The 72,089-nt window shown below is 38.4% G+C and overlaps 4 protein-coding genes and 1 long non-coding RNA gene across 8 annotated transcripts in view; 4 read left to right on the top strand and 1 right to left on the bottom strand.

The window, feature by feature from the left end:
• Positions 1–11,078: 11,078 nt before the first annotated feature.
• Positions 11,079–13,787, bottom strand: LOC141761045 (uncharacterized). The gene is made up of 2 exons (XM_074624254.1): positions 13,691–13,787; positions 11,079–12,556 (listed from the first exon to the last, which is right to left on the bottom strand). The coding sequence occupies exon 2, from the start codon at positions 12,550–12,552 to the stop codon at positions 11,644–11,646; it is 909 nt and encodes a 302-aa protein (XP_074480355.1). The 5' UTR covers positions 12,553–12,556; positions 13,691–13,787; the 3' UTR covers positions 11,079–11,643.
• Positions 13,788–38,584: 24,797 nt separating this feature from the next.
• Positions 38,585–42,087, top strand: LOC141760298 (uncharacterized). The gene is made up of 4 exons (XM_074622967.1): positions 38,585–38,724; positions 39,186–39,250; positions 40,424–40,771; positions 40,861–42,087. Exons 1-4 carry the CDS (start codon positions 38,717–38,719, stop codon positions 41,061–41,063), a joined length of 624 nt encoding a protein of 207 aa, XP_074479068.1. The 5' UTR covers positions 38,585–38,716; the 3' UTR covers positions 41,064–42,087.
• Positions 42,088–47,116: 5,029 nt separating this feature from the next.
• LOC141760844 (uncharacterized) lies at positions 47,117–48,334 on the top strand. Its single transcript, XR_012592464.1, has 2 exons — positions 47,117–47,637; positions 47,722–48,334. It is a non-coding gene; the product is annotated as an uncharacterized LOC141760844 (long non-coding RNA).
• A 681-nt stretch (positions 48,335–49,015) lies between these two features.
• On the top strand, positions 49,016–54,910 carry LOC141760297 (programmed cell death 1 ligand 1-like). Of its 2 annotated transcripts, none has more exons than XM_074622966.1 (4): positions 49,016–49,161; positions 52,754–52,809; positions 52,941–53,231; positions 53,723–54,910. In XM_074622966.1, exons 1-4 carry the CDS (start codon positions 49,064–49,066, stop codon positions 53,869–53,871), a joined length of 594 nt encoding a protein of 197 aa, XP_074479067.1. In that variant the 5' UTR covers positions 49,016–49,063; the 3' UTR covers positions 53,872–54,910. The 2 variants fall into 2 exon arrangements, with proteins under 2 accessions (XP_074479067.1, XP_074479066.1); XM_074622965.1 differs by having other exon boundaries at positions 49,017–49,161; positions 52,941–53,300.
• Positions 54,911–68,227: 13,317 nt separating this feature from the next.
• The window catches only part of LOC141760301 (programmed cell death 1 ligand 1-like), a 57,175-nt gene continuing 53,313 nt past the window's right edge, over positions 68,228–72,089 (top strand). For 2 of the 3 annotated variants that reach the window (XR_012592317.1, XM_074622971.1), the window contains exons 1-3: positions 68,229–68,553; positions 71,486–71,541; positions 71,673–72,032. Coding sequence is in view for 1 of the 3 variants with exons in the window: in XM_074622971.1 (XP_074479072.1) it covers positions 71,487–71,541; positions 71,673–72,032 (415 nt within the window). In the remaining 2 variants the exon portion in view is untranslated. Of the gene's footprint in view, positions 68,554–71,485; positions 71,542–71,672; positions 72,033–72,089 lie in introns of all 3 variants that reach the window. The other variant, XR_012592318.1, reaches the window with a different exon arrangement.

The raw sequence follows: 72,089 nt of genomic DNA on the forward strand, positions 1-72,089 counted from the left end.
TGAGACTACTAAACATCATCACGGTGACTTGTCCGCCTTGTTGTGTTCATTTGTGGAGATTATTTTGCTGAACAAAACGTGTAAGTATCATAAACGTTTGTTTGCCACAGAACTTATTTTCTGCAATAATCCAAAACCAGATGGAACAATCCCATTGGGTTTTTGCCGAGGGAACCAGGGCGATGCTAACTTCCTGGTTGGCCTATAAAAGTACGTCATCCCTGCAGCACTCTGCTCTGATTCACTCTATATCGCCCCCTTGAGGACTGGTGTTTGTTACCTTCACCAGTAACCAGGATGTTCAACGGGGTCACGCCAGCTGGGCCAGGCGTTGTTATTGCAGCGATGTTTCTACCCTGACTCTTGAGCCTTGAGACTAAAACACGGTAGCTTCGCCGCCCTGTAGAGAAACAGCAGAGGTAGTGAGAGGCTGCTCGGCAGGCAGAACCAGAACGCTGACATCAGTACCACACACACATCGTTGTAATCCAACAGTGCACCGCCAGGCACACCAGCAACCCCACGTATTTCAGAAATATGACACCCGTTAAGGCCGCGATGGTGAGAAGTGCCCTCTTCTTTGATTGGTCGACCCGTTTCCTGTCTCCTGGCCCTGGGCGAATGAGAGCGAAGAGAACAGAGACGCTACAGAAGGATATGACGAGTAACCCAGTGGCGAAGGCCGTGAAGAATGGGATCGTGGGTAAACGCGGGCTGTACGACACCACTAAAATCAGCGTCCCCAAACACAGCAGCCAAACGCAGCCGATGCTGGCGTTTCTGAGCTTGATGCTTCTCTCTGTTTTCAGACTCAGGTAGGTGATGGGGTGTATGACAGCCAGGTAGCGCTCCACACAGGTGAGGCACTGGAACAACAGACGTCCGAGATAAACAACAAACACGGCATAAACCCCCACTTTCATCATCCTTTGGTGGTCCAAGTAGATGCCGCAGCAGTAAAGCCCGGACGCAAGCAAACCGATCGGCTCCACGGCGATCGTATTGTAGGCGAGGAAGTCGGAGGGGCTCACCGCCTTCGCTGTGGACGCTTGCCGCTGTTTCCACCATCGCTGGACACCCACGTAGAGGACGAGGACGGAGAGAGGGAGGAGGAGGAGGGAGGAGGTGCAGGTGAAAGTGGCGAAGGATGCAGAGCTGACAGTAGACCGATAGCACATGTAGAACTTAGGGTAGATGAAGGAGTGGATCAAGAGAGGAGGGCGGAAGGAGTCGTTGAAAGACATATCTGCTTCAACAGAGGCCTGCGGAAGAGGAGGAAGGAAAGAAGTCAAGAGAGGGATGAAGAGATAAATACAATCCTGTCTCCGAGAAATGATGTATATACTATAATTTTATTGTATTCCTTAGCTTCTTACCTTTCAAATGAGACCAGATATATGAATCTAAGCCTTATGGTTTAGGAGCTACTCCTCATTCATTTAGGGTCATTATATTAGGCGTTTTTTCCCCGAGGGATAGGGCCTATCAGGTTAATTAACATCTCTGGGAAGTCCACAATATCGTAGCATGATCATTTGTATGGTTATGTTCAGGCTGTGAATACATTTAGTTAAAGGAATATTATACCCAAAAACAGTATTACATATACAGTCCCAGAAAAGGTTTTCTATCAAATGGCGATGAGGAGAGCGGAAAATTAAATTAAATTAAAGCCATTAAAGTCAGTGCAAAAAAAGTTATAAAACATTCACAATATTCCTGTGCTGCATTATCCAAGTGTCTTGTGTCCATTCATGGGCACATGAAAACTATTTTTGCTGAGCTATTGCTAAACAACGCAGAACCGTTTTCTGTCTTTTGTTCGGACACCAACCTCGTGAAGATTTTTTATTCTGCAGATCTTTCTTCCCCTGCGTCTCCAAAGACTGGACTGTTGTGCCTCTGCGTCTGTGTGAGCAGGACTGTGGGGATTTTAGCATGCAGCAAACACAATAAAGATGTCATTAACTATAAAATTTGACAGTAGGCAAATTTATCTTGACATATTTTTTCAGCGCACAGTGTCGACTGCAGAACAGCAGTACTCTTACAGATCCAGTGCATCAATTCATCATGTACAGAGTGCATAATGTACTAACATGTATAGATGATTTACAGAACCAGAAGACAAAAGAAGTAATACTGCTATTGCTAAAGTGACATTAATGTCAATAATGTGGTACATTTTTCCATCCAATACCGTGAACATGTGACAGGATTCAAATGACTGGTGTGTATTCAAATGAGATAGAACCACTTAGCCCAGAGCACCTGTCAAAAACGTGAGATCCTGCTGGGAATGGTGTAATTAATGTAATCAAATCAAATCAAACCAACTCTACTAATTAGGAAATTATCTGCCATTTTAATTAACTGCCCATGGAGTTAGGCAGTAATTGAGTTACATTACAGTTAGATACAGTTTCAGACGTAAACTAGAACCATCTTGCGATGGGATCACACCAGCTGTGACGCCAAATCGGACCATGCAGAGGCGTAAAGTGTGTGTGTGTGGGGGGGTGATTAACCCTTTCCCACTTCCTACCCCTCTACTTCCGGCAACCTTGCTCGGATCATGCACATCTTCAAACTCAACCTTCATTTTGATCTCAACTTAATAAAGTTAAAGGCAATGCCCCCTCCCCCCTTCCTGTTTGGACCACGCCCATCTACAAACCTTTTGATCTCAACTACACACCTTTAAAGTGTCATGACGCCAAATTCTACTAGAGGCATAAAATGTTGGGGGGGCAACATTGTCGCCCCCCTTGTTCGGATCACACCCATCTTCAAACTTGACTTTGATTTTGATCTCAACTACACATGTGTAAAGTGACTGCATCTTGCACGGTTGTGACCATGGATGTATAAAGAGAACTGGATAAAGCGTTGGAGGTGGGCGTCCATTCATTCCTATGAGAGTTGCTCACTGGCGCATGGTCGTGTCTAGAAAGTAACCTGCAAATGGCGAAATTTGACCTGAAATCTGCAAACGGTTGCAAAACCCTCTCAAGACTCTCTTCCCGACAACCTAAACTAACCGTAACTATTTGAGATCAATGCCTAAGTTTCCCCAACTCGGAGCCGGGCTCCCTTCTAAACACGACTATGGCGCATGAAGCAAAAAAAGTTTGACTTCCAAGTATAAAAGTAGCTGGATCATCAGGCGATCTTCCACATCCATTGGGCCCATTATAGAGCAAGCGCACTAGCGTTTCTTTTAAGTCCGCCTCCAGCCCTCGGTCTGGGTCTCATTCACATGAATGGAGGAAGGAAAATAACTCTAGATTTGGCTACAAGTGCATTTTACAAACTTTTAAGACCCTATGATTTAAATAAGGGCTATTAGAGGGTTCGTACTGGGAAGTTGATTTACCTCAAAAAAGTTGTAATTCCATCGTTTTGCCACTATGTCAAATTTGCTTCAAAGCCCGACGCTCTTCCTGGGGGCTTGGTTGCGATGCTATTGTGCTGACAAAATCTGTCCACAGACAGACGGACTAGTCCGCTACAACCTCCGAAAGACAGGCGGCTCGACTAAAACTGCTGTTTATTCAAATCAAATAATGTCATGCAGACATTTTTGGCAAGTGTGGACATTTTGTCACTTTCTCACTTTTCAGACGTCAGATTAAAGTTAGGGTAAGGGTTGGGGTTAGGCATGCAGGTGCGATGATTAGTAATGTATTCAGTGAAAGAAGGTCTAGCATGCGAGACTTTTATTGTTTTCCAGTGTAAACACGACGGCAGCTGTGTTGTCTAGGTCAGTGGCTGCTGCTGTCTGACTAGTGGTCAACTACAGAAACCACACCGAGAAATTATTGAGACATATTTGAATTGAACTTAGAGAGAGAGAGGGAGGGAGAGAGAAGTGGAATGGGATTGCGATAAACAGCCAGTACAGTATATTTGGATCTGATACTCAGACACACGAGTCCACAGAGGAAGGAAAACCAGAAACTACTACTGATAAGGTTGGTCTTCTTATAACTTTTTAATATCATCATCTACCAAAATCCACATTAGTGTGGATAACTGAAACGGAAAGAAAACTAAGTTTATCTTACGTTTGAACACTTGCACAGTTGATACTGTATTCTATAAACGCATTGGTTTTACTTAAAGACTCTCTACAGGACTTTTAAAGTTGCACTCCACTGATTTTACACATGAAGGTCAGTTTACTCGTCATGGTTGGAACCACTCATCCTGCATGCGAAAACAGTTTTATAATGTCTTCTGTGGCTCTGGAGGAGGTTAGGCTTCAGACTACACATTTTTGACCAAAAATATGTGTTATAAAGTAGGGGCATGGACTTTGGAAGCAACAGGCAGGTAACAACTAATGAAAGATTCGTTTGAGTTGCATTTTGGGAGATGTAGGTTCCAGCGATTTTGAACTATGACTCTGACTTGAATGGTTAAGGTTAGGCATCGACCTTGATTGTTTGAGGTTAGGAATCAACCTCGAATGGTTGAAGTTAGGCATTTACCTCTAATGGTTGAGGTTGGTCATTGATCTCGAATGGTTAAGGTTAGGCATTGACCTCAAACGGTTGAGGTTGGGCATTGACCTTGAATGGTTAAGGATAGGATAGGTCATCGTGCAGTGAGTCTCGCAGGAGTTTTTGCAAGTTTTTGCGATTTGTGGGTTACATTCTAGACACAACCCTTATAAAGTCGTTATAGTGAATACGTTAGCAAACTGTTTCCTCTTTACACCTTCAGCAGATTCATATATTAGCATTGATTTTAAGTTGTTTTTCTGTCCACTTGATGCATTTGAATATTTACTCTCCTTTTAGCTCTTCTGGGATTGATAGACATGTAATACACGTAATTTATATATTTTCTCCATTTTATTGTTTTTTTTTCCTTACAGATATGGCAATAAACTCCTCGTCCTCCAATGACTCCCTTCTGCACCCTGACCTCCCACCTATCATAAATTGCCTCATCACCAGACCAATATCCTTCTCCTTCGTTGCTTTCACCATCTTCAGCACCCTCCTCCTCCTCCCTCTCTGCATCCTCGTCCTCTACCTGGGTCTCCAACGATGGCGGCAGCAGCGCTCCACCTTCGCAGCGGCAATGACGAGTCACTCAGACAGCTTCACCTACCACATGGTCGCCATGGAGCTGATTGGTGTCCTGGGGGACACCTCCTTCTTTTGTGGCCTGTACATCTGGGTTCATGTCAGTCTACTATATGCTGGATACTTTCTTTGGTTTTTGACCTGGTATGGACAGACGTCCTTTCACATCCTGACCTGTGTGGACCGCTACCTGGCTGTCGTTCATCCCATCACCTACCTGAGTCTGAGAAGAGAGAGAGGGATCAGAATCAGAAATATCAGCATTGGGTGCACTTGGGTGCTTTGCGTTGGAGCAACAGCTCTGGACAGCGTGATCGCAGATTTCTGCATCTCAGGTCTCTCCTTGATTGTCGTCGCCTTCTGCAGCCTTTCTGTTCTTTGCGTTCTGATTCGTCCTGGGCCAGGGAAACAGGGCGGGGACAGGCAAAGGGTTGACCAATCAAAGCGGAGGGCTTTCAACACCATCATGACCATACTGGGAGCGCTGTTGTTGAGGTGTTTTGTAAGTCTGGTTTGGAGTGTTGTTCATGAGTTGGGGGAAAGTGAGTGTGTGATGACGGCAGTCGAAATGTGGCTCAATCTCCCCAGCAGTCTGGTGTTACCTTTGCTGTTCCTACACAGAGCAGGAAGATTAGCGTTCTGTAAGAACAGCACCTAATGAGAATAAGGATTAGATTTGATTTGAAAGAATTCACTTCAGAAACAAACGTACGGTGCCATTATTGTAGCAAAACCATTTGCAAATGTGTGTGGAGCGTTGTGTAACTGTGTCTCAATCCATATGTGCTCAATCAGATTTGTAAATGTGTAAAAGAATCTCTAAATGCCTACTGAGATTTGTGAATGTGCACAGGAATCTGCAAATATGTATTCAGAATCCGTGTTTCTCCAAATCTGTATTCAGATTTTCAAGTGTATTGAGATTTGCAAATGTGTAGACAAATCTGTGAATGCATACATACATCTGTTAATATGTAGACAATACATAGATATTGGTTGAAAAGTCTAAGTATTTTGTTTAAGAGCTGGTCAGCAGACCTCTCAATTGGTAGTCTTTTTACATGTGTCTTTTGCTAGATATAGTAACAAAGCCTACATACCGCCGGAACCGCTTGGTAGAACAGCTGGCACCTTCTGTTTTTATTAGAAAAGAACATGGCCTTGGTTTTGCATTTAACATTAGTCTGAGGTGGAACAGGTGTGACTGAATGGTGACAAATGCATACTGCAGATGTTCAAATACCAGGTCATCAGTGCTTGCACAATAATATACTATGGTATCATCAGCATAAAGGTGCATTAATATTCTGACCCACATTATTTACGTAAATTGTGAAAAGGATGAACAATTGGAGTTTGGTCTATATCTGATAATCTCTGGCGTAAGATGCCTTGGTCAGTGGTATCAAATGCCTTGGACAAATCAAGAAAAAGGGCAGTACAATAGTTCATGGCATCCAAGACTTTCACAACATCATTTATTACTTTCATGGCAACCGTTGCTGTATTGTGCTGCTTCCTAAAACCAGACTGACAAGCACACGTATTCCTTGATTTGGTCATTCACCGGCCTTTCAAGGACCTTAACTTAAACGCCTTCTTGTTTGGTCTCCAGCTGGTCCTGAGAAAAATCTGGTGTGTTTTTGTTATGTCCTTCTGGTAACTAAACATGTTTCCTATTTAATTAATTAATGGAAGTTGCTGTGTATCTTGGGTTTGCTGTAAATAAAAACAAAAAAAAAAATTGATAAAATCTGTTATGTTATGTGGATTTTATTCAAAATGCTGTACATGCATATATATTACACCCTGTATGGTATAGAAGTATAGTAGATGATTTGGTATTACAGGTTTATGGCACATATACTGTATATACAGAAATCAAAGAGTTGTTTGAAAAAGATGTGATCAAAATAACAACCATGCAAAACAGCTGAAGGCTCTATTTGATTTGAATACACAGGCTATGTTTTCACATCATTCAAATTTTGTCAGCTGTCCATGTAAATGGAAATAATCTATTGATGTCATGGTAGAGGTGTATTAGGCATGAAGGAATGTATGATTTGTGCATTGTTATGATTTGGTCATTTGAGAGGCCTCAGAGTCCTTCACATTGTGCAGAATCTAGGTACTGAAATGTAAGACTTTACGTCCATGCTGTACAAAGATCTTCTCCGATGTCAGATTTGTGTAATAAATGGTAACACTTCGTAATAACCATCATTTATAATTGATAAATGCCATAATTGATGTTATTTTACAATTTATTGTTGTGCATATTATAACATTTTATATACTATATATAAGTATCTGTTAATCATTAAGATATTATTTGTAAACCTTAAAGAAATTGTTTGTCAAAAATCTATAAATATTACATAGATAGATATTTGTAACACTTTGTTAAAGGTTAATAATTGGTTTGTAAACCATCTATAAACATTATTTGGATGCTATTATAAAGTTGCAACTGATGATTATAATATATTGTTAAATGGTTAATAAATATATTGTTAAGCATCTATACCATCTAGCTATGTAATGTTACAGTAAAATAGCTATTAACTCAGTTTAACAATTAAACATGAACTAAGTTTATGAATTAAACATTAACAATCAAACAATTTACTATTTATAACAATTTAACAATCAAAACAATTTAACAATCAAACAATTCACCATTAATAACAATTTAACAATCAAAACAATTTAACAATCAAACAATTCACCATTAATAACAATTTAACAATCAGAACAATTTAACAATTAAACAATTTACCATTTAAAACAATTTAACAATCAAACAATTTACCATTAATAAAAATGTAACAATAAAAACAATTTGATCTGTCACTGCAATTGTGTATCTGCAAATAGGTTATTCATTTCATTATTCATGTCAGTTTGTCTTTGCCATTTGTTTTGTTATTCAAATAAAATATTAGAATTTTGAGTCAAAGAGAGAGGAGGAGGTGGAGTGGGGCTGCGATATACAGCCAGTAATATATTTGGATCAGATACTCAGACACACAAGTCCACAGACGGAGGAAGATCAGAAACTGATACTGATAAGGTTGGTCTTCTTATTACTTTTTAATATCATCATCTTCTTTAATCAACATTCAGTGCTTGAAGAGGACAAATATAAGTGCCAGTACTCTCTTATTATGTTGGTGTATCGGCTAGTATCAGCAATCTCTTGCGACTTATTCTTATTTATTCATATTTTCTTTAAGCATGTTATACTGTGTCAGTCATTTTCAGCTGTGGTTGTATTGCTATATTATTATACTTGGGCTATGCATCTTTAGTAGGCCTATAATACTCCAATAATATTCCAACTGGAACATGAAGGTGGTGTGTTTGTATATTTATTTACCCATCGTGTTAATAGCTAAAGTGCTTTCCTGTGTTATTTGTAGCCTGTAGTAGGGTAGCATTAAGGATTTAGGAGCAATTTCCACCCAAACAATTTGAAGATTTTTGTCTCAAAACTATGCAATTTTACATAATTTTTGACCGTTATCAATACTTGTTAAATAATTTTATTATTTACACATATCACAGCCAACATTTGCTTCTTCTGGAAATGTTTGACCTAAAAGAGCAGATTCAGAAAACTTTTAAACGGAACTGTCAATCGATTAAAATACTTAACTGAGCAAATTAACTGGACATTTTTTATTTGTTCAAAATATACCTGAAAGGGAGATTTGTCAAGTATTCAATACTCAACATGGGAGTGGGCCAATATGCTTGCTTTATGCAAATGTACGTATATATTTATTATTGGAAATCAATGGCCATGATAGTTTTTCCTCGTCAAAATTTTGCATAAGTTTGGTGCATTATTTAGCCTCCTTCCCGACAAGCTAGTATGACATGGTTGGTATCAACGGATTTCTTAGGTTTTCTAGTTTCATATGATACAAGTATCTTCACTCTAGTTCCAAAACTGAATCCGCTAGAACCTAAAAATTGCAAGTTGCGTTAAAGAAATCAGTGGCCTTAAAACAAATTTGTGTTAATGCGTTACAATTACATTAACTTTGACAGCCCTACTTTTAAATATTGTTATTATTATGTAAAAATTGCGTTTATGTTTCATTAATTATATTTGTTTAAAAATCAAAAACAGTTATGACAAACAGTTCACTAATTAGTTAACCAAAAGGACGTGAACATTGTGTAGATAAATTACAGCACTCTCGTTCTCCCCTCATGCCGCGCGTCGGCTCATCCAGATGCTCCCTACATAGTGTTTATGTTCATACGGCTTATGAGGCGTGGCGCAAAAATGCACATATATATAAACTTTAAGTGGCAGGAAGAGCAGCACAGGAGGGATCCCTCTTTTATGATTGATAGACAATAAATTCTATTTATATATTTTCTGTTTTTTTCTCTTACAGATATGGCCGTAAACACCTTCTCCAATGATTCCTTTCTGCACCTTATCATCCCTGAGGACATGGATTGCTTCGTCACCAAACCAAGCTCCTTTATTTTTAACGCATACAACATCACAACCATCCTCCTCCTCCTGCCTCTCTGCATCTTCGTCCTCTACCTGGGTCTCCAACGACGGCGGCAGCAGCGCTCCACCTCCGCGGCAGCAATGACGAGTCACTCAGACAGCTTCACCTACCACATGGTCGCCGTGGAGCTGATTGGTGTCCTAGGGCGCACCTCCTTTATTTGTGGCCTGTACCACTGGGTTCATGTCAGTCTACTATATGCTGGATACTTTCTTTGGTCCTTGACCTGGTTTGGACAGACGTCCTTTCACATCCTGACCTGTGTGGAGCGCTACCTGGCTGTCGTTCATCCCGTCACCTACCTGAGTCTGAGAAGAGAGAGAGGGATCAGAATCAGAAATATCATCATTGGGGGCGCTTGGCTGCTTTGCGTTGGAGTGGCAGCTCTGGAGACTACACTTGTCTCCTTTTACTTGGACTTATGCTCCTTGATTCTCTCTTTCATCGTCGTAACCTTCTGCAGCTTTTCTGTTCTCCGCGTTCTGATTCGTCCAGGGCCAGGGGAACAGGGAGGGGACAGGGTTGACCAATCAAAGCGGAGGGCTTTCTACACCATCATGGCCATACAGGGAGCACTGTTGTTGAGGTGTTTTGGGAATCTGCTTTGGTATGTTTTTCATGTGATAACTCGTGATTGTGTGACAGAGATGGCTACCGACTGGTTTAGTATCCCCAGCAGTCTGGTGTTACCTCTGTTGTTCGTACACAGAGCAGGACGATTAGCGTGTTGTAAGAACAACACCTAATGAGGATAAGGATTAGATTTGATTTGAATAAAATCGCTTCAGGTATGAGCAAACAATTGCCTATTCAAACATCCGGTGGTTTGGTCTCCACCTGCTCCTTAGAAAAGATATCTGTGTCTTTAGCTGCTAGATGTTCGACTTTCTTTCTGCAGAGCTGCAGAGTTGGGTGACAATCCTTTCACAATCACTTTAATCATCCTTAATCTACAATTTATTAGTGAAGCCTTAATATTTAGTAGATTTTATACCATGGTTTGGGTGAGTACTCTGTTCTGTTCTAAATTAATGTGCTGGCTACAAAAAAACCTGAACAGTTTATTTACAAGACTGAGCTTTATGCTAGCGTTATGTTAAGATATGGATTTGGGTACAATGACATCACTGGTTAGCTAGCTATTCACATTATATTTACTATTTGTCAACCCTACACAATGTTATTGTCTTTGAATCTTGCTAGCAAAACATTAGCTTTCTGGCTAATTGTGGATAAGCCATGATCATCCCATGGCATAATCAAATTGTGTGTTTTTTTTGTGTCCTAACATGTTGTTTTCTCTTTAATTATTAGCTGTATATCTTGGATTTCCTGTAAAAAAAAAATAAAAAAAAAAAATGAACACATCAAATCTGTTATGTTACTTTTCCTTCACTGATTAATCATCAAACAACTATGAAATGACGTTTGAATGGTTTTATTAAAACATCCTTCTGCACACCAAGAAAAACACAATTACAGTACAGTGATTTCCACATAGATTCTAACTTACTGATATTTCAGAGTCATGGTCGGGGCCATATATTCCAACTTACTGATATCTCCGTGGTCGGGGCCATAGATTCTAACTTACTGATATTTCAGAGTCATGGTCGTGGCCATAGATTCTAACTTACTGATATTTCAGAGCCATGGTCGGGGCCATAGATTCTAACTTACTGATATTTCAGAGTTATGGTCGTGGCCATAGATTCTAACTTACTGATATCTCCGTGGTCGGGGCCATAGATTCTAACTTACTGATATCTCCGTGGTCGGGGCCATAGATTCTAACTTGCACAAACCTCAGTCAGATAAAGAATCAATGAGGCAGACTAGACTAACATTCAATTAAACAACCCCTCTGCCCCTGCATTCACTCTGCTACTAGGGGATAGATAGGAGGATGGCAGGTCAACAACAGGAATACATCCCTACTCAAATCACCTACTGACTATGGTGCTCTGTCAGCCTAATTTACAATGATAAAATGACGCAGTGTTAATTTATTTTTTGTTGTATTTAATACACAGTAGTTTTTCTGCTCTGTGTAGAAACAGCAGCGGCATCACATAACTGCTGGGCAGACAGAACCAGATTCCTGATATCTGCACCACACAGCGGTTCCTGGTGCTCAACACAGTCGAGGAAGCCAGAGCCAAGCAAACCAGATTCCCCCCAAACCTCAGCAACAGCACCGCCATTATGGCTGTGATGGTGATGAACGCCTTTTGCTTTGATTTGTCAATCTTCCCCTTGTTCTCGCCTTCGTCCCCTGGCCCCGGACGAATCAGGACGCGGAGGACAGAAAGGCTGCAGAAAGAGCTGACGATCAAAGACAAAACCAAATTGCAGAAAAACAGGATCATGTTGAAATTTCGGTTGGTGAGAATCCTCAAAGCAATCAACCCAGAGCAAGACAACCAAACACACCCGATGCTGATGTTTCTGATCGCAACCCCGCCCGTCTTACTCAGGGTCAGGTAGGTGATGGGGTGAACGACCGCCACGTAGCGCTCCATACAGGTGAGGACGTGAAAGAACATTTTCACACACGAGATGATGGCAAACATGTTACACCCCACCCCGACCATGTTCCCCCGACCGGTGAAGGCGCCGAAACAGCAGACGACGGACGCACAGATGCCGATCATCTCCATGGCGACCATGTGGTAGGTGAAGACGTCTATTGGATTCATGGTCGCGCTGCGGCGCTGTTTCCGCCAGCGCTGGAAGCCAAAGCAGAGGATGAAGACGGAGAGAGGGAGGAGGAGGAGGATGTTGGTGACGCTAAAGGCGGTGAAGATGGAGGAGCCTGGTGGGGAGCTGAAGCAGCTGCCGTGGGGGGCGGGGCTGTGGGAGGAGGAGTTGAGGGAAACATTTTGAGAGGAAGAGGTGTTGGCGTACAAATCCATGGGCCTGAAGAAGAGGAGGAGGGAAAGAGAGAGGAAGTGACATAATCATGAAAACAGTAGGACAGTGGTGTCAAACTCATTTTAGTTCATGAGCCACTACAGCCCAACTTGATAGGAAGTGGGCCAGACCAGTAAAACCGTTGCATAATAACCTATAAATAACAACACCTCCAACTTTGTCCCTTTCTTTTCGTGTAAAGAAGTACATTCTGAAAATACAACTGAGAACATAGAAGATAACTGGGTAACACTTAATTTTACAGGTCCGCAAATTTCATGGTAATTCGGTGATAATTAGCAAATATTTTAAATTTCTTTGGAATTACTGCCAAATTACCCCAATATTTACCTCAAAATTGATCAAAAATGACTATTATAAACATCATTTGATGATTGTATTCCACTGTTACCCAATAGCTGGTAATTTATTTAATACATTTCCTGGAAAAGAATACAAAGTTAATTGATATGCTTTATTTCCATAAAGATTTGTGCCTGATCAGAAGTGTCTTCTATTAGTTTTCCTGCTTCTCAAGCCTAAATAGTTTTACTTGATAAATACGTACAGTTTGGGATGGCGTGTCAGTTTCAACTCTTTTCAAAATAAAACATAGGTTTACCTAGTTTTTAGGTTTACTTACGCAACAAAAGTACTTGGTTAGTGCTATAAATAAACTCACTTGTTGCATCAATAAGTGTTATATAGTGACCACTGCTATTGCTACAAATAATAATAATGATAATTGTATGATGTTTATTGTTATTATTCAAACAGAAGATTGGAAGAACTACAAATTCCTTCCAATTTTAGGAAAATAGCAACTCAAATAAACCATTTAAACAATAAAATCAACCAGCATTAAGGAAATAAAGATGTGTTTTCTGTAGTTTAATCCAGGCGGTCCCCAGCAAAAAGAGGTATAATTTACTTTCACTATGATTCCCACAATTAAGTACCACAATGACAGATTGTATGACATGGGTTTCATACATTTTCTGTAGTAAAACTAAATCTATAAATAATTATGAGCAAAAGATATCAGCAATACTAAAATGCCCTTCCTGAAATCTTTAAAAGTAGATGAATAAACATGAATGAATAAATGAAAATGTTATGATATTATTAAAGGATGCCAACCTTGTCAGGAGTGTTAGTCTCTGGTCTTCTTCTCTCTTTGTGTCTTCGTGTGTGTGTCATGTGTGATGTTTGCGTGTGAAGAACAGGTAGGAGCAGGACTGTGGGCTTTTTGAAGGTTAAAAAAACTATTTATCTTGTCAGCATTTAGAAGGCAAATTCAGTTCAAGTTCAGGTTCATCTGCAGAACATCAGCACTGGTAGTGATACGGTGTCGTCTTGCTCAAGGACACTCCAGCAACGCAGGAAAGGCAAATTTATTTGTATAGCACCTTTCAACAACAAGGCAGTAGACGTAATGTAGAGATATTGAGGCAAAATACAAATACGTACAGTCTGGGACGGCGTGTCAGTTTCAAATCTTTTCAAAATAAACTTCCAACATAGGTTTACTTAGTTTTCAGGTTTACTTACACAACAAAAGTACTTGGTTCGGCTTAAGAAAATATTATGGTTTGGGTTAAAATACTTTGTTTGTTACGTAAAATAAGTATGTTTGTTACATAACTGGCGTTACATGCATAGTGTCTTTTCAAAATAAACTTTCACCATAGATTTACTTAGTTTTTAGGTTTACTTTTGCAACAAAACTACTTGGTTAGGTTTAGGCAACAAAAGTACTTGGTTAGGCTTAGGAAAAGATTGTGGTTTTAGGTTAAAATACTATGTTTGTCACATAACTGGCGTTACATGAATAGTGTCTTTTCAAAATAAACTTCCAACAAAGGTTTACTTTATTTTTAGATATACTTACAGAACAAAAATACTTGATTTGGCTTAGGAAAATATTGTGGTTTGGTTAAAATACATACGTTTGTTACATAAAATAAGTACATTTGTTGCCTAACTGCCGATATGTGCACAGTGTGTTTTCAAAATAAACTTCCAAAGTAGGTTTACCTAGTTTTTAGGTTTACTTTTGCAACAAAACTACTTGGTTAGGTTTAGGCAAAAAAAAGTACTTGGTTAGGCTTAAGAAAAGATTGTGGTGTGGGTTAAAATACTTTGTTTGTTACGTAAAATAAGTATGTTTGTTACAGAACAGGCGTTACATGAATAGTGTCTTTTCAAAATAAACTTCCAACAAAGATTTACTTTACTTTTAGATATACTTATGGAACAAAAATACTTGATTTGGCTTTGGAAAATATTGTGGTTTGGTTAAAATACATATGTTTGTTACATAAAATAAGTACATTTGTTGCCTAACTTCCGTTATGCGCATAGTGTCTTTTCAAAATAAACTTCCAAAGTAGGTTTATCTAGTTTTTAGGTTTACTTTTGCAACAAAAAAACTTGGTTAGGCTTAGGAAAAGATTGTGGCTTGGGTTAAAATACATACATTTGTTGCAAAAAATAAGTATGTTTGTTACGTAACTGCCGTTACATGCATAGTGTCTTTTCAAAATAAACTTCCGACGTAGGTTTACTTCGTTTTTAGGTTTGCTTACGCAACAAAACTACTTGATAAGGAAAAAAATCATGATTTGGGTTGAAATAACTATGTTTGATACGTAAAATAAATAATGTATAATATAAATATGTATAATAACGTATAAATAAATACATACAATTTCGTGACTATTTCACAAAGTGCTGGTCAGAAAGACTGACACTGAGATCTAATGATACTTAGACTGAAATAATTCCACTGTCTGTATTTAAGTGAATGTCATTCTTAACAAGAGCAGTCTAAGTGCTGTGGTGTGGTTGAAATCCTGACTGGAAAATACGGCATAGGTCTTATAATATATTATCTATGACTCCGTCTCCAAAAACACAGGTTGATGTATCATATACAATCCAGTTGTTGGAGTATTTTGTGACAAATGGCCTCTACAGTTTTTGTTCTACAGTATGTTAAGTCGAACATTTCCATAACTTATAATTGTACCTGGCAGTCAAATGTGAACTAAATCTGATTCTTATTCAAATCAGCTCAGAACACCTGCGTACGCGGTTGTTCTATTTACAATTTAATCCATGAAAGCAAAACAGATGGACATTGTTTCCAAAGTTTCCAAAGATACCATATATGTTATGCTGAATTTTGGGGGAAAAAGACATCTGGAGTATTTCCATTTGATGGAATAATGCAGCCATAAAAAAAATGGGTTATTTAACTCATCATAAAAACATTATATAGCTTCAATAAAGTCCTGAAGAGGAGTTGACTGGCATAACTTTGGGGTAAACAGGCAATGAAAAAACATCAAACTAGAGTGGCTTTAAACACAGAGTGACTGAGCAGGAACTATGATCAGGTGAGGTGGATGTATTAGAGCTGAGTCTCTGCAGGAGTTTTGATTGCAGGATGGGATGCAGCTGGTGAGGTTCTGGCACAGCTGGCTCCACTCAGGCAATCACAGACACACCGAGAGAGAGAGAGAGAGAGAGAGAGAGAGAGAGACCGCAGAGGTAGATGGCATGACTGATATCACTCTCATGTCTGTACAGTAAATATGAAGCAACAGCCAGCAGCTGGTTAGTTTAGCTTAACATAAAGACTGGAAACAGGGGGAAACAGTTAACTTGAAAAAGAATGACGGGCACAGAAAGACTACAAAGGGACTAAAAGAAAATTACATAGAAATGCAAAGAGGTCACAAAGAGACTCACTGTGACTAAAAGGGGCAAAACAACCACAAAGACACACAAAACAACTACAAATAGACTCAAAATGACCACAAAGGCACACAAAACAACCACGAAGAGACGCAAAACAAGTACAAAAGGATACAAAACAACCACAAAAAGACACAAAACAACTACAAATAGACACAAAACAACCACAAAGACACATAAAACAACCACAAAGAGACTCAAAACGACCACAAAGACACATAAAACAACCACAAGGAGACACAAAACAACCACGAAGAGACACAAAACAACTACAAATAGACACAAAACAACCACAAAGACACATAAAACAACCACAAAGAGACTCAAAACGACCACAAAGACACACAAAACAACCACAAGGAGACTCAAAACAACCACAAAAAGGACACAAAACAACCACAAAGAGACACAAAACAACTACAAAAGGACACAAAACAACTACAAAGAGACTCAAAATGACCACAAAGACACACAAAACAATGACAAAGAGACTAAAAAAATCATAGACAACTTGACCACAAAGAGACTCAAAATAGCTACAAAGATACACAAAGCAACTACGAGACTCAAAATGACCACAAAGAGACAAAACGACTACAAAGAGACACAAAACAACCACAAAGAAACTCAAAACAACTACAAATAGACACAAAACAACCACAAAGACACATAAAACAACCACAAAGAGACTCAAAACGACAACAAAGACACACAAAACAACCACAAGGAGACTCAAAACAACCACAAAAAGGACACAAAACAACCACAAAGAGACACAAAACAACTACAAAAGGACACAAAACAACTACAAAGAGACTCAAAATGACCACAAAGACACACAAAACAATGACAAAGAGACTAAAAAAATCATAGACAACTTGACCACAAAGAGACTCAAAATAGCTACAAAGATACACAAAGCAACTACGAGACTCAAAATGACCACAAAGAGACAAAACGACTACAAAGAGACACAAAACAACCACAAAGAAACTCAAAATAGCCACAAAGAGACACAAAACAACCAAAAATAGACAAAATAGCCACAAAGAGACACAAAACAACCGGAAAGAGACAAAACAACCACAAAGAGACACAAAATGGCTACAAAGAGACAAAAAGCAATAACAAAGAGATACAACTTGACCACAAAGACACACAAAACAACTACAAAGAGACTGAAAAAAAAACATAGACAACTTGACGACAAAGAGGCACAAAATAAAAAGAGACAAAATAACTGTAAAGTCTGTTTGACTTCCTATGAAGGAAAACTAGAAAAACTGTAGAAAAATTTACATGTAAGTGACCAATTAGAAAAATATTGTGTAGTTGGATCTCAGCATAAGCTGTCATACTGTATACCAGTGTAACATGACAATTTTAAGTCATATTAAAAAGATCACCAGATTTGTGATTTGATTTGTCACCACAACAGTCCAACAATCCTCCAGCTTTATTTATTTAACAATACAATACTGACATTTAAATTATATGATATGATATATGAAAAAGCGTAATAATGTAAAGTATTGATATTAATGAAATTGCCCTCAATGTTTGTTTTTCTCGAGAATCTATGATAACATTTAAGGTGTAAAATTTAAAGCATAATTTCTCCATTTAAATATCATACATGAGTTAAAGTATATGAACTCATACACACAACATATTATGCAGTATATTTAGATGGAACTAACCTTGATATCATATATCATATCATCGTAAATATAGTTATTAATGTACAAGATTAAGTGTCATTATTTGTCCATTAGCCTGTATATTACCACTACTATTACTAATACAAGTTGATCATTAAAGGCAACATTAAACTCAGTAAAACGCACTCACCTTGTCAGTAGTTTTAGTTTATGAGCGTCTTTCTGTGCATCTGTGTGTCATTCACGTATATATACTTATGTTCAATGCTTGTGTGTGTGTGTGTGCCTTTTGTTTTGCATGTTATAACCAATATAGATGATGCATTACACTTAACATGTTCTTGCTGCAGCTGCAGAACAGCGGATTCTCATTGACACTTTGGTGCCCCAAATATTATGCATCATTTTGATCTTTTAAACAGGGATCGGTGCAGAAATTGCAAACATATTTTACACATTTTACTTTATTTTAAACAAAGCAAGTATACAGCAATTAAAAAAACACCTTGTGTATACAAGTTGTGTATATAAATACATCAACGGGACCAGTATTATCATGCAGAACACACAAAGTTGTATACTAGCCCAGAACGGACTGCGGTAGCGTGAGCGTTCCTCAATTTTGGTGGGTTTTCTTACTAATGTTCAGCAACTCGGGACGCACGTGTCAATTTCCGCTCCAGTATTTTCAAAATAAACTTCTGTCTTCAAGGGAAACTAATTAGTTAGAATGAGGAAAAGATTGTGGTTTGGGTTAAAATAATACCAGAAGAGGTGTAACTTTAGTACGGAAATTCCAAAATAAATCAAAGTTGACTTCTGGTTGCACACGGGACACAAACTTACTTTCGTAGCTACGAACAGTGTATCAGAACAGCCTTCTCTGAGCGAGTTGAACGGCGTTACTACGGTTTTACACGCGGCGGCTCACGTTACCACAGTCTTGGAAAGGGAGGAGTGAGTGGAGGGATATTCAGTTGGTTGCAATCTGCAACCACACCACTAGATGTCACCAAATCCTACACACTGTACCTTTAAGTACATTTTGAGATATTTTACTTGGAGTATTTCCATTTTATGCTACTTTGTACTTCTACTCCACTACATCTCAGAATAATAGTACTTTTTACTCCACTACATTTAGTTACTATACTTTACCAAAATAAAACTTAACATTAAAAAAAATATATATGATCAGTTTAGAAAATACAATATGTTGTTAAGGATTTAACAGTGGTTCTCAACCTTTTTGGCTTCTTCTTACATAGTTTCATTTAAATTATTTTTTGAGGCCCAAAGAGGTAAACTTTTCCAATATTTCACAAAATAAGCAAAGATAAAAGAAAATAAAAAAATGTGTAAACAGATTTGTATATCAGAACCCGTTAATCATCACACTCATCACTAATCACTAATCATTTTACATTGATCTATTGTTAACAAACACTACAAATAAATATTGATGATAATAATAATACATTAATTAATTAATATTGAAACCAGCTTCAGATAAATTGGAGGATTACATGCTGCAGAATTGGTTGAAAAATGATTCTACCTTTCAAAATCTATTCAAAAATGGCAGAAATTATTATCAGCAAGTTTAAAACAAGGTGTTTTTTGTCCTTGAAGAGTTAACATTTTAGACGTTTGCACCAAAAATAACAACAGTTTGCAGGATGAAAAACATATTAATACCACTACAAACAATCTTTATACACACTGTGGAAATAAAACATCAATCAGACTTCAAATTAATTATTTCTCTGTTTGATAAAGTGAATAAATTTGTGTATACACCAACATTGTTCACTATTCTCTCTCCGTCTGTCCATTAAAGTGGATTCAAATGAGCTGTAACTTAAAACTGCTGCTTATTCAAATCAAACCGAGTCATTAAGACCAGAACACGTATCCACCTGCCTCACCGTGTCCTTTATTTTCATACCTGAACAATTTGCAAATTACACTTTGCAGTCAAATGAACAATTTGATTTGTTTTATTTAGATGTTAGACATCATCGTGACTCTTCTTTTGCTAAAACTATTCCACTTCCATGAGCATGCAATGATTCATATTTTGTACCTTTTTTCCCCCCTTTTTTACCTGATATACTAAATAATAATAATAAAAAAAAAACTGAATGTTTCAGCATAAAGATTTGACCCAGTTCAGACTGGTCAGCCCTGTCTCCAACAAAATTACCTTCCCATACAACTAAACTGCATTCTCAATTACGATTCGAGGGAAACGTATTTTCTCCTGGATAATGGTCACGGTTTTAAACAGTTTTAAATACATGGTTAATATTGGAAATTGGAAAAAAATAAAAATAAAAAATTATAATAATAATAAAACGCAACAAAACTACTTTGATAGGTTTAGTAAAAAAAGGGTTAAAAATAGCGAAATTAAAAGAAAACATAACCAAAACACAACAAAAGCCAACATAAGCCAAAAACTAATGGAATTCGTGTCAAAATATGTTTCCCTCAAAACGTACAATGCAGTCTTGTTGTATGGGAACATCCTTTTTAGGAGACAGGGCTGGACTGTGAATACCAAAAGGAAACAGACTACATCTCCCAGCATGCAACTGGGTCTGTGCATGCTGCCAGGTGATGCTGTAGCTGTACTCATTATATCCTCGTTAAATCCTATAAACCTCACGTCTTAAACTTACGGGTCTTTATTAATGTTTTTTTACTTACATTAAATCCATAAAAAGTTAGGTTTAGGAAAAGATCGACTTGGTTAGGTTTAGGCATTAAAACTACTTAGTTAGGTTAAGGAAAAGATTGACTTGGTTAGGTTAAGGCAATAAAACTACTTAGTTTGGTTTAAGCAACTAAACTACTTAGTTAGATTTAGGCGACTAAACTACTTAGTTAGTTTTAGGCAACTAAACTACTTAGTTAGGTTTAGGCAACTAAACTGCTTAGGTAGATTTAGGCAACTAAACTACTCAGGTTTAGGCAACTAAACTACTTAGTTAGGTTTAGGCAACTAAACTGCTTAGGTAGATTTAGGCAACTAAACTACTTAGGTCTAGGCAACTAAACTTCTTAGTTAGGTTTAGGCAACTAAACTACTTAGTTAGGTTTAGGCAACAAAACTACTTAGTTAGTTTTAGGCAACTAAACTACTTAGTTAGGTTTAGGCAATTAAACTGCTTAGGTAGATTTAGGCAACTAAACTGCTTAGGTTTAGGCAACTAAACTACTTAGTTAGATTTAGGCAACTAAAATACTTAAGTTTAGGCAACTAAACTACTTAGTTAGGTTTAAGCAACTAAACTGTTAGTTAGGTTTAGGCAGCAAAACTACCTAGTTAGGTTTAGGAAAAGATCGACTTGATTAGGTTTGGGCAATAAAACTTCTTAGTTAAGTTTAGGAAACGATAGACTTGTTTAGGTTTAGGCAACAAAACTACTTGGTTAGAAAATATCGTGATGTGGGTTATAATACCGGATGTGGCGTAACGTAAGTACGAAAGTTGCATGGTGATTTAACGCAACGTTGACTTGGTTTCACACAGGGTATGAAGACCGGTCTGGTGGGTGAACGGTTCATGTTTTTTGACCCACCCATCCACCCCGCCCTCTTCCGTACGCGTCGTTGCCACTCTTTATACTTGGTTCATAATTACGTGGATTACATACGAATTGGCATATATTGGCATATTTAAGACCCCTTTTACAAGAATGTTAGAACAAGTCAGGTTTAAATCAAGGAGCCATTGTTTCAAATAGTAACAGTAACTAAAATCAGCCTTCAAGGATTTTTGGCAAGGAGCTTAATTGGCTCTTCCTAATGATGTCACCGAATACAATCCAGAGTTTTACTCTCTCAGTGATTGTTCTCGGTTCTTTTATAATAAAGTACTCTAATCTAATCCGATCCTTGTCCTGATTCGTTGTTGGTTCTACAACACGTTAGTTTTCTTGCCCTGTGTAGAAAGAGCAGAGGTAACACCAGACTACTGGGCAGACTGAACCACACCGTAGACATCCACGCAACACACTTTTCACTCTCCCCCAGCTGTTTTGAGGCATAAAAAGAAGCGCTGACCGCAGTACTCCCTAACCTCAACAACAGCACTCCCAGTATGGCCGTGATGGTGTAAAACGCCCTCAGCTTTGATTTTCTGCCCGCGCCCCCTTCCCCTGGCCCCGGACGAATCAGAATGTGGAGAACAGAAAGACTGCAGAAAGAGATGACAATTAAGATGAAGGCTACAGTAAAATAACTCATGGTGTTGACGGAATCGTTGTTTCCCACGAACATGAAACCTATGCTTGAAAAGCACAGCAGCCAAACCCCTCCGATGGTGATATTTCTGATTCTGATCCCCTTCGCCTTCCTCAGGCCCAGGTAGGTGACGGGGTGAACGACAGCCAGGTAGCGCTCCACACAGGTCAGGATGTGTAATGACTGCTGTCCACTTATGTTTATGAACGAAAGGATTAAACCCAATTGAATCATTTCTTGGAGATCACTGAGGATACCAAAACAGCAGAGGTTGGACCCTACGATATTCATCAGCTCTACGATGACCATGTGGTAGGTGAAGATGTCGGAGTGGCTCATCGTCACGCCAGAGCGCTGATGCCGCCATCGCTGGAGACCCAGGTAGATGACGTGGATGCAGAGAGGGAGGACAAGGAGGATGCTGGTGATGGTGTACGCGATGAAGCTGAAGGCACCGGCTGTGGAGTCGATGCAGCTGTACAGAAAAATCAAGGGGGAGGAATAGTGGGAATGAGGAAGAGAGGCGTTAGAGGAGGAAGAGGAGTTGACTAACATAACTGTGGGAAGGGTGCAGGGATAGAGTGAATAAGAGGGAAAGAGAAAGACAAAGAGTGAAAAACAAAATCAAGTGAAATTATGAGAATTCAAGCAGCTCTTTGTGTTTACTAATATTTTTTGGACTGTCTTAGACCAGTGGTTCCCAACCTGGGGTGCCCAAGATCACAGGGGGTGCGCCGGGATTTGTCTGCTCTGAGGTTGTCAAAATAACATTTGCTCATGTATAACTAAAATTATAATAACACACTTACTGGATAATTTATACAAAAGTCTGTGTACAAAAATATTTAAAAAGATATGTATTTTTTTAAACTAAATATTCTACTTCAATCCATATTTGTTGGCGTTTAGCCTTTAAAAAAACAACATTTTCACTGTGGTCAAATACCTATTCGCTCTCCCGCTTTAGGCACTCTAAGGGAGGCATGCAATCTAACAACACCAAAAATTACAATAACATAAAACAATAACATAACAATAAATCTATAATCTATAACACTATTATAGTAGATTAAGTCATCACAAAAACCAACATCATGTTATGTATCAGCATTCACTCGGCGCATCCATCAAGACGTCATCACTTTATTTATGTAACTGAAATTAGTTATATTCATTAAAGAAAGTTGATTTAATCTAAAAAATACCACCACCTCACCACGTAAAATGAGCCGGATATTGTATTGCAGGAAGTAAGTAAACATTTTACTGATATATAAAATATAAACACGTTGCCAGACACGTTAACATTTTGTCATTACTTTTCCTGCAAAACATATCTCCTGTTTCAAATTAGTAGCATATAAATTTAATTTATAGGAGACATAACTTCTAGTTAGTCTTTATAACAGCCAGTCAGCTTTATTTGACAATCAAATTCTGAGATCAACATGTCAAGTACATCACAGAACATAATTTAAGATAGTTTTATTGATGAAAATTGCACTGCAAATTTGCCATTTTCTTGTATGAAATGTTAGAAAACACGAAGCATGAAATGAAAACATTGCTCCTAAAAAAATATATAAAACACTTGTGAGTCCCCTGGACAACAGTTTCACCCCTTGACACACCTGACATGTTGAGCCACTTACTTCTTTAATATGACCTTCAAAAGCCTTTTTAACATCTAGAATATTAAATGACAAATCTGATCTTTTTTAAGTTTAAAATTTCCAGTCAAGCTGTATTTGAAAATATAAAACAACTGAAAAACACATTGCATAAAGTTCACAGCCATATAAAGAGTATTTAGTAGCATTATTTTAATATATGTCACTTTAACATACACAAGATGACAATTACATCTATCATAAGCTCATTAAAATACACTCACTTTGTCCGAAGTTTTTAGATTGTGTTCTTTCTGATCTTCTGTCCACTGTGTGAATGTGACCGTGACCTGATGTGTTGTCTATATAAACTATATTTGTGTTAATCCTTGTGTGTGTGTGTGTGTGTGTGTGTGTGTGTGTGTGTGTGTGTGTGTGTGTGTGTGTGTGTATGTGTGAGTGTTTTGCATGTTATACAACCGGGCTCATTAACTTTGCATTGCTTTTGATTTGCAGCTTTAGGCTGCAGTTTATCATCTGTCTCCTTCACACATGCAGAATATCACCTATCCACCGCCTTGCTCAAAGACACTTCAACACAGTGAGAACACATCACTGAAACTTCCTCTATAATCATAAATCCTAGAAACACAGACTGCACACAAACGTATTTGAGAATTATTATTGATAACGTTTATTAAATCAATTAAAGACCTATCAGGAAACACCTATAACCATATATACCTTATAACAACCATCATTTATAAATGGTTATTAAACTTAGTTAACAGTTATTTTACTGTTAACAAACTATGAAATTATAATTAATAATGTTTACTAATTATCAGTAATGTTATATTTCATGTATTCTAACAGCTTATTGTTGCACACATTATAACATTCAGTTAAGTATTTGTTAATGATTACGAAATTATTTGTAAACCTTTAAAGAAATTGTTGTTTGTTAAACATCTATAAATATTACATAGATCGATATTTTGAACACTTTGTTAAAGGTTAATAATTGGTTTGCAAACTGTCTATAAACATTATTTGGATGTATATTATAAAGTTGATGATTATAATACATTGTTAAATGGTTAATAAATACTTTGTAAAGCATCTATAAACATTATTTAGCTAGATAGTTTATTTTTTGTCATTGGTTAATAATTTGTTTCTGGTCCTTCTATCTATGTAATGTTTATAGATGTTTAACAAATGTTTTTTAAAAGTTTTACAACTCATTTGGTAATTATTAACAAATACTTAATATAGTTTATAAAATGTTATAATTTGTGTATTACCAATAAATGTTAATAGATAGTGTACTAATGTAATCAGAATGTAATTGTTAACGTCTCGTATCAGTTATGAAACAATGTATAATTTATAAACTAATTATTTCCTATTACGCAAACTAATGATAAAATAACAAAAATTACACAATTACTGATCATTTTTAACATTATTAATTATCATTTCATTGTTTGTTAACACAGTGGGGGCGACTCTAACACACAAGCTGCAAGAAGTAATTTACATCTGCCCCTTTGAACTTATGTTAAAATCTTGATATTGATTTGGGGACAATGACTAGATTGCTAACTAGTCTTGTTGTTAAACATACTGTCAAATTATATTTACTGTTTTCCAACCGCATGCAATGTTATTGAGAAATGTGCTTATTCACCTCATCTGTCATCAAGTTTGATGTTTGACAGAATTCAAATGAGCTGTAACTTAAAACCAGTGCTCATTCAAATCAAACACCTGTCTGTGACTGAGTGTCACTTCTCGTTTTTAATACCCAAACAGTAAACCAGACATTAGTTAAGTCTCTAACTGACACAATATTGCTAATTTTTACCTTTTTCATTTTAGTAATTCTCAGATATTAGTTGTTGAAAAGAAAAACTATGGAGAACGGAACCTGCCAAAAATCAAAAATAAATAAATGACTCGATTAAGAGATAAATATGTCATTAAATGTAGCAAAAATAATATTAACAATAACTGTAACCATTGATTAATTGATAAAATGTGACATAATTTGATATTCCTGTTTTAAACAAAACACAACAAAACTACTTGGTTAAGTATAGTAAAAATCATCATGGTTTGGCTTAAAATGCCTATGTTTCTTATGCTATTTAAGCTACATACATAAATTAAAATAAGTGAACGTTGACAGTAACAGAAGTTCGGAAAACAAACGTCACTAACGTAACTTCAAAATAAGTCAACGGCACTCTGGGACACAAACACCAGTGTCATGGTTGAAAGCCCTGTGTTTGTTGGACCAACACATTCTCACTCCCAACTCGTCACATACCGCCACTTGGTCAGTGCTCCTTGGCATCGGAGACTAGTGACTCACAAGAGTGACAATACCGACGAGTCACGTGACTAAAGACTGACGTGACAAAATAAGTCAATGTTACTTTTAGTTTCACACGGGACACGAATAGCGGTCTCCTGGGTTAAAGTCCTGAAGTCCTCCCTATGCTGATTTCCGCAGACTATCATTATAAACGTATCCACAACAAAATAAATTTCCCTCGAAACAAAATTCACAATGCAGTTTCGTTGTATGGCAACTGATGAGGATGCCGACTTCTTGCCTGGGACATGTTAGCTTTAGCCTCAGTCTTTTAGCATGTTATCATGTATGTAGCCATCACGTGCATAGTCAACGATCCTCATACAGCAGTTTGTATAATATTTTACGAAAAGTTATTCCTCCTTTTTCATGCATTTTCCCATGAATTTCCCAAATTTTACACATATGTCAATTTCCGCTCCAATCTTTTTAAAATAAACTTACGTAGGTTTACGTAGGCAAGAAAACTACTTAGTTAGGTTTAGGCAACTAAACTACTAAGTTAGATTTAGGAAACTAACCTACTTAGGTTTAGGCAACTAAACTACTTAGTTAGATTTAGGCAACTAAACCACATAGTTAGGTTTAGGCAACTAAACTACTTAGTTAGATTTAGGCAACTAAACCACATAGTTAGGTTTAGGCAACTAAACTACTTAGTTAGGTTTAGGCAACTAAACTACATAGTTAGGTTTAGGCAACTAAACTACTTAGTTAGGTTTAGGCAACTAAACTACTTAGTTAGGTTTAGGCAACAAAACTACTTAGTAAGGTTTAGGCAACTAAACTACTTAGTTAGGTTTAGGCAACTAAACCACTTAGTTAGGTTTAGAAAAAGATCGACTTGGTTAGGTTTAGGCAACTAAACTACTTAGTTAGATTAAGGCAACTAAACTACCTAGTTAGGTTTAAAAAAAATATCGACTTGGTTAGGTTTAGGCAATAAAACTACTTAGATAGATTTAGGAAAATATTTACTTGGTTAGACTTAGGCAACTAAACTACTTAGGTTTAGGAAAAGATAATCTTAGTTAGGTTTAGGCAACTAAACTACTTAGGTAGCATACTTACGTTAGGTTTAGAAAAAGATTGACTTGGTTAGATTTAGGTAGCAAAACTACTTAGTTACGTTTAGAAAAGGATAGACTTGGTTATATTTAGGCAATAAAACTACTTAGGTTTAGGAAAAGATAGAACTGGTTAGATATAGGCAATAAAACTACTTAGTTACTTTTAGGCAGCAAGACCACTTAGTTAGGTTTAGAAAAAGATTGACTTGGTTAGGTTTAGGCAATACAACTTGTTAGTTAGGTTTAGGAAAACATCGTGATTTGGGTTAAAATAAAACCGGATGTGGCGTAACCTAAGTATGAAAGTTGCGTGGTGATTTAACGCAATGTTGACTTGGTTTCACACGGGGTATGAAGACCGGTCTGGTGGGTGAACGGTTCATGTTTTTGATCCACCCATCCACCCCGACCTCCTCGATACGCGGCGTTGTCACTCTTCATACTTGGTTCATAATTACGTGGATTACATACGAATTGGCATATATTGGCATATTTAAGACCCCTTTTACAAGAATGTTAGAACAAGTCAGGTTTAAATCAAGGAGCCATTGTTTCAAATAGTAACAGTAACTAAAATCAGCCTTAAGGGATTTTTGGCAAGGAGCTTAATTGGCTCTTCCTAATGATGTCACCGAATACAATCCAGAGTTTTACTCTCTCAGTGATTGTTCTCGGTTCTTTTATAATAAAGTACTCTAATCTAATCCGATCCTTGTCCTGATTCGTTGTTGGTTCTACAACACGTTATTTTTCTTGCCCTGTGTAGAAAGAGCAGAGGTAACACCAGACTACTGGGCAGACTGAACCACACCATAGACATCCACGCAACACACTTTTCACTCTCCCCCAGCTGTTTTGAGGCATAAAAAGCAGTGCTGACCACAGTACTCCCTAACCTCAACAACAGCACTCCCAGTATGGCCGTGATGGTGTAAAACGCCCTCAGCTTTGATTTTCTGCCCGCGCCCCCTTCCCCTGGCCCCGGACGAATCAGAATGTGGAGAACAGAAAAACTGCAGAAAGAGATGACAATTAACATGAAGGCTATGGAAAAATAATTGATGGTGTTGACGGAATCGTTGTTTCCCACGAACATGTAACTTATGCTTGAAAAGCACAGCAGCCAAACCCCTCCGATGGTGATATTTCTGATTCTGATCCCCTTCGCCTTCCTCAGGCCCAGGTAGGTGACGGGGTGAACGACAGCCAGGTAGCGCTCCACACAGGTCAGGATGTGTAATGACTGCTGTCCATTTATGTTCATGGCCGAAAGGATTAAACCCAATTTAATAATTTCTTGGAGATCACTGAAGATACCAAAACAGCAGAGGGTGTACCCTACGATATTCATCAGCTCTACGATGACCATGTGGTAGGTGAAGACGTCGGAGTGGCTCATCGTCACGCCGGAGCGCTGATGCCGCCATCGCTGGAGACCCAGGTAGATGACGTGGATGCAGAGAGGGAGGACAAGGAGGATGCTGGTGATGGTGTACGCGATGAAGCTGAAGGCACCGGCTGTGGAGTCGATGCAGCTGTACAGAAAAATCAAGGGGGAGGAATAGTGGGAATGAGGAAGAGAGGCGTTAGAGGAGGAAGAGGAGTTGACTAACATAACTGTGGGAAGGGTGCAGGGATAGAGTGAATAAGAGGGAAAGAGAAAGACAAAGAGTGAAAAATAAAATCAAGTGAAATTATGAGAATTCAAGCAGCTCTTTGTGTTTACTAATATTTTTTGGACCGTCTTAGACCAGTGGTTCCCAACCTGGGGCGCCCAAGATCACAGGGGTGCGCCGGGATTTGTCTGCTCTGAGGTTGTCAAAATAACTAAAATTATAATAACACACTTACTGGATAATTTATACAAAAGTCTGTGTACAAAAATATTTAAAAAGATATGTATTTTTTTAAACTAAATATTCTACTTCAATCCATATTTGTTGGCGTTTAGCCTTTAAAAAACAACATTTTCACTGTGGTCAAATACCTATTCGCTCTCCCGCTTTAGGCACTCAAAGGGAGGCATGCAATCTAACAACACCATAAATTACATTTATTTAACTACCATAATAATAAATATATTTCGGCTATTACACTATTCTAATAAATTAAGTTGTCACAAAAAAAAAGATCATATTGTGTATCGTATTCGCTTGGCGCACCCATCAAGACTTCATCACTTCACCACCTCATTTAATACTCTAATAAAATAGGTTGGGAACCACTGTCTTAGACTATAGGAATAACATGAATATGGTCATCCTGGCTACGCTAACATGCTGATGTTTAGCAGGTAATGTTATATAATGTTATTACAATTCATCCTTCATTTCATGTAAATTTCCATCCAAAGTTGTTGAGATGTTTTATAAACATGCACTCACAGATTCAACATAACCACACTCAGGTCACCCCTGTTTCCAAGAAATTACATTTATATATTGTTTTCCTATTTGTGCTTCAAGTCACTTTAAACCAAGACCATGATCTTTCTCTAACCTTAACCAACCTGTGCCTAAACATAACCATAAGAAAAAAGCTTAAAAATAGCTGGATATTGCATTGCAGGAAGTAAATAAACATTTTACTAATATATAAAATATAAACACGTTGCCAGATATGTTAACATTTTCACATTAAGTTAGTAGCATTTAAATGTAATTTATAGGAGATATAACTTTTAGTCTTAACAACAGCCAGTTGGCTTTATTTGACAATCAAATTCTTAAATTAACATGTTAAGTATATCACGGAACAGAAAATGTTAGGAAACACGAAAGCATGAAATTAAAACATTGCTCCTAAAAAAATATAAAACACTTGTGAGTCACCTAGACAACAGTTTCACCCCTTGACACACCTGACATGTTGAGCCACTTACTTCTTTAATATGACCTTCAAAAGCCTTTTTAACATCTAGAATATTAAATGGCATATTCAAATATATGTTAAAAAATATAAAACAACTGAATAACACATTGCATGAATTTCACTGCCATATAAAGAGTATTTAGTAGCATTATTTTATTATATGTCACTTTAACGTAATTAATTACATCTATCATAAGCTCATTAAAATACACTCACTTTGTCCGTAGTTTTAGATTGTGATCTTTCTGATCTTCTGTCCGCTGTGTGAATGTGACCGTGACCTGGTGTGTATAAACTATACGTGTGTGTGTGTGTGTGTGTGTGTGTGTGTGTGTGTGTGTGTGTGTGTATGTATTTGTGTATTTCAGTGTTTTGCATGTTATATAACCAGTATAAGTATTGCTCATTAACTTTGCATTGCTTTTGATTTGCAGCTTTAGGCTGCAGTTTATCATCTGTCTCCTTCACACATGCAGAATATCACCATTCCACTGCCTTGCTCAAAGACACTTCAACACAGTGAGAACACATCACTGTAATCTTCCTCTATAATCATAAATCATAGAGACACAGACTGCACACAAACATATTCATCATTAATAACGTTTATTCAATCAATTAAAGGCCTTTTAGGCAACACTTTGTATTAACCATCATCTATAAATGGTTATTAAACTTAGTTAATAGTTATTTTACTGTTAACAAACCATGAAATTATAATTAATAATGTTTACTAATTATCGGTAATGCTATATTTTATGTATTTTAACAGTTTATTGCTGGACACATTATAACATTTTATATACTATATGTATAAGTATTTGTTAATGATTACGAAACATTTGTAAACCTTAAAGAAATTAGTTATTTGTTAAACATCTATAAACATTACATAGATAGATATCTGTGACATAGACATGATTTCCCTTGCACTTCACCCCTTATTTATTTCTGTATTCTTTTCTTTATACATTTCTTTACATATTTCTTCATATAAAATTTTAAAAAATGCAGAAATACATAAATAAATAGAAAATAAATGCAAAAAATAATAAATACATTTTAAAAGAAAATGCAAAAATAAAAAATATATATATTTTTTTATTTTGTCAGGTTCCATAAGAAACAACAGACTCGCAACCATTCATATTATATAAAACCTGATTACACTGTGTGTGTACAAGTTTAGGGAGAGTAAAATTTTAAAGTTGCTGTAAGGAACTTTTAACTGGTTTTGAAACAGTCTCAATTTATTGCTCTATATGACCTACAGAAGTAAACGAGACCATGAGCGAGAAGATTGGATATTTCTATATAGTTATTCTTAATGCTTGTCATCAGTGGACAGAAGGGAGGCCCGGGAGAACCAGAACCAGGACTGAGCGGGGCAGACTGTCAGACCTTGGTGCTTGGAAACACTACCACTTTTGTCCACAAGGACCGCCAAAATCAACACAAAATGAAAGTTCCTTGTAGTAAATATTATTTTAAAAGAATATGTTCAAACTTAGGATGCTCTACTGTGATCCTGGTCCTGATTCAGTGTTGTTCCTACAACACATTAGTTTTCTTGCTCTGTGGAGGAACAGTAGAGGTAACACCAGACTACTGGGCAGACCGAACCAGACTCCTGACATCACCACCCCACACTTGACACGCTCGCTCACCGCCAAGAAGGCGTAAACTGAAAGAACAAACAGTTGTCCCCCAAACCTGAACAACAGAGCTCCCGTGATGGTCATGATGATGTGAAACACCCTCTTCTTGGATTGGTCGACCCTCTCCCTGTTCCCACCCCCTTTCCCTGGCCCTGGACGAATCAGAGTGCGTAGAACGGAGACGCTGGAGAAAATGACGACAACTATGGAGACGACCGTGACACAAATAAATGGGACGCTGCTGTCAGTGATGGTGGCTATACAAAACAATCCAAAAGAAAACAGCCAAACGCACCCGATGGTGACGTTTCTGATTCTGACCCCGCCCCTCTCCCTCAGCCCCTGGTAGGTGATTGGATGGACAACAGCCAGGTGGCGCTCCACACAGGTGAGCATGTGAAAGGGAATCTGTCCGTTCGAGGTGGCCCAGAAAAAGTATACACCCACCGTCATCAGCAAGGGCACGTCAACGAAGTCGCCGTAACAGTAGAGGCCGCACCCAAGGATGCCGACCGCCTCCATGGTGACCATGTTGTAGGTGAAAATGTCAGAGTGACTTGCTGCGGTGGAGCGCTGTCGCCGCCATCGTTGGACACCCAGGTAGAGGACGAGGACGCAGAGAGGGAGGATGAGGAGGATGTTGGTGACGGAGAAGGTTGTGAAGATGAAAACGCTGGATCTGTAGTTAAAGCAGTCGGCATAGAAGGAGGAATTAGAGGAGGAGGCGTTAGAGGAGGACGAGGAGTTGGAGGACATAACTGTTTCAGGTGTTATGAGGAGGAGAGGAGACAAAAAATAGAAATGGATGAGGACAAAATGACAAAATAGATGAGACATCATAAAGTGACTGCTCAAAGTGATATTAAATGACATGAGAAAGAGTTTTAATGCTGCTAAATTATGTAAATATAAGTGTAATATTATGATTTTCTTTTTCTTTTACAGACACAAAGAAACAATACGTTTTTAAAAAAACTCACTTTTCAGTAGCGTTTCTTGTTGATCTTCTGTCTGCTGTTTCTCCAAACTGGATTCCTCTCTCTCTCTATATATATATGGAGGCTTGTGTGCGAGTGCATGCGTTTGGTGTGCATTTACATATGAAGATGAACTTTCTTTTGCATGTCATTAAGTCATTACAGATATCATATTTATGTTTATCTTTTGAAACTTTATACTGTAAACCTCAGTAGGCAAATGTCCAGTTCTGCTTTTCCTTCCACAGGCTGTACGACTGTATAGATCATTCATCCTAGACATTAACACCACACGGAGACACGGAGACACACAAAAGCTTCAAAGATGGTCATTTTTTAATGAAAGCAAACAACTTTTCACCAAAAGTTCTACTTTATAACATTTACAAACATTAGCAGTGTCGACACACCAGTTCTGTTTTTCTACAAACACAATCATATGGCATCGGCATGGTTTGGAAAAGTGCTATAACCGTTTAAAAAGACTAACATCATTTAATTTAATTATTTCATATTAATGTAATCTTATTATTGTAATGGTCCATTGGCAAATACTAAGCAATTATTGTTTGTCATACAGTGAATAAATCATCTAAAAGTACAAATTGTAACACTGAAACACAGAAATATGGAGACATCTGCACATTGACTCAAAGTAGGCATTTTGTACGTCCTATACGCATAAACAAACGAAACTCTTATTAACTTATTTGATAAATATTACAACATTTATGAAAAATACTATAATATTATTGTATAGATAAATAATACTATTTAATATTATTGTAAAACAATAGAATACTATACTCACATTGAGACAAAAAGCAAAAGTGAATTAGTGAAATTTAATGTATTTTTAACATGTTGCAACTGTTGGGGTCAAAAAACTTTCTTAAAAAATTTTAACAAATGTGTTATGGGTTTACTCCGGGTGCTCCGGTTTCCTCCCACACCAATAAACTTTCTTAAAATAGTGTTAATTTGTTATGGGTTTACTTAGGGTGCTCCGGTTTCCTCCCACACCAGCAAACTTTCTTAAAAACATGTTAATAAATGTGTTATGGGTTTACTCCGGGTGATCCGGTTTCATCCCACATTAACAAACTTTCTTCACCGCACAAAACCAGTATTAATCATTATACTAATAATATAATGTCGTGTTGAAGGGAAATGTTCTTTCCATGTGCTGTGGGCACTCCAACTGAGGAGACAACCTTTATTTTAGCCTCTAATTTCACACTTTTATTCTGATTCCTGTCACCTGTCAGAATATTGATAAAAGCACCACCTTAAGGCACATTTAGACCATGTGACCATGTTATTATTTTACTCATTCTCCAGGCAAGTCTCACTTCCCTCCAGGCCCACCATGCATTTCCAAGGAACTCTCTGGACTTGCCATTCTCCATCCATCCACCAGATGTCCCCAGAGTTTTCTCCTGACTCTCTCTTTCACCTGCTCACCTGTTCCCACTTTCCCTCATCAGCCCTGCAGTATATAACCGGCCCTTCTTTGTCATTGTTGCTTTGTGCCTTTGCTTTCCAGCTTCTGATCCCCTGTTATCTGACGCTGGACTCTTATCTGAACCTGCCTTCCTCCACTTTTCCCTTCTTTGTGTTCACAAGTGTTAAGTTTTACACTTTTGAAACATAGTTATTTTAAAACTTTCAAAACTTAACTGAGTGGTTTTGTTGCATAAACTTAAAGAAGCCTTTTTGTTTGTGTTTTATTCAGGTTTACAAAGTGTTAGAACGTGTTGCTTAAGTTTTGATTTCACTTTTGCCACATAGCAAGTGTAGCAGTATGGAGGACGGAACCTTCCAAAATCTAAATAAATAAATTACTCAATACATAAATAAATGTCATTAAATGTAGCAAAAATAAAATTTGCTTCATTATTTAATTATCTTTGTATTAATTCCCTTATTTATTTACTCTACTGTTAAATTTCCCCTTTTGTTTATTTATGTATATATTTTTATTTATTTTTAAATGGATTTAATTATTTCTGCCTTCATTTTTTATTCATTTTTTTATTTATTTTTATCTATTTTATATTTATTTTCAATTGTTTGCATTTATTCATGTGTTTATGCATTTATTTATTTATTTTCTACATAATTTTTCCCTTCACATTTCACTCTTTTTTTTTATTTCCCTACACTTATTTATGTCTGTATTCTTTTCTTTATAAATTTCCTTACACATTTCTTTTTACATTTCTTTATGCATTTTTGCCTCATTATACAAATGAAGGGCTGTCACTCAACATGTGTAACGTGTGTCATGGTGTAAATGCATAAATACATAAATAAATATACACATTTAAAAATAAATGCTAAAATAAATAAATGAATAAAAAATATGCAAAAATTAATAAATACATAAAAAATAAATACATAAATAAATAATAATTAAAAAAGACTAAACAGAAGAGTAAATAAATCACTGATGATTTATTTGAGCTGACATCTATGCCAGTTTCCACTTTCACAATGCAAATGTAACTCATTGTATTTCTCCATTAAAATGAACATTTGACAGAAGTCAAATCCCTTTTATGTGAGCAATGACTGGTGTGTATTCAAATCAAATAAAGAGATTTAGCCCAGAGCTCCTGTCTGTGTTGCTTCATTCAAATATGAGCCTGCAGATAAAAGATTACGTTGTTGGACAACTAATATTAATACTAATGAAACCATCGAGCTGTACGTCTAATATCTATCTGTTTGTTTTGCCTCTTTGTTGAACATATTTAAGGATATTATATTAAGGATTTGATTAATTGTTCTGAGGGAAAAAGCTGCTATTAAACTTGTAGTACTGAAAAAAAACACTAGATGTCATGTTAACATTTATCTCTAGATTTATCTCAAAAAATGATATTTTCGGATCTAAAAGTCTGAGTCATTCTATCTAATAATCAATGTCAACTTTATTATGATTAAATATCAATAAAAGTCACTTTTCATATCCCACCTGTGTGTGATATTAAAATCACACTGAAGGAAGTTTAGTTTGCTCGTCAAGAGGAGTACTACTCATCCTGTAATGCTTATAGATCTTATGTCTTCTGTGGCTCTGGAATAAAAAAATAAATAAATAAATAAAAATGTCTTTTCTATAATGAAATGCATTATGGGAAATGTAGGATCCAGAGGACGTAGGATACAGCAAATATAATATTAATTATTCTGTTTTAATTTGCTTCTTTATTAATTTATCCTTGTATTATTTCTCTTTTATTTATTTATGTATTTATTTGTATTCATTTTTAAATTTATTTATTTTTGCATTTCTTGTTTATCAATTCATTAATTCGTTTTATATTTATTTTTAAATGCGTGTATTTATTAATGCATTTATCATTATTTTTATAATATTTTTACTCTATGTATATTGTTGGTAATTATTGATCAATCAATCTGCTCTACTGGCTCTCTGGCTGTCAGACACTAGATGACAACAGTAGCCATAACAGGAAGGCAGGTCACATGACTACATGACTCGCTGCAGTTTACTGGCCAAATGCCCTATTATTTGAGAAAGTACTCTCGTTTGTTGAATGTAAACGCCCATCTGACACAACAGAAAAGAGCCCCTGTGACAGACACACACAGAGAAAGCTGCTCGCTCGTCTTCTAACACATAAGTAACTCAAACATCCTGTTAGATTCACCTTTTGTGTTTTAATGTGTATTTAAACTGTGTATTTAAACTGTGTTAGCCGGTATTTACCGCTGGCAACATGTGGCTGACAAACAGACAAACACATCAGATAACAGGCCAACCTCCTGCAGGATTTGATCTTCAGATGTATTGTGATTTTCAGTTGATATGTGACAGGACAGAACTCATAGTTTGTACTTTGTTTTAACGCTTTGTCGTTGATATTAGTTGCTGCGTGTTTTTCCTCACAGGAAAAGAGGAAGTCTGTTTATCAAGTGTGGAACAAGGAGATGAATCTGCAGTGATGATGTGGGTCCCTTTAGGTCTTCAAAGCTTCCAACAACAAACACAGTCAGGACTTTAAACGCATCTTCTGAGGTTTCAGTGTCATAAATACATCAGTTATGATGTAGTGTTTATTGATCCTGAGACAAAATAGATCATTACTGTATAGAGGAAGTAGAAGAATTCAGCTCATTTATTTATTTAAAAGTACTAATACACTGTGAAAATACTCAAAAGTTATGTACTAGTAGCTATAAACAGTAAAAGCAGGCAATGCAGAGCAGAAAAAAGTCCCCTGTGAGTTTATATAAGTGTGTTTGTATATACACTATATTAATACCAATGTGTGTTATTACATTGCATGATTTTGTTTGTTTGTCAGCAGGGTTATGGATAAAACTCCTGGGCGGATCTGATTCACTGATCCGTTTTCTTTTTTGCAAGATAGGACATGACCTTGAGCTGCCAGTGCCTTAGTGATGCAAAAGCAAGTGATGCAAGAAGTTGGACTAAAGCCACAGAACCCTAGGAGCTAACTAAAGCTACTTAGAAAAAGCTCTTGTTTTAGTCAATATTCTTCTTCTTCTTCTTCTTCCTAGGAAATCTGAAAATAAACCAAACTTTGCACATTGGTCCAGTCAGCAAACTACAGTTTAAACCTTTGAACATTCTTAACAAATCAGCCGTACATGCCTCAGCGTGGCAGGAATTATGAAATCCATCACTAAAATGTATTAAATCTCCTCCCTCATTTTTTGCTCAATCGAAACCAAAATTGGTGCATATCGAGCCGACAGTGCATCAAAACGTTTCAGTGTAAAGTGTGTTTCATGCCTACTGTACACAGCTACTGCAAATCCTCACTAAATAAAGCTCCAATGCTCATGAAAATAAATGACATCATTCTCAGCTCATTGTAGATGTAGGGTGGTAAATTTCAGAGTTTTATCTCAAAAACTGTATTTTTGACAGTATTTTGAATTCTCTCCTCGTGAACTGTTGCAGTTAATGGAAATCAAGCATTTTAAACATCACCTATGGAGCAATCAATCTTTATTAAAATACATTATCTGTGTTGTCTAGATGAAGTACGCAAATACTCTGAATTTTGTCTGGAAAACTGAATTTTGACACTAGTTTGAAGTTGCGATGGCGATGGCCTCCTGGTGAATGCAGTGCCAGGGCATTCCTTTCCTTTTATCGCCCAAAATTGTTTGTAGTTTCAGTAGTTAACTACAGAAAAAAATGCAAAAAGAAAGTAATTTAACTCCTTGAATCATTATGCAAATATGAATGTAGTTTAAAAAGGACTTACTTTGCTTATTTTCAGGTGCTTATTGTATTTTGGGTTTCTACTAGAACATGTTTGCATGCTTTAAAGTAAAACAAAAACGCTTTATTTGTGCTTTTTCTTTACTTTTTTCCCAGGCGTGAAGTCACCTAGTGGGGGTCAGGGGGCAAGCGAGGGCGACTCATCACTAGTTCACTTTAGGAATGTTATTTTTGACGTCACCATCGAAGCGTGGTGACTCCAAACTCGACTCAAAGGTCAATAAGAAAAGGAACTTTCTTATCAGTCTGCACACAGAATCGCCATCATTCATTTCCCTGTTTTGTTGTCAGCAGCGTTCAGATGTGATCTTGATGTCGACTGTGTAGCTATGTGTGTTTTGTTACTTCCTGTTTTTATCTGAATACCATCGACATCAACATCACTGTTTGTACAGATAGCTGTTAATATGCATGTGGTATCTTTGGAATTCATGGAAAGTTAATAATCCGTTTCTAACAGTGAGAATTAAAGAGTAAAGCAACGTGTTTTCTTTCCAGGTCTTTCCTGTATCTGATCGATGTCATGCAACCAGAAGGTTGTTTAGTGGGGAAACCTCTTTTGCTCGACCTCGTTGATGCACTTGGGGAGGAATTCGTGGTTCCCTGGAACAGCTGACAGACACCGAGCACAAAAACATGAACAGGTAGGACCTCATCGTTTTAAAACTTACAGTACATTCATAAAGTATGATGATTCAGCCTTATACTGAAATCATTTGAATTATTTTTTTCCTTGTCAATCTACACTTAATATCCCATAATTAGGAGGACAGAACCTGCAAAAATAAATAAATAAATGACTATAAATTAATAAATGTCATAAATAGTCATTAATGTAGCCATTAATTATTTGATAAAAATGTGCCATAAATTTATATTTCTGTTTTAATTTGCTTCATTATTTATCTTCGTATTACTTCCCTTATTTATTTACTTCTGTTTAATTGTCCCTTTCATTTATTTATGTATTTATTTTTATTAATTTATTTTTAAAGGTATTTATTTATTCTTGCATTTATTTTTATTTATTTTATATTTATTTTTAAATGTATGTATTTATTTATGCATGATTTTCCCTCTGAATTTCATTCTTTTGTTTATACAGAGAAGATATGGAGAAGGTGATCTGCAGCATCCTGCTGCTCCTCAGTCTGACCTCCTGTGTCTCTGGTTAGTTTACTTTCACTTTATTATCCACAAACACTAAATACACTTTCAGACTTTTTTTACTTTTCATGCATTACTTTTTTGTGCCTCCACGACATGACGCCATGGTCAGAGACATTATGTTTTCACGTTGTCCGTTCGTCCTAGGCAGCAACCTCCGGTTCTGAAAAGTGAAGCCAATGTTGAAGTGCCTTATTCTCTCTAACAGCCAGCAGGGGGCGACTCCTCTGGGTGCTAAAAGAAGTCTGATTGTATAGAAGTCAATGAGAAAATGAGTCTACTTCTCACTTGATTTATTACCTCAGTAAACATTGTAAACATGAGTTTATGGTCTCAATCGCTAGTTTCAAGTCTTCTTCAATACAGCATGATGTTCATTTAGTGAATTATGGTCCCATTTAGAATCAGATAGACCATAAAGCAGGGGATGCTTTAGGGCGGGGCTACCTTGTCATTGACAGGTCGCTACCACGGCGTTGTCCGGTCTGGGAGTTGTCCGCGTTTTCGTCTTACAACTTTAACCCTTTCACAGTGTGTTTTCAGTTCATTAAAGTTAATTGTAACATTAATCTAAAAAGGACGTATTCAGCATTCAGTTGTACTTAGCTCCACCCTCTCGTGTCACTTCTGGTTGCCAAAAAACACGATGGCGACATACAGATACAAAAAACAAGATGGCAAAAGCCAAATACCAAAAAACAAGATTACGACGGCAAAAAGCCAAAAAGGCAATGGCTAAAAACCAAAAGACAAGATGGAAAAAGCCAAAAACCAAAATGGAGATGCCCAAAAATCAAGAAGGCGACGGTCAAAAACCATGAAGGCCGAACTCGAGGCTTCAAAACTGCTGTCCACCAACCAATGGGTGACGTCACGGGGACTACGTCTACTTCTTATACACAGTCTATGGTCCATCTCATTCTCCTGATATCTCAGGAACACCGTGAGGGAATTTCTTCAAATTTGGCACAAACTTCCACTTGAACTCGAGGATGAACTGATTAGATTTTGGTGACCTCCCAAAAACACTCAAGAATTTAGCTTTGTTATAAATAGGTATCGGTTGAACTAATAATTGAAAAGACCGTGATCACTAAACTGTCCACAGATGGAGTTTGACATGTTCAAGTTGTCAGTTTGTCTGCTCCTCACTTTCCCTCTCTGTCTCCTCTACAGGAGCATTTACCGGGACGTCCTACGAGGCCGAGGAGAACCACAACATCACCATGGAATGGATCTTCTCAAATCTAATCAACAGACCCCTCGACTCTTATATAGTATATTGTGAGATGTTTACTGATGACAGGCCCTCCGTCCTGTTTCATCTCCATAAAGGTGTTGAGGACCCAGAGTATCAGGATGAACAGTTTACAGGACGAGTCCGGTGTGATAAAGACGTCCTCAGAGAAGGACGACTCAGACTTCACATGTCCAGACTCAGGGCTGATGACTCGGGCGTCTACGTGTGCCAAGTGATCATAGATCCGTATGTCAGTTTCCGTGAATGCTGCCTCAATGTCACTGGTGAGTTGATTACAGGAGAACTTTCTGAACTGATTCAATTCAGCAGCTTCTTCACCTGAATGACGCAGATTTGTTTGGTCTCTTTACAGCAGCGAAGAATTGGCCCGGACCTAAGGGACACGACGCAACAAGTCGGGGATGGATCGGCCTCTACTCTGGACTGGGACTGACAGCAGCAGTTGTGCTGGCTGCTTGTTGCCTTTTATTCATTCACTTTCGGCGTAAATGTGGAGCGCTACATCTTCAGAGAAATTCCAATGGGTCAGTGGAAACAGTTGAATCAGAAGCATAAATCAGACAAAGCAGTTCTGTTTTATACCATGTGCACAGAAAACACCAGTTTCTCAATGGCACATCAAACATCCCAGCAGGTAACCAAAGTAGCAACTTCAAGTTGTTCTAATGAATATTAGTTTGAGTTCAGTTTATCTTAAAAGCCGTGTGAAGGAAATTCAGAGTTTTGTTTCTAAACTCATAATAAATGTTGGAAATGATGACTGAAAACATGTTGCAAAGACTGTGAACATTGTAGTACTGGATGTGGAGTTAGACCGATGAATGTTTTTGGCCAGTTTTGTGTTCAGGATTTTTTAGGCGGGGTTGAAATCATGGCTCGATGATGCACTGGAGCCATCCTTAACATAACTCCATCCATCTTCACAAACATGTTTTTTGAAAGACGAAATACAAACCCAGAATATTGACATAAGTTATGTTGATTAGATCAGTCAGTAGAGCGTGAGTCTCATGTTAATGTGATCATGGGTTCAAGTCCCACCACAGTAATTGTCATTTTCATCACTGACTTGTTTTACTAAGAGAGGTTTCAGGTTGATTTTTACATGATTTTTAAAGCTAATTTTGGATACTTGGCGTTTTTTTTAATCATGTGGTTAGTAACACATTGTTCTGTGGTGTGACAAACCCAGAATGCATATTTTTTTTGCTTTACACGTTCTTTAAGTTGTTCTAATGAATATCAGTTTGAGTTAAGTTTATATTAAGTTGTTCTTGTTGATATTTATTTGTGTTAAGTTTATGTTAAGATGTAATTAATATTTCTTTGAGCTAAGTTTATTTTAAGTTGTTCTAATGATTATTTGTCTAAAGTGTATTTCACCGGTGTTTCCGGGTTGACTCAGGAAACAACACAGCAACAACACAGGCCAAGCATTCAAACCGTTCCAGGTGTATTAAAGATATTCAGATTGGAATAATGTGTGGTAGAAACTGTTTGATATCAGTGAGTGAATATTCTATATTTTAATATTTTTGTATGAATTTCTATACCAGAATAAATCTGTGCACCAGATGACACCAGTATTTTCCTGTGTTCCTTTCTTCACTGCTCAACAGCCTGTTTGTTTGCTGATAACCACTGAATATTAAATATTATATATAATCGAGATGGGGAGCAAAACGTATCTCAATTTTCCCTGGGGATCAATAATTTATAATCATATTCAACCTGAGGAGGAGGAGGAGGAGGAGGAGGAGGAGGAAGAGGAGGAGGAGGAGGAGGAGGAGGAAGAGGAGGAGGAGGAGGAGGAGGAGGAGCAGCAGAGTAGACAGATGCAATTTCTCATTTCTCAGTTGGCTTCCACGGTTGGTTGTTGCTCAGCAGAGTCTCGTAGTTTGGTCCTGTAGGACAGAAGAGACACAAGGTTATGTGAAGGTCATTGTATTCGTCCATTAAAATGACCATTTGACAGAATTCAAATCCCTTTTATGTGAGCAATGACTGGTGTGTATTCAAATCAAATAAAGAGATTTAGCCCAGAGCTCCTGTCTGTGTTGCTTCATTCAAATATGAGCCTGCAGATAAAAGATTACGTTGTTGGACAACTAATATTAATACTAATGAAACCATCGAGCTTCACGTCTCATATCTATCTGTTTGTTTTGCCTCTTTGTTGAACATATTTAAGGATATTATATTAAGGATGTGATTAATTGTTCTGAGGGAAAAAGCTGCTATTAAACTTGTAGTACTGAAAAAGACCACTAGATGTCATGTTAACATGTATCTCTAGATTTATCTCAAAGAATGTAATTTTCTGATCTGCCTCACAAAGTGAAGTCAGTCATTCAATCTGATAATCAATGTCAACTTTATCATGATTAAATATCAATAAAAGTCACTTTTCATATCCCACCTGTGTGTGATATTAAAATCACACTGAAGGAAGTTTAGTTTACTCGTCAAGAGGAGTACTACTCATCCTGTAATGCTTATAGATCTTATGTCTTCTGTGGCTCTGGAATAAAAAATTAAAATAAAAATAAAAAACGTCTTTTCTATAATAAATTGGATTATGGGAAATGTAGGATCCAGATGACAGAGGATACAGCAAATATAATATTAATTATTCTGTTTTAATTTAATTAATTAATCCTTGTATTATTTCTCTTTTATTTATTTATGTATTTATTTGTATTCATTTTAAAATGTATTTATTTTTGCATTTATTTTTTATCAATTAATTAATTTGTTTTATATTTGCGTGTATTTATTAATGCATTTAACATTTTTTATTTATTTTTTACTGTATGTAAAGTGGTGGTCATTATTAATCAAATCATTATTTTTATAATATTTTTACTCTATGTACATTGTTGGTAATATTAATTAAATCATTATTTTTACAATATTTTTTCTCTGTGAAATGGTGGAATTATTGATCAATCAATCTGCTCTACTGGCTCTCTGGCTGTCAGACACTAGATGCCAACAGTAGCAATAACAGGATGTCAGGTCACATGACTACATGAATCACTGCAGTTTACTGGCCAAATACCAAATTATTTGAGAAAGTACCCTCGTTTGTTGAATGTAAACGCCCATCTGACACAACAGAAAAGAGCCCATGTGACAGAAACACAGAGAGCTGCTCGCTCGTCTTCTAACACATAAGTAGTTAAAACATCCTGTGGCTATCATTCACCTTTTGTGTTTTAACTGTGTATTTAAACTGTGTTAGCCGGTATTTACTGCTGTCAACATGTGGCTGACAAACAGACAAACACATCAGATAAACCAGCCAACCTCCTGCAGGATTTGATCTTCAGATGTATTGTGATTTTTAGTTGACAGAACTCATAGTTTGCACTTTGTTTTAACGCTTTGTCGTTGATATTAGTTGCTGCGTGTTTTCCTCACAGACAAAGAGGAAGTCTGTTTATCAAGTGTGGAACAAGGAGATGAATCTGCAGTGATGATGTGGGTCCCTTTAGGTCTTCAAAGCTTCCAATAACAAACACATTCAGGACTTTAAACACATCTTCTGAGGTTTCAGTGTCATAAATACATCAGTTATGATGTAGTGTTTATTGATCCTGAGACGTAGATTATTACTGTAGCCAGAGGTGGTAGAAGAATTCAGCTCATTTATGTTGTATATCAGACTCCTCAGTGTCCTGTAATGCTTATAGATCTTATGTCTTCTGTGGCTCTGGAATAAAAAATTAAAATAAAAATAAAAAATGTCTTTTCTATAATAAATTGGATTATGGGAAATGTAGGATCCAGATGACAGAGGATACAGCAAATATAATATTAATTATTCTGTTTTAATTTAATTAATTAATCCTTGTATTATTTCTCTTTTATTTATTTATGTATTTATTTGTATTCATTTTCAAATTTATTTATTTTTGCATTTATTTTTTATCAATTAATTAATTTGTTTTATATTTGCGTGTATTTATTAATGCATTTAACATTTTTTATTTATTTTTTACTGTATGTAAAGTGGTGGTCATTATAAATCAAATCATTATTTTTATAATATTTTTACTCTGTGAAATGGTGGAATTATTGATCAATCAATCAGCCTCTACTGGCTCTCTGGCTGTCAGACACTAGATGCCAACAGTAGCCATAACAGGAAGGCAGGTCACATGACTACATTCAGGACTTTAAACGCATCTTCTGAGGTTTCAGTGTCATAAATACATCAGTTATGATGTAGTGTTTATTGATCCTGAGACATAAACATCTGTAGATTATTACTGTAGCCAGAGGTGGTAGAAGAATTCAGCTCATTTATGTTGTATATCAGACTCCTACCCAGTTTTTCCCAGTGTTTCTCTGTGTTTCCTGCCATTTAGTCTCCTGTGTTGACTCCCTCATCAGTTACTGATTGGACGCTGCTGCCGATCAGACTGATCTGATAACTTTACCTCTCAACATCACTGAGTTTTATACCGGAGTGAAGACAGATCACAGATTAAAGGTTTTATATTTTAGTTGTCTTCTGATTCACCATCTAGTTATAATGTGTGTTAACTGAAGCTCTGAACAGCAGCAGAAGGACCTGCAGTAGCTCTCCTTCTCACACCGTCAGTGAAGCAGCCTGACAGTCAGAGGGGTTTATAAAACCTGATGAACTGACTTAAAATAACTTTCATTTATTAGAATGTTTTTTATTTTCATGATCTGTTATTTTCCCTGTTAACTTTTATTAATGAAACTATTAAAGTCAGAGAGAAAAGGAGAGTCTGTCTGTCAGCAACAAACACCTTTTACATCATTTATCCTCATTTCCATTCAGTCACATGAGGCTGATGATTCCTGAACATCTGGTTTGATATGAGTTACATCATTTACATTTTCCCTTTAGCCTAATAAATAATGTCCAGTGTTCAAAACACACCACAGTCATATTCTGGGTTATGAAATAATTAACTCACAATCAGAATATCAATAACTACAGACTCTAATAATGAATAAATAATATAAAGTTATTGATCCAGTAGAGATGGTTCCTGGTCCTCTAAGCAGGACTCAGTCCACAGTATGAATACAGACTACAACTTGCACTTGTCTTTATTAGTATTAGTACAGTTCAGACACAAACAGCTGTTAAAGCTGACTGACAGCTGATCCAGATGTGATCAGCTGCTGCTGTCATCAGAAACGGACGTCGCTTCACGTGACGCTTCAGAGGAAACGACCGTCCCATGTCGCTTAAATCGTATTTCCTCGTTTCCTCTCTCCTCGCATGGTTTCCTTGCGTCTCTCCATGCTTCCCTGGTGGGAGGGACTAAGACGCAAGGATGAGACGCAAGTGAGGGAAACAGGGATGCAATTAAGAGCTTTGGCATTCACCCTTTGTGTGTGTGGAGGTGCAGGTGGGCGTGAGCTTCCTTCCTCCTCCTCTTCCTCCTCCTCCTCCTCCTCCTCTCGGGCTGGCGCACCTGATGAGGATCATCCAATCAATTCACAACCACTGCAGTATATCAGCCCTGGGATTCCTTCCATCCTCCACCTCACCCAGAGATCTATACAGAGAGCCATCCATAACCTTCCATGACCCAGTTAATCCATGAAGGACAACGGGCCACCTGAACACCCCTCTACATAATACTCCAAAACAATCCACCAGAACTATCAATTTTACTTTATTTTATCTTATTCTTTTTTAATCTTGCCTTAATTTGATTTGCACCCTGACTGACAGCCAGCCACCCCTCTCAAGCACAGACACTGTACACAGTCACATGATATATTGATCTTTGCCCAGTTATGTTGGCTTTTGTAAAGTTTTCTTTATTTTTCATTTATTTATTTATTTTATCCATTGTTTTGTTTTTTTTCATTTTGTTTTATCCATATTTCATTTTATTTTATTTTGTTATCTAAGCTTTTGGAACTTGTTTTTGATGTTACCTGTAGCCTTGACTGATCCTGCCTGTTTTTCCTTGTGTTCCTGCCGGTCCACACTAGGATCAACTCCCCAGGACTGGACACTCCGAGCCCCTTTGACCAGCCCCCCTACCGACTCCCAGATTATGATTAAGATTCATTTTTGTTCTTTAATAAATTTACATTCAACTTTACTTGTGTGTTCTGTGTGCTGCATATTGGGTCTACTCTTGCCAGCTTATAACAATTTATTTATTTAAAAGTACTAATACTTCACTATGAAAACACTCAAAAGTCATGCATTGAATCATCAGAAGAAAATGCACTGTTGTTATGTACTAGTAGCTTTAAATACACATGACCTTGATCTTTCCTTTCTGGTTACATTTAGTGTTTCAAAAGCAGGAAGCTTCTTCACACTGTAAGAAGTTGGACTAAAGCTACAGCACCCTAGAGAGAAATCCTACTTAGTATTAGGGTCACAGGGAGAGGGAAACAAAAAATATATGAGATTTTGAGAATAAAGTCATAAATTTACAAGAAACAAAGTCGTAGTATTATGAGAATAAAGTCATAATATTATAAAGTAGTAATTGTATGTGTTATTTTAGAGGGGAAGTACAGCAGTGTTTCTGAAAATGAGGTTGCATCTTGTGAATTTCACAAGTAACCAAATACTTCCTCTTTTGGCACTGACCAATCAGAGCTCAGTGCGCAAATCATGTTATAATATTACACACAAATGAAGAAGTTAGACTCATGCAGATGGAAACTGACAGATGCAGAAGGACAGCTGACTGTGGGTGTTTGCCGCTTTTTTACTTCCTCGAGTCTGTTTCACATCTCCTGAGAGGGAGGGGGGGGGGCAACTGAAAGAAGGTTCAAATAGTCATACACGCCGTATTGTTATTACTGGGCATGGTTAGGTATAATCCTGTCCTTCGTTATACTTTTAAAAGCTGTTTATATCTAGGAGAGTTTATCTGACTTTTGAGTGTTCCATTAAATTAATAAGTCTGTTAATTTACACATTCACACATCTGGAGTTTTTTCTTTTACCAGCTGTTCTTCCTGCATTTAGCAGCTTCAACTGTGTTACTTTTAGTCTGGATTAAGAGTTTAACTTCTTTGTATTTGTCTAATATAAAAATGTAGTTTCTTCCTTTGTAAAATGTGCTGCTCTGCCTGTCTGCCTGTCTGTCTGTCTGCCTGTCTGTCTGTCTGTCTGCCTGCCTGTCTGCCTGCCTGTCTGCCTGCCTGTCTGCCTGTCTGTCTGTCTGTCTGTCTGTCTGTCTGTCTGTAGACTTGTCCATGACAAAGTGCATTTAATATGTTCCCATTATAAATACACCAAAATTATGTAAAAGCACATTTTTCCAAACTAAGCGTTGTAGTATACCCAGGAAGAGACCGCTGAGGATGTGTGAAGTGATTTTGGTATCTCTACGCTGTATAATAGTGAAGTTATTGAATATTTTTGTAGCAAGTCTTTTCGGCGTTACACTTTGTGGACGGTCCCTGACCTCTCGTCTCACAGCCGGCTGCACATACAGACCATGGATGTATTTGTTATGTGTCCAGCTCAGAGGACTAAAGGCTGGTTGTGATTTAAAATGAGCTTGTAGCTGGTTGTCTACCTCACTACGGTTAGAAAGAGCCCTCGTTGGTGTTTAAACTACATTTCCTTTATGAGTTATTGATCTGGGAAGTTCAAATCTGTCAATATTTTTCCAACTTTATTGAACTAGTTCAGTTCTGCATTACTCTTCCACGATGCAAAAGTGAATAAACTCTTCATCTGTAGAACGGTGTTGAATATGTTTACCAGTATTATTTTGGCTCGTGATACACACATTCACCAGGATGTTAATTATCTCCTCATTATTTAGGATTGCTGATACTAGATTTACTGCTGACTCGCTCATACTGACACAAACGTCTAGCAGCACCAACATCTGTACGGATAATGACCCAAAACACAAAACCATATATTCAGATTCATTCAATATATTCAGTGTTAGTTCAATATTCTCAAATTTCACATTATATATATAATTTCCTGAACGGCATGCCATATATACATAAATATATATATGTATATATATATATATGTATATATATATATATATATATATATATACATATATATGTATATATATATATACATATATAAATATATATATATATGTATATATATATATATATATATATGTGTGTGTGTTTGTTGGTGTGAGGATTGGTGTACAGCATCGATGACATCACAGGACGACGGAGGGGAAAATGAACGCTGCTGAAGCAGCACCAGTCATCACCATGGAAATCCCCAGATGCTGGGATTTACAACCGAGTTAATCATGAAAACATTGAAACTCACAGAACCTGTAACATTTATATAATTTATTCTACTTTATTGTCATACAGACGTCAACAACATAAAGTACATAGATTGTATTGAGGATCAAATAGACTCTTGTCTAGTCTAGAAAACAGTAGAAATGTTCATTAGATTGTAAAGTGTTGTATATTTATACATATAAGAACTATAACATGTATTTATCATTTTGACTTCAACCACCAGCTGGAACTGGAACAGGAAACAGTTTGCTGCGTATCTGAAGCTGAAAAAACGAAGTTAACCTCAAAAGATGAACAGGAAACAGGAAACCACACCACCAGCAGCAGCGTTACTTGTTGCTCAGCAGTCTCGTAGTTTGTTCCTGTGGTGTGACAGAAGAGATTCAAGGTAATGTAGAAATACAGATAGTTGATATATTATATTAATCATGTTTATGTTTTTTTGTTTTTTTCTGTGAAGAAATGTGTTGAGAATAATTTGGACTGTTTTATATTTAGTGGCTGACCAGGAACGAATAGAGACATGAAGTGAAATAAATAGACAACAAATCAACAAACTAGTAGTGTCCTAGTGGTGTCCTAGTAGTGTCCTAGTGGTGTCCTAGTGGTGTCCTAGTGGTGTCCTAGTGGTGTCCTAGTAGTGTCCTAGTGGTGTCCTAGTAGTGTCTTCGTTGTGTCCTAGTAGTGTCCTATTGGTGTCCTAGTGGTGTCCTAGTGGTGTCCTAGTGGTGTCCTAGTAGTGTCCTAGTGGTGTCCTAGTAGTGTCCTAGTATTGTCCTAGTGGTGTCCTAGTAGTGTCCTAGTGGTGTCCTAGTGGTGTCCTAGTAGTGTCCTAGTGGTGTCCTAGTGGTGTCCTAGTAGTGTCCTAGTGGTGTCCTAGTAGTGTCCTACTGGTGTCCTAGTACTGTCCTAGTAGTGTCCTAGTGGTGTCCTATTGGTGTCCTAGTGGTGTCCTAGTGGTGTCCTCGTGGTGTCCTAGTGGTGTCCTAGTGGTGTCCTAGTGGTGTCCTCGTGGTGTCCTAGTAGTGTCCTAGTAGAGTCCTATTGGTGTCCTAGTAGTGTCCTAGTAGTGTCCTAGTAGTGTCCTACTTTGTTAACCATCGAGGAGAAATCTAGTTGGTGAGATAGTTTTCCTCTCTAACCCCCTACTCTGACTACAGAAACATACAACATGGAGGTTAAACCATTAATGCATGATGATCACAGATAATACAGCCTTTAAATAGTCCACACAATAACAGGAATAAAACAACAATCATCGGAGACGAGTATAGATTAGTCTGATGACATTTTATTGACGATTTGATCTAATGAGGAGTCGGTTGTTTGGTGAGAGTCTGAGGCTGTATTCGAAACCGCATACTGTGCTCCTCAGTAGTATGCAGTATGTGACGGTTAAAGTGATGTATTTGTATGCTAGACGAGCCTTTAGCCTTTAAACCAGCTCTTAAAGCACTGGACAAAAAAACTAACTCGTAGCACTATTACAATATTATCAAAATACAAGTTTGATTTAGTTGTTTATGTTCTGCTTGTTTACTTTATAAGATACTGCAGGTTTAAACTATTTATTCTAACAGCTCATAGTGAAATAAGACAAACAGGATCATCAACGAGGAGAGACGGGAAATATAAAATATTCATCCACAACGTTTACTCAAACTGCTTTTTCACTTACAGAAACAGAACAGAGGACTGATCTCTTTACAGATATTAGAGAAATGTTAAGAAGTGTCATGTTGTCTCAGCAGGAATCTCTCTGCTCCGTCAGAGGCTGCTCTTTCCTCTCCTCTTCTCTCTCCTCTTCCCTCGCCACTCTGCTGCTCTGTAGCCGCTCTGTGAGCGTCACTGGCCGGCTCTCCAGCGAGCTACGCCCGCGGACGATTGTGGAGCTTTTTAACTCCAAAAAGGCAGATAAACACAGGTTCCTGTTAATTTATAATGGACATCTGTGTTGTGATATTTAAACAAACTATCCGTCAACAAGGAAATCAAAGCCTCTCGTCTACAGACCGGTCTCTAGAGAGCTCCAGCAGCTCATAGCGGTCTCTGAGCGTGACTACCCGGCTTGCTGGCAGCGACCCGGGCAGGCGCTTGCTGGCTGTCACGGTATTCTGTGGAGCTTCTAAACTCCGACAACGGTGGAACAAATGTTCGATTCGCCATCTAACTTCGTAAACCTGCCAATATTAATAATCTACACAGTTGATTTCTCGCCTCAAAAACTTTCAGAAGTGAATTTAGTGATGTAACCGTAGACTGTGCTGTTCCAGCGCTTTGCTTTGTAGGATACAGTAGACGAGATAGACTGGTCTGATGCATTCTGGAGAATTTTTCCAAATCAGTGCAACATCCAGGTATTTTTGGCATACTGGAGATTTTGCTTTTGTTCGCAAGGCAAGGCAGCTTTATTTGTAGAGCACATTTCAACAACAGGGCAAATCAAAGTGATTTACAGAAACATTCAAGAACATTGCGACAAAGTGCAAAAGAACATTAAGACATAATTAAAACAGTTATAAAAACATTAAAACATTAAAACATTAAAGGGACTATTTGTAACTTTCAGAAATGCTTCTTAACAGCGACACCTGTGGCCATGAAATCAACGAAAGTCAGCGTCGAGCTCGCGCTTGCTCGCTCTAAATAGACATGAACGAGCATCGCTCAAAACAGTGAGGAGACACATGTCAGCTAAAACCAAAATATCACTCTATATTTCAGCTGCTTGGCAGTAATGTTAGCTGACCAGACGAAGGTCTCTCCATGAACATGATTTAGATCTGATCCTAGTGTTGGCTTTTCCTGCCTAAGTGCAGGCTGAGGCAGCGGGGCTCTGCAGCGTGTCTCCCTGCTCTCTCCGCCCGCAGCTTTTCCTGCCTCAGCCTCCCGACCGCGGCCGGAGGGAACAGGGGAGACACCGGAGCTTTGTTCGGAAACGATAACGTTTCTCTCTGCGGAGCCCCGTCACTTCACAAGACACGGACAACCTCTGTTGGTCTGGAGGAGCTGCAGCAGTTATTTCTGCACAAACATCCACTGAACGTTCACTAGATATTCTCAGAGCTAAACTAACTCTTCTGCAGTGTGGAGTGAGCGCGCATTCACGTCTAGAGGTGGAGCGAGCTGAACGAGAACGCGCGCGCTGTCTGAGTGATGGCAAGCAGGCAGAGGAGGAGAGGCAGCGAGCGCGCATGTGTCCCGACCCGCTACATTTATACGCTTAAAAAGTTACAAATAGTCCCTTTAAAGATTAGAAAATAAAAACAAGCTAAAAATAAAAGCTAGGATAGAAGCTAAAATAGAATCAAACACAAAAGAGTAAAAGCTCTAGTGAAGTATCAGATCATTATCTGGTTTAATTAAAGGCAGCAGCAAAAAGGAACGTTTTAAGCTTTGTTTTAAAAGAACTCAGAGTTGTAGCGGTCCTGCAGGTTTCTGGGAGCTTGTTCCAAATATTTGATGCATAAAAACTGAACGCTGCTTCTGCATGTTTAGTTGAGACTCTGGGGACACTAAGCAGACCTGATCCAGATGACCTGAGAGGTCTGGATGGTTCATAACACAGCAGAAGATCAGAAATATATTTTGGCCCTAAACCATTTAGTGCTTTGTAAACCAGCAGCAGTATGTTGAAATCAATTCTCTGTACACGTACTGCATACTACATACTATATTTTGGCCAAATCAGTACGTACTACTAGTATAGTATGAATACAGCCTGAGTCTCTGTTGATCTCAAAGCACATCATACTTCCTGTTCTTCCTCAGTTGTAAAAATCTAATCTACTAAAGTGGCTCCATCTTGTGTCAGAAGTACATTAGTGTTCCTGTCTTGGTGTCAGTCCACTGGTCAGTCATGTGTAATCAGTAGCACAGAGGAAGAAGTCCTGTGAGGACTAAAGACAGACTGTAGATTGTCTCTGTTCTACCTGTAATAACTGAACTTGTATCTGATGTGTTTCTGTCTCCTCTCACAGGATGAAGATGATCTGCAGCATCCTGCTGCTCCTCAGTCTGACCTCCTGTGTCTCTGGTTAGTTGACCTTCACTTTATTATCCACAAACACTAAATACACTTTCAGACAAACATCTCTAGATGGAGTTTGACATGTTCAAGTTGTCAGTTTGTCTGCTGCTCACTTTCCCTCTCTGTCTCCTCTACAGGAGCATTTGTAGTGAATGTGACACAGACCTCCTATCAGGCAGAGGAGAACCACGACATCACACTGGAGTGGATGTTCCCACCCAGAACCAGCAGTTCCCCCAACTCACTTTATATCAACTGTCGACTATTTGCTGATCTCAAGACCTCAGTCCTGTTTCATCTCCATGAAGGTGTTGAGTCCCCAGAGTCTCAGGATGAACAGTTTACAGGACGAGTCCGGTGGGACAAAGACGTCCTCAGAGACGGACGAATCAGACTTCACATGTCCAGACTCAGGATTAATGACTCTGGTGTGTACATGTGTGACATGCTCACAGGTGATGGTGGGAGCTACAAGATATGTCAACTCAAGGTCACAGGTGAGTTGATTCAGTAGAAGTCAGTCAGTGAAACCAGACTAAGAGTCTACAGCCCTGCTAGTGCTAAACACATCTTAGTTTAGCATGTTAGCATGCTGCAGGGGTCATACTGGTTAGTATAAAGTAGTCTCAGCTTCATCCCTGCTGGAGCTGTACCAAAGAACACATATTACTAAGAAGTGAAAGTCAACTGGTCGTTCCATTACAACGTCAGCTCCCAGCAGCAGAGCTACGCTTCCGCCATTTTGGACTGAAAGCGACTACCAGACGCAGTAAAACGTACGTCATGGGTACCGCTGACGAAGACTAGGATCATATTTAGTCTTTCTTTTGTCAGTCTGCTGGATTTATTTAGTTTCCTGTTTCAGTAAAATGGTTCCACTTCAGACAATCACACACATTTTATTTTCTGTCCTTTACAGCAGCTGCTGATGAGCCCAAACCTCTGAGACCAACAATGAGCTCACAACCAGAGAGTCCAATAATGAGCTCACAACCAGAGAGTCGGGGAAGGATCGGCCTCTACGTTGTACTGACAGCAGCTCTACTGGTTCTCTGTGCTGGACTCTAATTTGCCTTCCATCATAAATCTACTGGTAATAGAGGAAACATCTATACAGCCGTACAGCCAATAAGATCCTCAGAGGAACAACCCGTCACGTCTAACCAAGCGACAACCTCCAGTGCTGAGATAAGGTCGTGTCTAGAAGGTAACCTCCAAGACCTATCCTAACCTCCACCATTAGAGGTCAATACCTAACCTTAACTCATCATCACTGAATGAAGAGTTCATCATTAAGATTTAGCTGTAAGTTGGTTCAGTTTTCCCTCCAGCTGTTATCAATCAAGTGTTTTATGTCCTCTGTTTACTGATGATATTGTTACCTTTCAAAGTTACCTTAACTTTATAATGTGTTCATTCATATAAATGTAGTGATTCCTTCAGTATGGCCCTTTAGAGTTTTTAAGATTTTAATGTGTAACATGTTTATATTTTTATGTTTTTCATCACTTATTCTTTTACTAAATGTCCTGACTGCAACTTTACAGTAATGTTCATTTTTTTAATTTTCTATTTTTAATTTCTATAATATTTTGAAGACATTTAAATTCATTTTCATCAAGCCTTGTGAATCATTGTAAATATTGATATAAAAACATTTTCTCTACACCCTGAAAGATGTAGACAGTAACAACAGATGTCAATCTTCATCAACATAAAATATAAAATATGTTGTTTTTTATGACAGATATTGTAATTCTAATGTCTAATGACTTTACCATAGATGAAACAATTATATAAATGATTAGTAAACAAATAAATAATATTAATATGGTGTAAAGTAATATGAATATGAAACAGTTCCATTTGAAATAATGTCATATTATAATTGAATTAGCTCATTTTATGTATCTCCACATTGAGACCACAGTTGAGGGACATGAAGAAAAAGTGATGTTTGGACCCATAAAATTCTCCATAAACTTTATTAAATCACATTATTTGTAATGTCAATATGATGAATAACACTGTGTATATGTTTGTAAACCATTACTCTAGAAGTTTTAATAAAAAATCCCAGATGTCATTGCTGGGACTTAGAAATGCTCGTAGTGGCAGAAACACTCTGTTACTGTAGTGAACTGCTGAAAGTTAAAGTCGGGGGGCGGTGTTGGAATTGGGACAAATCTTGTCTCACTTATTGTGCAAACATAACTTCCGGGTTTCTTATGAAAGTACTGTTAGTGTACGAATTCATACTCAATAATATTCTCCATTGTTGTAAGTCGGAGCGACCTGCTTCACGGTAGAGGTGAGGCATAGACCTGCCCACCATCCAGTAATAACTGATGGAGATACAACAGCAGTGAGAGATGAGGAGAAAGAAGGAAAAGTAGGAAGAGAAAGTACAATAGCAGAGAATAAAGAACTATTAGAGCAGGAGGAAGACACCGACGACCTATTAAACAAGCAATTTACAAAAGAAGAACTGAACCGTTGTCTCAAGAAAACCAAGGTATCAACACCAGGCAAAGATCAGAGTAGTTATACAATGTTAAACCATCGAAGTGAATCATCGAAGGATATTTCAGTAGAGCTGTATAATAAAGTTTGGGAGGGTGGGAAGCTGCCAGAAATCTGGAAGGAGGCTGTGATAGTGCCAATACCCAAACCAGGGAACTATAGACCAGCTGTTTTAACATCAAACATCTGTAAAATAATGGAGAAAATGATAAATGAAAGGTTGAACTATTATATAGAAAGTAAAGGATATATATTTAAATATCAGAGCGGCTTTAGAAAAGGAAGAACACGTCTTTAAAAACGTTGGATACCATACAATATCAGGCTCTGAGACGATGTACAGGTGCATTTAGAACGCCTCCAATAGCAGCATTACAGGTAGAAATGGGAGAAATGCCATTAGAAATGAGAAGGATACAGCTATGACTTAGCTACTGGGTTCATTTACAGGTCCATAATCAAGATCATCCAACACAAGACACTTTAAAACATTGTTGGGAAAAAGAAAAGAAGGAAACAGAAAGCTTTGGATGGACAGTGATCCAGAAAGCAAAAGAATTTGAAATAGATCAATCAAACATTAGTCCAACAGTACACAGACCATACAGGCATATATTGATAGTTACCATGGTTACATTCAGATCTACACAGATGCATCAAAGAGTTTAGTTAGTAAAATAGGAGTTGCATTTATTGAACCAGAGTTTCATATCCAAGTAGGGAAAAGGGTCGGTGATGATTCATCAGTTTACAGGAGAAATGCTCTCAATACTGTTCACAGTGCAGTGGAGAGAGGAGGACAGACCATTGAGAGCAATCATCTGCTCAGACTCAAGTTCATCACTAGTTAGTTTACAGTTCAGTCATTCAGACAGCAGACCAGACAGCTTGATTGAAATAAACATTATACAGAATTCAAATGATGGGTCTTAACAGTAATATGTGTATGGATACCAGCACACATAGGGGTCAAAGGAAATGAAGTGGTAGAGAAGGTTGCAAAGAAGGCTACAAAAAATAACGATATTGATTTGACAGTTAGCTTCAGCAAAACAGAGATGAAGAGTGTTATTAACAGAAATTAAGTGCGTTATTAACAGAAATTAAGTGCATTATTAAACAGAAATTAAGAGCATTATTAAACAGAAATTAAGAGCATTATTAAACAGAAATTAAGTGCGTTATTAACAGAAATTAAGTGCGTTATTAACAGAAATTAAGTGCGTTATTAAACAGAAATTAAGTGCATTATTAAACAGAAATTAAGAGCATTATTAAACAGAAATTAAGAGCATTGTTAAACAGAAATTAAGAGCATTGTTAAACAGAAATTAAGAGCATTATTAAACAGAAATTAAGAGCATTATTAAACAGAAATTAAGAGCATTATTAAACAGAAATTAAGTGCGTTATTAAACAGAGACTGATGAAGAGCGTTATTAAACAGAGATGAAGAGCATTATTAAACAGAGACTGATGAAGAGCATTATTAAACAGAGACTGATGAAGAGCGTTATTAAACAGAGATGAAGAGCATTATTAAACAGAGACTGATGAAGAGCGTTATTAAACAGAGATGAAGAGCATTATTAAACAGAGACTGATGAAGAGCATTATTAAACAGAGACTGATGAAGAGCGTTATTAAACAGAGATGAAGAGCATTATTAAACAGAGACTGATGAAGAGCATTATTAAACAGAGATGAAGAGCATTATTAAACAGAGACTGATGAAGAGCATTATTAAACACAGACTGATGAAGAGCATTATTAAACACAGACTGAGGGAAAGGTGGAAGAAGCAATGGGAGGAAGAGAGGAAAGGACGGTGGTTCTACAGAGTTCAGAGGAAAGTGGGAGACATGAGGTGTTTAATAGGAAGGAACAGGAGAGATGAGACGATCAGATCAAGACTTAGATTTGGACACACTGGACTAAACAGCACACTATTTAAAACAGGTGAACATGACTCAGGTAGATGTGATTACTGTGGACAAGAGGAAACGGTGGAGCAGGTCGTGTTGCATCGTGAGAGATATGAGGAAGAAAGAGATTAAAGTACACTTTGATTTAATAGATATTCTACAAAAGAACTCACTAAATGAGTGTTATAGAATATTATTTCAGAATCTCAGACAAATTAATATGATCAGAAAAATATGAGGTTGTTTGTTTTCTTGTTTTCTTTTTTGAATATAGTAATTATTAGCCAGAATGATCCACACTCCAGACCAGCTGGTGGCGATGATGCACCAAAACGTTGTTTGCCAACTGCGAATAAACCTCAAAGAAGAAGAAGAAGGTGGTGATAGCACAAAAAGACGAACTCACTGTAAACAGAGGAGGAAAACGAAGAGGTTTGAGGATGAAGCCAGGCTGAGCATCTCGTTTGGTCCTGTAAGACAGAAGAGGTAATGTGGAAATACTATAGTTGATATATTATATTAATAATGTAAATGTTTTTTTTTTTTGTGAAGAAATGTGGTGAGAATAATTTGGACTGTTTTATATTTAGTCGCTGACCAGGAACGAATAGAGACATGAAGTGAAATAAATAGAAAACAAATCAAACTACCAGAGTCTGTTAACATGGAGGTGGAGCTGTCTGCAGCATATAACCAACACTAACATGGAGAAGTCTACAGACAGACAGAGTGGAACATTTAACAATAGAAGAGTAAACTATAGTAGACAAATAGGAAGAAGTTAAACACTTAATCAGACTAACAGTAACTCAGTTGAAGCTGCTAAATGCAGGAAGAACAGCTGGTGAAAGAAAAAACTCCAGATGTGTGAATTAACAGATTTATTAATTTATCAGAACACTCAAAAGTCAGATATAGTCGTTTATATATAAATAGCATTACTCTGTGTAAAGGATGGATTACACCTCTTTATATCCATTAATTACAATACTGCGTGTATTTCAGCCTTCTTTCAGCTGCGTCACTGTCTCAGGAGGATTTGCATACAGGGCTACAGGTGAATCTCTGGTTTCAGCCAGGTCTCCGTCAACAGGAGACCATCCAGAGCATGAGTAGAAAAAAATAATTCAGGATAAAAGTCTTGTTTGTAAGTGATCTAAGGCGGTGTGGACGCCAGGTGAGGCGGTGTGGACGTCAGGTGAGGCGGTGTGGACGCCAGGTGAGGCGGTGTGGACGCCAGGTGAGGCGGTGTGGACGTCAGGTGAGGCGGTGTGGACGTCAGGTGAGGCGGTGTGGACGCCAGGTGAGGCGGTGTGGACGTCAGGTGAGGCGGTGTGGACGTCAGGTGAGGCGGTGTGGACGCCAGGTGAGGCGGTGTGGACGTCAGGTGAGGCGGCGTGGACGCCAGGTGAGGCGGCGTGGACGCCAGGTGAGGCGGCGTGGACGCCAGGTGAGGCGGCGTCGTCTTCGATTGTCCGCCAGAGCCACAGTTCGGCAGTTTCTCCACGGTATCGCGGACTTTGAGAAGGCTCAGGCGATCATACTCAGCGGTGACACTTTCCGTGTAACAAGTAGCAAAAGCAGGATAAACAATAACAAACTCAGCAGAGGTAGACGGCAATTATGTTTTTATATTCATTTTTAACTTCCTCGTGAGTCTGTTCCACATCTCCTGAGACAGTGACGCAGCTGAAAGAAGGCTGAAATACACGCAGTATTGTAATTAATGGATATAAAGAGGTGTAATCCATCCTTTACACAGAGTAATGATATTTATATATAAACGACTATATCTGACTTTTGAGTGTTCTGATAAATTAATAAATCTGTTAATTTACGCATTCAGACTCCATACAGTTTTTTCTTTCACCAGCTGTTCTTCCTGTATTTAGCGGTCTGTCAGTAGACTTCTCCATGTTAGTGTTGGTTATATGCTGCAGACAGCTCCACCTCCATGTTAACAGACTCTGGTAGTTTGATTTGTTTTCTATTGATTTCACTTCATGTCTCTATTCGTTCCTGGTCAGCGACTAAATATAAAACAGTCCAAATTATTCTCACCACATTTCTTCATAAAAAATAAATAAAAAAACATTTACATTATTAATATAATATATCAACTATAGTATTTCCACATTACCTTGTGTCTCCTCTGTCTTACAGGACCAAACGAGATGCGCAGCAACAACCAACAGTAGCTGGTGCTGCTGGTGATTCCTGGCTGCTGCCAAAGTCCTTTTTGCTTTCGAAAGTTCATCCCACAATTCGCTCTCAGTAATTAAGAGACAGAGCGGTCAACTAACCAGAGACACAGGAGGTCAGACTGAGGAGCAGCAGGATGCTGCAGATCATCTTCATCCTGTGAGAGGAGACAGAAACACATCAGATACAAGTTTGTTGTGCCCTGAATAGGGAAATATTTGTATTGAGACTCTTGACACGATGCCTCCTCTCTTTCAGTCTCATGAGAATGAGGCACCTCAGGCCTCAGCAGGTACTACTAATCAATCTCCGAACAGGCCCAACAGGTAGATCACAGATGGACAGGGAGATAGGACATATTATGACATTTAGAGAGGTTTTAACCAAAATAATGTTTTTATGACCCATTTCACAATTAATTAATCTTTTATGTCACCACAATTGCCCTTATTACTCGAAGTTATTTATAGCTGATCAGCTTTCCTCATATAATATTCTACCTATCACACACTCCCCTGCAAAATTAGATGTCGTCCCGACATCATTACTGTTGTGGAGTTATGGTTCTCAACCTATGTTCCTGTTTTCTTAACTACATCTTAAAGGGAGATTACTACCGTGACAACTTTACTTATAACAAAGTACTGGATGTACTGTATACATGACCCAACTAAATCTAGAGAGCTTTTCTGTTAAACAATCTCTTACTGTACTCAACAGCTTAAATCTTTCTTATGCCTAATATCTCTGCATAAATAAAGGTTGGTAAACCTGATGTGGGCTTGTCCACATTGGTACTGGCTGAACTGCCCTGTATACTATCGGCTGATACTGGTAATGCATGTCATTTGCATGGGTTGCACTGTAACATGTAGGGGTTCCTAATTGGTCATAGGTGAAGATCTTAGGAGCTCGTCTTTCTCTCCTTAACAGGTCATGTCTCTGTTCTATGACATCTCCATCTGAATCTGGATGCAGGAGTTCCTGAATCTCATCCTGTGCTCCTTCATCTGGTTGTTCATCTTCACTCTGATCATCGTGTTCTGGCAGTACATCTTCCTGCTGTACCTCAAACTCATCTGTGTCTATTATGTGACCTTGTTCAAACACTTGTCCGTCGTCACTTAACACTGATTGCTCTTGGTCATTTTGTATGTCTGCATGCTCAATGGTTCTTTCTACCATAGGTATCTGAGACTCTGTTGCTGGTCTGTAGTAGATTAGACATTCATCTTCATCATTTTCTTCGTCCTGTTCTGTGTTTCCTGTGGTTGTCTTTGTTATCCTTTTGTTTTGCTTGGATGCTGCTTTTGGCTGGATTTCCAAGGGCAAGTGATCACATTGTAGCAACAGGTTGCGATGCAGGGTTCTTGATCTTCCTCTTCCCTGCTCAGGCTTCACTTCATAGACTGGGATGTCTTCTCCAACCTGGCGTACCACAACATGAATGTTCTCTTCCCAATGATTGCGAAGCTTTCCAGTGCCTCCTCTAGGTGTCAGGTTTCTTACAAGGACACAATCTCCGGGGTGCAGCACTGAGCTTCTCACTTTTCCATCATAATGTCTTTTACTTCTCTCTGTTGACTTCTTTGCATTTTCTCTGACGATGTCATATGCTTCCTGCATTTCTCGCTTCCATTTCTCCATGTATGTTCGATGGTCTACCTTTCCTGTCTCAGAAGTGAGTCCAAACAGTAGGTCGATAGGTAACCTTGGGGACCTTCCGAAAAGGAGGTAAAAAGGGGAGAAACCTGTGACATCACATCTTGTGCAGTTATATGCATAGATTAACTTGTTCAGAGTATCTTTCCAGTTTGTCTTCTGTTTTTCAGTCAGTGTTTTGAGCATTTGTAGTAATGTTCTGTTAAAGCGTTCAACTTGTCCATTTCCTTGCGGGTGATAAGGTGTAGTTCGCGATCCTAGAACACCACAGTTCTTTTTCAGCTGGGAAAAGAGCTGGTTCTCAAACTCGCCACCTTGATCATGGTGTATCCGCTTCGGCAGTCCAAACTTTAGAGCATAGTCGTTGAATATTCGGTCAGCAACTGTTTTTGCAGACTTGGATGTGGTGGGGTAAGCCTGTGCAAAACGAGTGAAGTGATCAACAATTACCAATATGTACTCGTAGCCACCCTTACATTTGTCCAAGTGGAGGAAATCGATCGACACCAGTTCAAATGGCTGTGTGGTTACAATACTGGCCATGGGTGCTCGTGTTTCTTTGCTTGGTGTCTTTTGTTTCAGACAACTACATGTCCTGGCAACATAATGTTCAATTTCTTTCTGCATGTAAGGCCAGAAGAATCTATCTCTGATCAGTGATGTTGTTCGATCGATGCCTTGATGGCCCATTTCATCATGTAACTCTTTCAGAACAGTGGCTTTATACTTCTCAGGTAATACAAGCTGTGTTTTGTTTGTTGTCTTCCTGCGAAGAATTCCATCTTCATCAAAATGAAGTCTCTCCCAGCTGCGCAGTAAACACTTGCTTTGCATACTGAAGTTTCTTAGTTCATGTACTGATGGTTTGTTGTCGCTCAATACACACTGCATTATAGGACCTATATTTTTGTCATCTTGTTGTGCTTGTCTTATCTCATCGGCTGAGAATGGTTTGTGTGTCTCTTCACTTTCTGTACATTGGAGAGAGTTAACTGCTGGACAGACCCATGATGAGCTGGAGTCTTGAGTCTCGACGGCTTGGGTTGTCGCTGCTACACAGTCTGATGTCAACTCTTCAGTACATTGTTCCATCATCATGTCAATATTTAAAGGCATTCTTGACAGGCTATCTGCATCCACATTTTCTTTACCTGGGCGATATCGAATAGTGAAATGGAAGTCTGCAAGCTCTGCCACCCATCTGCATCCTGTTGCGTTCAGCTTGGCACTGGACAGGACATATGTAAGGGGATTGTTATCAGTAAACACTGTGAAAGTTGGAGCATAATACAAGTAATCTCTGAATTTTTCTGTGACTGCCCACTTTAATGCGAGAAATTCCAATTTTCCTGAGTGGAGATGATAATTTCTTTCAGCAGCAGTCAGAGTTCGCGAACCATAGGCTATGACACGGAGTTTATTATCCTGTTCTTGGTAGAGGACTGCACCAAGGCCTTGATTTGAGGCATCTGTGTGGAGGACAAATGGCTTTGAAAAGTCTGGGAACCCGAGAACTGGTGGCTCTACCAAGCAGTCTATTAGCCGCTCCAATATGCGTTGATGTCCTTCATTCCACACAATTGGTGTGTGTGACGGCACTCCTTTGTTTTCCCCTTTAACTTGTCTCGAGTTTGTTTTCTTTTGTGGCACATTGTTGTCTTTTGTTGTCCCTTTCAACAGGTTGTAAAGTGGTCCTGCGATACGGGAAAAGTCTTTTATGTATTGCCTGTAATAGCTTAATAAGCCCATGACAGATCTTAGCTCTCCAACATTGCTTGGTCTTTTGTCTTTCAAAGCTCTCACAGCGATGGTGTCTGCTGGATCAACTTTGCTTCCTTCGTCTGAAACAATTCTTCCCAGATAACGGACTTCATGTTTAAACAATTCACATTTGCTGGGTTTTAGCTTGATGCCGTATTTTCTCAGCAGCTGGAGTACTTTTCTGACATGGTTAACATGATCATCAAATGACTGGCTGTAAACAAGAGTATCATCCAGGTAGGGGACGCAGATATTATCTCTCACTTCTTCCAGACACTCCTCCATGCAGCGTTGAAAGGCTGCAGGTGCGTTCATTAGCCCAAATGGAATCCTTATCCATTCATAAAGGCCCCATGGAGTCACAAATGCAGTTAAAGGTCTGCTGTTTTCATCCATAAACCCTTGATGGTAGGCTTTTCCTTGGTCGAGCAACGAAAACCATGAGTTGCCACCAAGACTGTCAAGGATGTCCTGCACTCGAGGGATCGGTTGTCTGTCAGGGTGAGTCTTTTTGTTCAGTTCCCTGTAATCTATGCAAAGACGCAGGCTTCCATCTTTTTTTCTTACACAGACAACAGGCGATGCATAAGGTGAGTTGGATTTCTTTACCCATCCCTGAGCAATAAGATTGTGCAGATAGTCTTTCATTTCTTTGTAGAGCGGCTTTGGCACTGATTTACTGGTGAGTTAGTGGGCTTGTTGCATCGTTTCTTATGTTTTGGCCAGTGTTCAACTTGACAGGCTTTTGAACAGTAAATGTCTTTTTTACATGATGCACACTTTCTTAAGCTTTTGTCTTTCCCAGAGAGACCACAGTGGGAACAGTGCTGTTGGGACGTTATACTGTTGCTGGTTACTCCTAGTCCCGTGGGGGTAACCCTCTTTCGTTTAAAGGCCCATCTTTGTCTTGTCTGGTTCCTCTCACTTTGCAACCTGCGAGGAAGTGTTCATCACTGCCGCATCTGTAGCAATGAGTGCAATATTCACTTTCACTCTGCTGGCAGCCAATGCATTTTCTCAGGCGTGCACGATTTGGAGCACGATAATGTGGCTGTGGTGCAAACCTCTGTTGATATTGTGCTGTTTCTCCTCTTCGTCCTGGTCCTGGGGGAGGCCAGACGCTTTGTGGTGGATACTGGAACTGAGGAGGGGGAAGGTATTCCTGTGCAGCCACATGCTGTGTCTGTGCTGGACTATGCTGTCGAATTGACTCTCTGATTTGTGCAACTTCAGCACCAATATTTTTCAGTAATGCCATGTCAGAGCGCAATTCTTTCAATTCATTCAGTACATCAGGCTGGATTTTGCTGGTTTGTTCTGAGCTTGGATTTTTCCTCCCTTTATCCACAGGTGGGTCAGACTGAACTGAGTGCACAGTTGTTGGTCGCTGCTGGCTTAGTAGTTTCTTTTTATTTTGTCGTTCTGCTTCATTTGCACAAGCAATGTTAAGTTTTTCAAGAAGCAGCTCATCACTTGTCGTTGTTTGTTGCAGGTAAGGCTGGAGGTCACTTCTAATGCTATCATTTTGCAGGCCTGTCAGAACGGTATGAAGAAACATGCTCTGTACGAGGACAGGATCATATCTTAAACCAGATTCTGCTTCTTGCGATGCAAACAGGATTTTCTGTCTCAAATCTAGGGCTCGGATAAGGAAATTTTGTGGGGTTTCCTTGCTACTCTGAACCTCTGAGGTTAACTGTTTGTACAGTTCTGTTGCACCTTTTTCTTGGTAATGGGACCTAAGAATCCTCCTTAAGGTAGGTAAGTTAAGATTACTCTTTCCCTCAAGGTAACTGCGTAGTTGTAAACTTGGTGCTATTGCTCTAATCACTGCATCAACTACTTCTATTTCAGGAAATCCCTTATTGATGCCTTGCTCAATCTGGTGTGCTAGACTGGAGAAGGTAAGTTTGTCCTTTTGACCTGGCTCACCTATCTGGCCTGATATTTTAAATTCTCTGCCCCACTGTAGTGACAGGCGGGGTTGGGAGGTCTGTTGAGCAGGTACATGGTCTCCTTTAGCGCTGTTACTGTTTTCACTCGCTGACTTTTGATTTTTATTGTTTAGGTTTGCTTTCTCCTGAAGTGACAAAGCTAATGCTAATTGCAGTGACTCTATCTCTTTTTGTAACCGCTCTCCTTCTGGAGGCTGAATAATCTGCTCCTGCACAGAATCTGTCTGTTTTGCATCTGAGTTTTTCTGTTCTACTGCACTATTTTGGGCAGCCTGTTGCAACTCATCTATCTTGTCTTTTAAAGTCAGTAGCTCTACCATACCCTCATCTTCAAGCTCACTTAACTCTTCTCTTTCTATGTGCCTTGTGACATGTACGATAAGAGAGGAGCGACTTTTGCCTGACACTATTTCAAATTTTGACCCAGCAATGTGTAGAAAATCACAAACTTCAATCAAATCATCTCTTGTCAATGTGTACAGTGCACCACCAACTTCGAGTTTCAAATCCTCTCGCTCCGACGAATCCATTTCAGTCTCTGGCCGTGGGACAGTGTCAGTGTGAAGCGGAACTTTTCCTTTGCAGAATAGACGACGCAGCTCTCCGGGCACCAGCGGTTGACCTCAGGTTGCATGCAAGTCTCTCTGCGCAGTTGTCGAACCACCACACGCTCTCCTCCACCTCGGCTGTAGATGTGATGAGTTGAATGATGATCGGGGACGTCTATCTGGAACAGCTTACCCTCGTCACATTCATCTCAGCGGTGCCTCCAAGATGTTGTGCCCTGAATAGGGAAATATTTGTATTGAGACTCTTGACACGATGCCTCCTCTCTTTCAGTCTCATGAGAATGAGGCACCTCAGGCCTCAGCAGGTACTACTAATCAATCTCCGAACAGGCCCAACAGGTAGATCACAGATGGACAGGGAGATAGGACATATTATGACATTTAGAGAGGTTTTAACCAAAATAATGTTTTTATGACCCATTTCACAATTAATTAATCTTTTATGTCACCACAATTGCCCTTATTACTCGAAGTTATTTATAGCTGATCAGCTTTCCTCATATAATATTCTACCTATCACAAGTTCAGTTATTACAGGTAGAACAGAGACAATCTACAGTCTGTCTTTAGTCCTCACAGGACTTCTTCCTCTGTGCTACTGATTACACATGACTGACCAGTGGACAGACACCAAGACAGGAACACTAATGTACTTCTGACACCAGATGGAGCCACTTTAGTAGATTAGATATTTTGAGGAAGTATGATCTGCTTTGACCTGACAGCAGTGGGAGGTGACTGAAAGCTGCAGTCAAGACAAACACACTCTCACCAAACAACTGACTCCTCATTAGATCAAATGTTCAATAAAATGTCATCAGACTAATCTATACTCGTCTCCAATGATTGTTGTTTTATTCCTGTTATTGTGTGGACTATTTAAAGGCTGTTATAAATATGGTGTTTTAATGCAGGCTAATAAAAATAAGGCTAAGTACCTCCATAAGATCATGGACTAATCATGGATTAGAGAGGAAAACTATTTCACCAACTAGATTTCTCCTCGATGGTTAACGAAGTTTCTGGTCAGCTTTTGATTTTACGCACAACACAGACTAGAGGAGCGACACTAAAGGACGAGGACAAAGCGTTTTAATATCTGAAATAGGGCTGGGCGATATGGCCTAAAAATGATATTGCGATATTTTTAAGGAATAACGAATACACATATATATCGTGATATTTTTCAAATTTCCTCTAAGCACTTCATAAATGCTTGATTTAACCCTTTGATGCGTACAATCACACCAATATGATGATTCTTGACACTACCAAGTGTTTTCATATTCAAAATAGTTATAAAAACTAGACAGAGAAAGCCATAGATATTCACATGACAAGTTAAAATAATAAATACTTCCAGAATAAAGTCTGGGAAAGGAGAACAAGACGGAGAGACAACTGTAGGACCTCTAAACTAAACTCCAGAGGAACCTGGTTCTTTAGTCTCTCTATTCGTTCCTGGGCAGCAACAAATATAAAACAGTCCAAATTAATCTCACCACATTTCTTCACAAAAACAAACAAACCATAAACAGGATTAATATAATATATCAACTTTCTGTATTTCCACATTACCTTGTGTCTCTTCTGTTGTAGAGGACCAAAGTACGAGACTCTGCGCACCAATAACCAACTGTGGAGCGGTCACCTCCTGCTGCTCCTCTCTGCTGCTCCTCTCTGCTGCTGCTCCTCTCTGCTGGTGCTGCTCTCTGCTGGTGCTGCTCTCTGCTGCTGCTCCTCTCTGCTGCTGCTCTCTGCTGGTGGTCGTTGACGCTGCTGCTGCCATCCATGGATGTATAAGAGAACTGGAAGGCTGAGCCTCGTTCATTCCCATGACAAGTGCTCTCCTCTTCCTTCCTCCTCAGTTACACAGCAACTGTGCAACCGTTGGTTTGATGCAGCCTTACACTTCAGGAAACCCAAGGTCTATAAGGTGGTAGGGCTGCACGATTATGGACAAAATGCTAATCACGATTATTTTGATCAACAACACACAATTCTAATGATTAGGAAATTAATACATTTATTTTTATTGATTAAAATAAATCTTGGCATTAGTATTTGTAATTCTATATTATGAGGTGCTCAGAGTTCATGTTAGGAAGTTAAACAGGTCATCATTCCCTCTCTATTATCTATTTTATATTGCTGTGAAAACATCTCCTCCAAACAACTGTACTTATTCAAGGTTCTCACCAAAAAATCAAATTTACAAGAATACATTGAACGCGATTTGCAGACAGAAGTTTTTGGATTTGTAAGCAGACATATTTTGATATCAGTGGAAAGTTTTGCTCTCAAAACTTTTTTTGTTGTTGTTTGATTGCATAATAAAGACACTAAAGTAACTCCAAAGGAAAGGAGCTTCAATGCTTCCTTTCTTATCTCCTTTAGCAGAGGACACACTGGAGCATCCTTTACCAAAGGAAAGGAGAGAATAACATCCCATAATGCCTTGCAGCCTGCAGCATTTAAAGGGATGCACCATTCAGCTGTTCATCATAACAAAATATATGCTGATCTTGCATATTATTCTCATACACTAATTGTGATTCATGTTTAATTTGAGTGGACGGTGACACCTGTCCTCCTCACAGTAGAGGAACTCAAAGAGGAACTCAAAGAGGAGAAGTCACAAATATCAGAATAAAGTCCACAGAGAGGAAAACTAAAGTGTGAGCAGCATGGTGTCATCTCCTGTCATCTCCTGTCACATCTTCTCCTCCTCTACCAGCAGACTGTCGGTGTAGCTGCTGGTCCTCTGACTGGTGCGGATGTGGTGGACGGCTCTTTTTTATACACCCGCCGGTGTCCTCCGCCGGTATCCTTCCGCCGCCACCAAAATGTAAAAACCAACGAAATATCATTAACAGTAATCGAACCTGTCGTCTATATATCCATCATCCGTCCAGATTTCGATCGGCAAAAAAAACAAAAACGAGAGCGACTGCGATTCTGGTTATCTTCGCATTGAAGTCGGGACTATATTATGTTCTCAGCACACAGGCTGGGATTGTGGGAAAACCCATGTTTTTTCCCAACCTGTAACTTTCGAAAGCAAACCGGACTATTATTCAACAGCAGATCAGGAATCACTACCAGAAACTGCGCATCTCATAGTTTGGTCCTGTAAGACAGAGGAGACACAAGGTAATGTGGAAATACTATAGTTGATATATTATATTAATCATGTAAATGTTTTTTTTTTTATTTTTGTGAAGAAATGTGTTGAGGATAATTTGGACTGTTTTATATTTAGTTGCTGACCAGGAACGAATAGAGACATGAAGTGAAATAAATAGAAAACAAATCAAACTACCAGAGTCTGTTAACATGGAGGTGGAGCTGTCTGCAGCATATAACCAACACTAACATGGAGAAGTCTACAGACAGACAGAGTGGAACATTTAACAATAGAGGAGTAAACTATAGTAGACAAATACGAAGAAATTAAACACTTAATCAGACTAACAGTAACTCAGTTGAAGCTGCTAAATGCAGGAAGAACAGCTGGTGAAAGAAAAAACTCCAGATGTGTGAATTAACAGACTTATTAATTTAACAGAACACTCAAAAGTCAGATATAGTCGTTTATATATAAATATCATTACTCTGTGTAAAGGATGGATTACACCTCTTTATATCCATTAATTACAATACTGCGTGTATTTCAGCCTTCTTTCAGCTGCCCCTCCATCTCTCTCAGGAGGTGTGGAACAGACTCAAGAGAAAGTAAAAGAATAAATATAAAAATATAAATCAAAGCAGTAAACACCCTCATCATAAATCCAGCTGTTCTTCCTGCATCTGTCAGTTTAAACTGTGGTTTTTAGTCTGGATTATGACTCTCACTTCTTCATATGTGTGTAATAATAGGCTCGTTGGAGATGAACGCCTGGAAAGTAAATGAGATCAGGCTGCAGCAGGAGGAGCAGGATGGGGTGGAGACTAAAAGCTGAGTTTAAGTTGGACAGTTTCCAGCAGCCTTCACTGAATTAACAGGAAGTCACAGAAAAAGTGACTTCCTGTTAGATCTGATTTGTAGGCCACTTGTAGTTTTCAGGTCTAGGTATACCAGAACCTTTTCAGACCACATTGTGATTTATTTATATTTGTTTGTTAATCTATGTGTAAATGTGCTTTTATCTGGCGTTAGATTATATCCTTTATTATTGTTATGTCCATCTTGTAAAGCACATAATGAGCACACGTTTTGATAAAACGAGTGCTCATTATGTTATATAAATAACCTTCATTATTATAATTATTATTATTATCAACACACAAGATGTGTTTGTTAACAGATGAAACCTTCATTACACAACATGAGACCAATACAATCTAGTGTTAAATATTACAATTACACAGAAAGTTGTGACTTTTCTACAAAACTAAGAGCCAATCAGCTGTTTGATCAGGCGCGAGCCAGGCGTTTCCCATCATGCACTGGGTCTTGCAGCCGGTGGAGAGCAAATGCGGCGCCTGGCTTTAAAAACTGCGGCCGTCTCGATCTCGTGAGGTTATCGTTGCCCACGTGTGCATGACGTCAGAGCAAGTTGGCATCAGGCAAGGCCTATAGAAAGGAGGCTGGGTCACGCGTCATATCTCCCGGGGTATAACACATTTGCAGTAAAATCTCGCCTGTACTCGCTGAAATTGAGCCAATCGCAACGCACGACCGCAGCTTCAGTTACACTGCGCATGTGTTATACCCCATACCCCAGGACCCACGTCTGCCAGTGACCCAGCCTCCTTTCCCTAGGCCTTGGCATCAAGGCGGACACAAATCTAACCGGCATGCATTGCGCCTATTACCATACGATCTGCGCACTGAGCTCTGATTGGTCAGTAGGAGGTGCTTTTATACGAGTTGATCTCTTATCTGGAACATAACCTGTTCCGGAGCAGGTTAGCTGTTCAGCATCAGTTACCATGGTGATCTACCCAGCATCAGTTACCATGGAGATCTACCCCGGTAAGAAGTGATCCACCTTCGTAGGACGGAAAACCCTGAAGGGTTAACCCTGAAGTTACCTCGCTAACGCCAAATCCTGCTTCGTAGTCCAGACATCTGGTTCCTCTAGAGTTTAGTTTATAGGCTTGTTGTCTCTCCGTCTTTTTCTCCTTATCCCGACTTTACTCTGGATGTAGTACTAATATTAACTCACTCGTCATGTGAATGAAATGAGGCCGACTACTCGTCTCCTGTTTTTTTGTGTTGCGTGCCAAGAATGTGCGACAGCTCTGAAGCAGCTTAAATTAGTTTCGGTGTAGTTTTTCTAACTATTGAATATGAAAACGCTTCGTAGTGTCCTCGTCCTTTAGTGTCGCTCCTCTAGTCTGTGTTGTGCGTAAAACAAAAATGCTAACCAGAAACTTTGTTAACCATCGAGGAGAAATCTAGTTGGTGAAATAAACTGGATTATTTCTCTGTTACAATACTAATGGTCATTGTATTTTACATCGTTAGAAAGCCTGTTTATTTACCTTCACAATGATGTCCAACTTGTAAGGATCATACATTTGTTGGATGAGCAGCACAGCTGATTATGTGGGTAGCACCCAAAATGCTCTGCCAATGGTAAACAGTGTATTCTAGGTAGGCATTACACTACGTGGGGGCTGGCTTGACCGCAGTGACTAACGAAACATACAACATGGAAGTTAAACCATTAATGCATGATGATCACAGATAATACAGCCTTTAAATAGTCCACACAATAACAGGAATATAACAACAATCATTGGAGACGAGTATAGATTAGTCTGATGACATTTTATTGAAGGTTTGATCTAATGAGGAGTCGGTTGTTTGGTGAGAGTGTTCAACACTGTTGATCTCAGAGCAGATCATACTTCCTGTTCTTCCTCAGTTGTAAATATCTAATCTACTAAACTGGCTCCATCTTGTGTCAGAAGTACATTAGTGTTCCTGTCTTGGTGTCAGTCCACTGGTCAGTCATGTGTAATCAGTAGCACAGAGGAAGAAGTCCTGTGAGGACTAAAGACAGACTGTAGATTGTCTCTGTTCTACCTGTAATAACTGAACTTGTATCTGATGTGTTTCTGTCTCCTCTCACAGGATGAAGATGATCTGCAGCATCCTGCTGCTCCTCAGTCTGACCTCCTGTGTCTCTGGTTAGTTGACCTTCACTTTATTATCCACAAACACTAAATACACTTTCAGACAAACATCTCTAGATGGAGTTTGACATGTTCAAGTTGTCAGTTTGTCTGCTGCTCACTTTCCCTCTCTGTCTCCTCTACAGGAGCATTTGTAGTGAATGTGACACAGACCTCCTATCAGGCAGAGGAGAACCACGACATCACACTGGAGTGGATGTTCACAACCAGAACCAACAGTTCCCCCAACGCACTTTCTATCCTCTGTCGACTGTTTGCTGATCTCAAGAACTTAGTCCTGTTTCATCTCCATGAAGGTGTTGAGCTCCCAGAGTCTCAGAATAAACAGTTTGCAGGACGAGTCCGGTGGGACAAAGACGTCCTCAGAGACGGACGAATCAGACTTCACATGTCCAGACTCAGGATTAATGACTCTGGTGTGTACCGGTGTGAAGTGCTCACACTTTATGGTGGGAGCTACAAGATATGTCACCTCAAAGTCACAGGTGAGTGTATTCAGTAGAAGTCAGTCAGTGAAACCAGACTAAGAGTCTACAGCCCTG

This window comes from Sebastes fasciatus, chromosome 22 (assembly GCF_043250625.1).
Source record: "Sebastes fasciatus isolate fSebFas1 chromosome 22, fSebFas1.pri, whole genome shotgun sequence".
NCBI classification, from domain to species: domain Eukaryota; kingdom Metazoa; phylum Chordata; class Actinopteri; order Perciformes; family Sebastidae; genus Sebastes; species Sebastes fasciatus.

Excerpts from the sequence above, each read along its gene's own strand:
- LOC141761045 (XM_074624254.1), bottom strand. The coding sequence starts at position 12,552 with ATGGATTTGTACGCCAACACCTCTTCCTCTCAAAATGTTTCCCTCAAC.
- LOC141760298 (XM_074622967.1), top strand. Across the intron at positions 39,251-40,423 it reads TCTGACCTCCTGTGTCTCTG|GAGCATTTACCGGGACGTCC; the intron begins GTTAGTTTACTT and ends TCTCCTCTACAG. Across the intron at positions 40,772-40,860 it reads ATGCTGCCTCAATGTCACTG|CAGCGAAGAATTGGCCCGGA; the intron begins GTGAGTTGATTA and ends GTCTCTTTACAG.
- LOC141760297 (XM_074622965.1), top strand. The coding sequence starts at position 49,064 with ATGAACAGGAAACAGGAAACCACACCACCAGCAGCAGCGTTACTTGTT. Across the intron at positions 52,810-52,940 it reads TCTGACCTCCTGTGTCTCTG|GAGCATTTGTAGTGAATGTG; the intron begins GTTAGTTGACCT and ends TCTCCTCTACAG. Across the intron at positions 53,301-53,722 it reads ATGTCAACTCAAGGTCACAG|CAGCTGCTGATGAGCCCAAA; the intron begins GTGAGTTGATTC and ends TGTCCTTTACAG.